Raw genomic sequence first — 72,089 nt, 5'->3', positions numbered from 1 at the left:
AGCCATCCAAAGTTATAAGAAATTACTCTTTTAATTTTTCTAATATGAATATTTAGATAAGTTATCGAAATTTGAATATTACCATGGTTCGTTTTAACCTTTTTATTCACATACGTAGGTGGAATATCATGTCACTTATTAAACACTTTATTAATATCTAGTTATTTTTAACTATTTTAACATTGTGCAAGTTTGTATTAAAGAAAAACTATCATTATAAAAAAATATATTATTTCTCATATTTAGTGTTTTCAAATATGTAGTCTAAAAAGTACAACAATCAATAAAAGTTTCTTAAACAACTTAAATTATCAGTACAAGAAAACATAATAACATTTTAAAATATTTAAAACAATTGATTATATTTTATAAATCTTTATTATTGTGGAAGTTAACGAACAAAAAGTGCTAAATAATTTAAAGGGTTTTTGCTATGCATCACGAGAATGTTATATTCTACTAAAGCACAAAAACATAATATTTTTTATTTATATTTTATACACTAATTAAACACATAGTTAATGAGAATAAAAGAATTATGATATAATAATTTTTTTTCATTTCCGATGCAATAATTGTTCAATAAAATTTGGTACTTCTTAACCCATGCATGTGTTATACAAGATAGAAACTTTATATTCATTTTTATATTTATATTTATCCTCGATATAGCTAAAGAAGTATATTTCTCATTAGAGGTACCTCGAGGAAACAATCTATAAATTTCCCCCAAAGTTGCAGCAAAACAATGACCATGTCAGCGGTTTTGTGTTGCCTATTCCATGTAAAGATACACGGAAGTACCCAAAAAATAAACTATAGACACGTACTTACGTGTTTGAAGGATAAGTACAGTTCCAAATGTGGATTCAGGACGGTCAGAAAATTCAAACACTTTTACTCTTTTTGTTCTATGCGTTCTCCGTTCAAATACCCTGCATTTTCTTGAGTCCACCCTTTGCCCGGACTTCCCCCCATTAAAATAATTTAAACCAACGTTTAAAAAATTAGTTCTTTTAAGTTTCTCCAAAATTTACAACTATATATATCATTTCATAATGACCCATCTTTGTCCCTTAAATCTTGTTTTCTCTCCCTCCCCACCTTAAAAACACAACTATACAAGAAGAGAAACACCTCCGTAACATCACTGAAATAACACATATTTTCAAGTAGGAAACGAATAAGTCATTCATTGTAGAAACGCCAAAACAGATTAACGTAACTTACTTAGCTTGTTGAAGGAGCCATGCAGCGTTTGCCAGCAAAATTGTGCCGCAAAATCGCGCGCCCAGCATGCGACGTTTTCATAAATCATCGTGGGATTGACACAAAGAGAAGCGTTGCGGGGTTGTTGGACGATAGACTTACGAGGATGAGAATAAGGTGTTTCTTGGACAGCAAGAACATGAAACCTGGTGATAGGCTTTTTGATCATATTGATAGGGCCATTCTCGGTTGCAAGGTTGGTGTTGCTGTGTTCTCTCCGCGTTATTGTGACTCTTATTTCTGTCTTCACGAGCTCGCTCTTCTCATGGAGTCCAAGAAGAGGGTTGTCCCTATCTTCTACGACGTGAAACCTTCGCAGCTTCGGGTCAAGGACAATGGAACATGCCCCCCTCAGCAGCTTCAAAGGTTTAGTTTAGCACTTGAGGAAGCTAAACTCACTGTGGGATTAACCTTCGACTCTTTGAATGGGTATACATTTACATTTTCTCTCGCTTTCAATCTTTTTTATGTAATTTCTTATTGGTGGAGGCTTGTTAGTTATAATTAACATTTCATCTACCTAATTCACGGTAATTAAACACCATTAAGGTTGACGTAGGTTTTTATAGTAAAATTTTAATTTTGATGATATGGGTTTTCAGGGACTGGTCGGAGCTGCTGAGAAATGCTTCGGATGCGGTGATTGTGAACTTGCTGGAGGTGGAGGAAGAAGAGAAGCACATGAGAAAGCAACGTTGAATACTTCAATGTTCGTCGTTGGATAACTGCAATATATATATTCGTTTATTTTTTCGTATATAATTAACATATATGGGATCCAAATGAGAGAGACCATGCGTTCCCTTTAACAACACTCGATTCTTTGGCCTGAATTAGCTTAATAATTGGTTTAGGCTTCCATTCATTTGTATTACCAAATTCTTTTATTCTCCCCTTTTTCATATCCTTCTATTTTCGTAGTGCTTTACCAAATTGTACTTTTTCTTTTCTTCTATGGGAGCAATTTGCTTGAACCCAATTTACATTGCGTCTTATTTATTCTATCCCATAATTCGGGATTTATAGGTCATCTGTAACAATTTGAAGGTTAATTCAAGAAGGTGTAGATTTTTCTCTTTATCTTCTTCCTTCTAATTTTATTTTATATTTTTCTTTTATCTCTCTCTAACATTATTAAAACTATTGTGAAAAAAATAATTGTGGCGGAATATCATCACCCTGTATATATATGATCATTGCATTACCCTTCATAGTTTAACGTTTAATACAAGCATATACATTATATATTTAATTGTTCGCTAAAACAATGTTGCATACAAACTCTCATTTTACGCAATCACGTGTCTTTCTTATTTTATAATACACATCCTCTTAGTTATTATATCAAATCTGTAATAAATAATAATAAGCAATATTTTATCAATTAAATTGTTTTGGAGATTTTCAAATTGAATCCAGAAACGTAAACATATATATGCATTTTATATTTTAATTTACTTTTTATCATCACTAAAATAATCCATATCAATTACATTTAGATATTTTTAAATTACATTTTAGATGTATTTAAAATACTTATGAAATGTTTGCTAGCATAAAATATTATAAAAACCTGCATATGTACGAAAGCTAATTTCATACCTTATATGTCGTAAAATATAATTGGCAGATACTATCTCTTTTACCATTAACTTAAATCATTAAGCGCAATTGATTAATTTGAAATTTATCAAAATTCATACAAAGTGCATTCCTATTGAATAGCAACGCTAAATTAAAAAAAAAAAAATTAAGGTCCGTTAGTTTAAAATTTTAAAAAAAAAATCTGAAATTATATAAAATCAAAGATGATTTTTTAGATAATTTTATTTAAATAGAATCTAATTTATATTTAATTATAATAATGAAAAGTACTTTTTATTTGTGTGATTTACTTGAAATAATCTCTTAGATTCTTTTTAAAAAATTTAAAAAAAAAACTGATTATTTTGAGAACTTAATTCTTAAAAAAAACTAAACATCAGATAATATCTCAAAATTGATGTTTTAACCCCCAAAAAATATTCTGTTACTAACTCAAAATCCATTAATTTGTTGTTAAATTTTATAAATTAATTAAAATTATATATTTTTATTTGTAACTTTCTTTTCATGAGAAGGTATCTAAGGATCAAGTTTTGAGACTCCAAAACTATCTCTATTAACCTAATCAACTTTAGTTTAATATGTAATTTTGAGTTTAAATTATAGGGGGGAGAGAGAGAGAGAGAGATTTATATCCCATAATAATTTTATTTGCAAACGATTTTTATTAAAAATAAAAGAAAAAATGCAATAAAAAATTAAATATGATTTTCAAAATTAAAATATATTAAATTTTGATCTTAATCTTATATATTTATATATATTAGTAAAATTAATATATTTAAAAGACTAAAAATATAGTTCGCAAAAATATTTGAAATGTTAACCGACGGATCACACAAACTAATGAAAAAAGGTTTAAAGGATCTCAAACATAGATGAGCATCATCCATTGAACATTTACTTCATGAATGATAAATGTCATCTATATTTGACAAGAAACCATAGATAGACATAGCTTTTGTGAGGTTCACTTAGCAAGTAGCAAGAAGTTATTACTTTGTTACGTTAGTTCTTTTGTTTGGCAAATCCTCTGCAAATCCTCTGGAGTCTCAATTTAAAGTTAGAAGCTGGCTTGACAACTTTGGTATCTTATTATCGGAGAAAGCGTAACAAAATTCAGTCTCGTTTGATACCGTCCACCGACAAAGAGAGGACATAATGCGGCAGAAAGTTTATGGTGTAAATTCAGGGCTACTTCTTAAAGATAATTAAAAAAATTAAAGTGGGTCTCTAACTCTGCAATGGGGCTTACCATTTTACTATTTAAGATTCTAGAAACCATATATCTTCAACTAATTCCCAATATGCAGCAAAAAATATAAGCCTAATGGTAATACTATTTAAGATAATTATATTTTTATGATTGTTTCAATGTTATGTAAAATTGGCTGAATATAGAAGTGCTACATAACTAAATTAAGACAGATAAATATTACACAAAAGCAAATTTTTAAAGATGCTGTCATTTATTACTAAAATAAATAAATAAATAAATTTTCCAATTAGTTTTATAAATGCTAAAGGTTTTGACAGTGATGGAGTGAAAAAAATATAAGCCTCGTGTTCAAGTTTCAATAAATTCAACTTTCTAAGATATTTAAAGAAAAATTTTATCATTTATAAATATTTTATTCGATTCAAATAAAATTATCTTTTACAAAGAATATCTATAATTTTATAAAATTATAAGAATTAAGTAAATTAATCTTCCTTCGAATATATTTTGTATTTTGTTTTATAGATGTATCTTGAACGTTTCTATTGAGTAATTAAGACATCTTACTTTTTTTATATATAAAAATACTACTGATTAGACTAAAATATTAAATAGAATTTCAATTATTTTAATTTTTTAAAATATAAAAATGAATAAATTTATAGGTAATTTCTTTAGTAAAAGATATATATAAATTGATAAAATTGTTTATGAGATTATTACATGTTATAATATTATATGTATATAAAATATATTTTTATTTCTTATATTTTGTAAAATTTTAATTTTATCCTCTTATTTTTATATTAGCCCCTAATATTTTTAAATTCAATATTCTTGACCCCTCTCAGTAAATTGGCATAACAAAAAATTCATATACGTTAGTTAATTTTTTAGTTAGCGCTATTATCACTAAACACTAAAAGTATTGAATTTGAAATAAACGAAGACCAAAATAATATATATACATACATACATACATATATATATATATATATATATATATATATATATATATATAAATTAAGAGACTAAAAGTAAAATTTAGTAAGATATAAAAAATAAAAATATATTTAATTCTATTTAAAATCATTTGTGATATTCTTTTTAATGGTAATAAATTTTAGTTTTTTTTTAATTTTAATTGATCACATCTAGTTCTTATCATTTTTTAAATTTATTTTTTAATTTTAAAATTATATTTATTAATTGATAAAAGTATAATAAATTGATGTGATAATTTGTATAAATTTATTTAAAAATTTAAATTGAGAAGGTTTTTGTAATATTTTATACATGTTATTTTTATTTTAATGTTTATATATATATTTTTATAAATTTAAACAAATATATATATATATATATATATATATATATATATATATATATATATATATTAAGTGTAAGATGACATTTTAATGTGGGAGAATTAATTTGAATAATTATAAAATAAAAAATAAAATATGAATAATTAAAACTGAAAAATCAAAATTACATATGGATTGAAGTATTAAAATTAAAAATATAATTATACCTAAATTTTAAAGAGAAAAATGATATCTGAGTTCAAAATAAGAAAATATTATGATATAAAAAAAGGTCAATAAAAGAAGAAAATTAATCGTATTCCTAAAAAAATAATAAAGTTGGAACTTGTGACCTATATAGATGAGAGATCCTCTTAATCTGGTTGACTAATTCTTGTATATATGTAAGATTCTTTCCGCGATTTTTCTGTATGATATAAAATTGATGAGGGACACGCATAGAAGAAGTTACGCGTAAATAAACAACGGCAGTGCAACCACAACCACACTATATAGTGCACACACACATCCAACGTTGGTGGGGTTGACAATTTGCTCTTATTAGCGAGTGAATTGAAACAAAATTCCATCGTCTTTTCACTCTAATTTTCACTTTTTCAGCCACTTTCTAACAAAAGAGAAACTCAGAAGGCACTTCTTCGGCATGGTAACAGTTGACATTATATAATCATTTAATCTTTCTTTCTATCAATAACGTACAATGTTCATTTTTATGCCTTTTTTTATTATTATAATGTTTTTATACTTTAAACCAAAGCAGTGTAACCAATATACTATGCTTCAATTACAATTGCAGCAAAAATTCCTGCATGGCTTGGGTTTTCTTAGAAACTTTATGGATTGGATTGAAGCTTACGTTATGTCACCAAATTTTTATTTATTAGCATGCAATACTTTCTAAACTTTTTCATTTGGCTGCCAAATTACCAAACGTCAAGCACCATACTTAATATATTGGGAAACAGGAATTAGGCATATACTATTGCAGATTACTTCATGCTTTCTATAATATGGCTTCTATAATATTTTATATAATTTTCGTTTAACTTTTAAATTTCTTTATCAATCTGTACAAATTAATTACATGTTAAAATTGTATTATAATTTTTGTGTTAATTATTAATTATATATAAATGAGAAATTTAATTTTCAGTATTGCAAGAAAAATAAAAACTAAAGTTGAGTATTTAAAATTAGATAAATTAAGTTGCAAGTAAGGTAAAATACAAGAATAAAAACAGTAATTGAAAAACAAAAGAACTTCACTAACCAATATTTTAAAAGTATTAATTAAAAAATTAATTATATTTTTTTATAAAATTACACTAAAAATATATTAAAATTATGATTATAGTGTTTTAATAATACATTCTAATAAAAAAATATTCTCTTTTTTATTTATAATACTGTAGGATACTGATTAATATTTACTGAAAATTAAACAACATAACTCCTCGCTTTTTAGAGTTGTTTATGTCTATATGGATCTGAATTACTCATCACATTAAAATTAGAGTGAAGATTTAAGATGACAATTAGACTGTGCTTTTTCTGCCATTACTTAGGCTATGCTTTAGATTTTTTTCAGAATGTTACTTTAATTAATGTGCCATAAATTTGTATATCAAAAAAAATTGTGAAATAAAATTTTCATAAGATTTTACAAATTATAAGATCTTTTTATATTTTGTTTGTCAAATAATTTTACTAATTTCTTTAAAAAAAGTAAATTATAAACTTTAAAATAAACTATAAATTTATGGGCCTGACATCAAGAGGGTTGTTCTTGTGTTAAGCCATTAGATGTGTAGGCAACTCATGGACATCTTTCTCAAATATTAGAGTTTGAAGATAAATTAATAGCACTTATATCAAATACTAAAATTTTTATCAATAATTGAAAAATCATAAACTTTAAAAAGTGATATAACAATTTTCAACGAAAAGACTATTACAACACATAGTATCTTAACTATAAATACATATAGAATAAAATATAAAAAGCATTAAAAATTCTAAAAAAAATAAACATTCTCTTGTTGTTCTACTACAATAAAAAAATATTATAAAACAAATTTACGCCATTTTAAAGAGAAATTTAAACTACTTTAATAAATATTGTTATACAAAATAAATGCACTTGAAAAGCATTTCATAGTCACCTTAAAATTTGACTTATAATTTAATATTATAAAAATAGCAAATATAGGTTAAAGATGTTAAAAATTTAAAATTAAAATATTTTAATCTTTAATTAGGTCACTTATAACTTAACAAGTGTTATTAAAATGTATCATCAACAAGACTAATAGTGTGGTGGTGGTAGAGAGTACGAGCTAAGAAGGAAATTGACAAAGATCATACCAAATTCTCTCCTACAGCAACTATTACTTATATACATAAACTTTAGAATCATACAAATAAAGACTTGATAGAAACTTTGACTCGTAAGAATAAAAGAGAATAAGTCAAGAGTAGTCTTACTCATGTGTTCGACAATCATGCCAATAACATAACAAGTCATGGTAGTAAAGCTTTGACCATGCTTTTATAAAGACTAAATAGTTGAGCAGGTGAAAGCTATTGGCAAGTCTGAATTTATAAAAATTGTTACAAGGTACGATAACTTTATATTCATAGATGTATTAACTAAGTTCATATTAACTACTTTGACCAAAAGCAAATCTTAAAGACCTAAAAAGTTGAATGAATGTTTTAGAAGAAACATGGACACAATAACATTATTGATAGAACGACAAAGATAAACAACTTTATATTCATTGTTAAAATTTGTTAAATCTTACTAATAGTTTCAACCAATTTGTTGAAGGCATATTCAAGTGGTTGAATAAACTGCTGTATTCAAGAGTATTGATTGAAACACTTTATCTAGATACTATTATTAAATACAAATAAGTAGTTGAATAAACCATTCTTTTTAGAAATAATAGTTACTCTCAAAACAAACTAACTACAGTTATCATACGTCTCACATCTTAAAACATGAGTTTGACGTGTTTAGCATGAGTTGCTCAATATGAAAATTACTTTTATAGTTATTTCATCATTTTGTAATCTATTAGATTCTTGTTCAATGAGATTCTTTTAGCTAGAGGAATTTATTAGGAAAAAAAACACTTTAGAAGCATAAGAAAGAGAAAAGAGAGAAACTAAAGAAACTATTGAAAAGATACTAAGGAAGGGCACAAAGATAAAGATACGACAAACAACACAGTTGCTCATACACTTCCTAGTAGACGCCATCCAAGATCCCTAGCATGATCTCCTTTAGCAACATTACAAGAAATATCAAGTACATGTAATCTTAAGTTTGTTGTGATTTTTGTTAATGTCTTTCATACTTTTACTTTTGAGTTCATTTAATATAATTTGAATCTTCTCTCACATTATCTTTTACCTTTTTACTATTATTATTCCTTTATCTAGACTGTTAAGCTCCTCTAAAACATCATCAAGTATAATTAACTAAATAAAATGGCTTGAAAGTCCCCATGTAAAAATTGTGAAAGGGTACCAATCTAGCCTTGGAATTATATTAGATAAATAGGTAATTTTAAATACAAATTCAAATTAAACAGTACTTTAATCATTCTAACTCAATCATTGCATAAGCATATACCAAGAGTTGTTGAAAAAGTCTTTTTGAATATACTAGAATGGAAGACTCTTCTTCTCTGTCTTGTAACAAACATGCGAAAAACTCATGCCTACAAATTTGTTTTTTTTTCCTACCTTTGTTTAAATCAGCAATAGAAATATGTGGCATATAGTCATCTTCTTCGTATGAAAAGAGTGAAGACATCAGTGGTTATATATATTGGATCTTTGGGAACCATTACAAGTGCGGTTGACCTATATTTAAATGAGAATGTTGTGTTGTCCAATGGAGCCTAGAAGAAGGTAACTCACGCAAACAATTGATTCCTTCTTTTCAATAGAAAGAAATAGTCAAACCAACTTAGCTGGTTGGTCAATCTCAAAAATCTTATCGGTTGACAAACTAAAGACTTCACTGAAGAGATTTTGATTTTGACTCCAAAATGACATTTTTATCTACAATACTATCATCAATATCTCTTACAACCAAGTTCCTTGTTATCTTAGAAACAATTGGCATATTATACACCATTTTATCTTTGTTTATTTCTTTGATCAACCTTAATTTACAACTTCGTGACATGCTTTTAACTTTTCCTCTAATATCCTCTCATCAAACAACTCATAGCCCCATGGAGATAATATATAGGATAGCAATTCTTCAGTTGAATTTTTTTGCACTTTCATTTTCTTACATTATTAATAATTAAATTAATAAAATTAATTAGCCTACAAATGAAATGAAGTCTTCGGTCTCTTTTTTTAAAAGGCAACTAAATTAAAAAAAGGGTCCAATCAATAATTGACCTTTTATGCATACATTGAGATTCTCCCTTACACACACATTGGTGCTACATCTTCAAGTCAACTAATAAATTCAAAGGATATTGATGCAATTAGAAGTCAAATTTAAGCCCTAAATGAGTCACTACGAAGGCAAGAGTAAGAAAAATTAGGGATGAGAAAGGAGTTGAGAAAAACTAGATAAATGAAGGAGTTAAGCGATACTAAAAAATAAAAAAAACTTTAATACAACATTTATGATTTTTTGCATCAAATTCTCATCCACCGCATCACCCTAACATAATAGTGAAGATGATAATGATGATATTTAGTTGTAATAATCATGATAGTATTAAGAATTGCATTATAAGTGATTATACTTTTTTTATTTATGTTTTTTTATAATATATGTGGACATAATGCAACAAAAAAAAATATTATAGTCATTTGCTTTAAAATTTTAATAGTTTATGGTTTATAAGATATCTATAAAAATTATTAGAAATTTATTTTTAATATTTTATCTATTTTTTATGATTTATTTGAATTTATATTAATTTTATGATAACAACATAAAGTTTCAAATTTTCCTATAAATCTATTTGTAAAATTAGTTGTATAGAATTTTTTTTTATAAATATTTCTTATTTTCTTAGAGAAATTTTCATAGATAAATTTGTAATAAATTTACTTGTAGACTTTCTTGCAAAGTTTCTTAGGATTTATTTATGGATTTGTTTTTTTTTTATGGAAATTATTTTGCAAACTATTTTTGTAGGAAATTATTTATAAATTTACTCCTAAAATTTGTACAAAAATTACCTGTAAATTTTATTTTTGATAAAAATAATTACTTACGAGAGATTTTTCTATGACAAAAAATTTGTAGCAAATTTTGAAAAAAAAAAAAAAATACTTTTCTGTGATTTTTTTATAGAAAAGTTTGTGAAAAAAAACTCTAAAATTCTAGTGGTTTATCCCACAAGGAGAGTAAATATTGCTTACTATTAGCTTGGATAACAACGAAGAAAAGAGAGAAAGATTGAGGGACTTAATTAAAATATCAATCAAATAATTTATTGGAAAAAAAAAAGAGAGAGAACATAGAATAGTTTAATATGAAGTTTTACATGAATTAAGTGAAAATCAATCTTCACGTGCTTTATCTTTTCACAAAAGAAAACTTTTGGAACTATGTATCGAGCATAATCATTGTCTACAACAAGGAAAGAGTGATGAATAGGACTCGGAATCATGTAGCAAATATGTTAATTACTAGAGCTTGTGATTATGGCTGCTAAATCTTGATATTCCACCTCAGATGATGATTTAGTTAATTGCCTTTGGAATTTTTCTGAAACCTAGAAAATCTACCAAAAAATGCAATAACGAGAAAGAGAATGACAATTAATTAGGGCAAGAAACCCAATCTTAGTCGCGAATAGGGTATTGGGCTTGCTATTAACGAGTAACTACTGTTTAGAGTTAGTTAAGGGTTGTATCCACCAAAAACATATAAACCCAGGGGTGTGGACCAAAACTATCAAGGGTTTGCTGTTTACCTGCTATAATTAATTGGACTTTAGAGAGATTTTGTGTTCTTGCCGATGGTTGAAAGGCTATTTTATCCAAAATACTTTTTTTAAAATTTGTATAAAACTACATATAATAAAAAATTAATAAATAATATTATATTAAACTCTAATTTTTAATAACACTTTCTATCTATAAATTTTATTATATGTAATGTTGTAAAGATTAAAGAAACCATATTCTAAATTTTCCATTATTTACATCATAGAGTTTGTCTTTTAGCTAATATTTCTTTAAGCAATTGGGTCTCATTTCAAAGCTTATGCCATTATTTAATATGCACACATGTGGCAGCAATGCTACCTGCTTAGTTGAGAAAATGTCTGTAATTAAACATGTGGCCCTCACTGGTTATTGCTTTGGTGGCAATGCAAGTTCTGTATACATATCTCTTCTTACCTTTTTAGCCCTTAGATTGGTATGAAACTTGATTAGAGCCCTCTACTGTAGCTACAAAAATCTCGTGAATATAAGGAAACGCATTACGGAATATGGACGAAGCTTCTGTTATTGCCACTCACGTTACTTTTTGCTGTACAGTTTGTGTCAACGTAGCATACTTCTTTAGTCAGTTTGTTTTTAAAGTGAAAAAATAAAATAAAAATCTATTTATTATTGATTTAATTTAAAATCAACATTATTCAAAATTAAAAAGTGAAAATATACTCACTTTAAATAAACTATTGTACCCAATCTCTCTTTATATATATATGTTTAAATATTAATTAAAAATTATTGTTTTAATATAAAAGATAAAAGAAAAAGACAATAAAATGGTGCACTTTAATTGAAGGTGCTAGAATTACTAAATTAGTGAGCATATTGTTACCTTTTCGAAAAAATGTGTTATGTTGACAAGCCGAAACAATAAAACCCCACATGTTTTCTGTCATTTTCCTTGCTTTGTGACTTCTGAAGTTATAGTTTTACGTGATTCAGATGCTCAAATGCTTTCGTAATAATCATGTTCGTACTATGTGCTTATTCTACAGCCATTTATTTGTAAATTAATAAAATTTTCTATTATTCGAGTATTTTAAATTTAAATAAATTTATTAAAAATAATAAATGTTTCATATTTTAAAAAAGAAATAAAATGTTTAAGTTTTCTGTTTTGTAGGTATAAATTATTTGAATTAAAATGTATAGGTATTATTAATATAATGTGTCAAAATTCATACAATAAAATTAAATTGATATTGACTAAAATAATAACCTTCAAATCTAATTTATCTTTAAAAACTTTTAATTTGATAAGATGTGGCATGATGTAAATTTTAAATTTGAATTAAATAAATTTAGGTAATAATTTTTAAAAATAAATAAATTATGAGCAATAAAAAATTAGATAATCGACAAAAATTCTTGGAATTTTTTTTTATTAAAAAGTTCTTGGAATTTAATGTTATATATATATATATCATGACAACATCCATCAAAGTAATTAATTGATTTTTCAATTTTAATGTATTTTTATGAAATAAATTTGGGCCATTATTCTTTTACTTTGAAATATTTTTTATTGCATTTTATGACTTTTAAATTTATTCTTATAAAATTTTTATTTTTATTTTTAATTATTAATTAATTTTAAAAACATTTCATTTTCTAATTCTCAATTTTCTCAATTCATTAATAATTTTTATTTTATATTAAATTTTTTTGCTTAATTCTATAATACCTATTATTTCAAATTATCTTTTTTAAATTTCAAAAATTTCCCTTCTTTCTAATTTTTAAATTATTTGCATATTTATTTATGTAAACTAATTATTCATTTTATATAAAAACATTATTTTATGATTAAAGCATTCGGTAGTATATTTTCTATAAGAAAAATCATAAATACATTATTAGAAAAATGAGTTAGAATAATTTGTTATGTCAGATTAGTCAATTACTCAATATAATATTCAAATACTGTTAGTCCTTTTTCTTTCCTAACAGAAAAAGAAGTAAGAGTCATTGGTATGCGTTTTATTGGACTTGTGTTTCTCATGACAACCGTTTTTCACTGTTGTTTTCTGGAATTGATACATTCACTAAGAACTTGTTTGTGCTTAATTTAGGTAATTTCTTTACAAAATTAATTTTAAATTATTAAATATAACTAAATACATACTTATATAATCTCAATCATAATTAAATATACTTTAAAATATATTTTTTATGAAAAAAACAATGATTAAGTTTTTAATACCAATACAAACAGGAGCTAACACAACGATTCAATGAACTAGAATCGGAGAGCTTATATATAATGCTACCCAGGACCACACCAATGGATTAATTAAAAACTATCGAAACAGAGTAAAGAAATTTCAGACGTCGCTGTCATGGCACCATCTTTTATTTACGCACTCTGTAAATGATAAACAACCCTACTGTTTCTACAGGAAATTCAGATAAACCAAACACCGAAAACGAAAGGCACATAAATAACTCATTGACATGATAATATATACTTACATGTAATATAATTATAGTAATTGTATTAATTTGAAAATAAATAAAATGTATGAGCTATTAGTTTTACGAAAACATTGTTAGTTTTATAAAAAGAAAAGATGGTAAAAACTAGAAACAGCCCGAAAACTAAATTGATCTAAGAATAGCAATAGGATGGATAGTGATGAAAGATGAACACAGAAGCATTCGAAACCTTACATCACGCACGACGTTCTCACCCTCCAACCGTTCATTTTATGGAAAGTCGTAACCCACACCACAACCCAACCAAAGATGAAAAAGATTACAATAAGAGCAAAACGAAGACGGCGCGCGGAGGGAATGCAAGGCAATGGAAGGAGAAGAGCACGTGCGCACGTGACGTCTCTAATCTCTGCCTTCATAATATTTGGTCTGGTTTGGGAGTGTGTGAGCAGTGTGGGGCATATTCGGCTTTGTCTGCATAAGAAAAGCATGACATCACAAGTGTGATGACAGTTTCAAACTCTCTCCTCACACAACCATTCCTTCCTCTATCGTCCCTACACGTGTCGAATCATCCTCCCTTCATTGCCACGTGTCTCAAAATCACGGGCATCCCTTTGGTACATTTAACTTACCCAACCCTACTCTTCCCTTCGTCTAAACTCGAATCCCCCTTTTCCCCTCAACCTTATTTTGATTGACATGAAATGATTCAATCGTAGTGCTTCCCTCTCTTTTCGTTCAACGTTCATTCACCCATAATAAAGACCCTCAAAAAAGTTTTGCTGTATATGCAGTAGAGGGAGTGAGTTGAAGAGTGGTGATGATGTATAACATGGATTCACCTTCAGGATCTCACTCTCAGCACCCACAGCTGCCTCCTGGGTTTCGTTTCCACCCCACAGATGAAGAACTAGTGGTTCACTATCTCAAGAGAAAAGCAGATTCTGCTCCTCTTCCCGTTGCCATCATCGCTGATGTTGATCTCTACAAGTTCGACCCATGGGAGCTCCCAAGTATGCAACTTCATCGCACCCCACCTTTTCTTTTTCTCCTTTTCAAAACTTGGAATATGTGTGTATGCAACATTTTAACTTAATTTTTTCTTTGTTTTTGTTTTTGCTGTGTTTTTCTGTTTTTCAGGTAAGGCAGCGTTTGGTGAGCAAGAGTGGTATTTTTTCAGTCCGAGGGATAGGAAATACCCAAATGGGGCGAGGCCAAACAGGGCTGCTACATCTGGGTATTGGAAAGCTACCGGAACTGACAAGCCTATACTTGCATCTCATGGACACCACAAGGTTGGAGTCAAGAAAGCACTTGTTTTCTATGGTGGGAAGCCTCCGAAAGGGGTTAAAACCAATTGGATCATGCACGAGTATAGGCTTGTTGATAATTCCTCAAATTCTACCTCAAAACCACCACCTCTGGCTCCTCATCATGCGCACAGTAACAAAAAGAGTTCATTAAGGGTATGCATGCCATCTATATGATTTATATCCTATAACTGTTCTGTCAATTAAATAACTAAAAATTTACACTATATTATATTATTGAATACGATCATTTTTATTTTTTATGTTATACGCATACATAAAAAGTTATAAATAATTTTGTTTTCGCCAAAAGTTATAAATATATAAAACAATTTTATTTTATATAATCTAATTGTTTTTTGTTGAACTAATTGATTTTCTCAAAACAATTTTGTTTGGCAGCTTGACGATTGGGTTTTGTGCCGAATATACAAGAAAAGCAACAGTACCATCAGCGTGCCGAGAGTACCCATGGTGGATCAAGACAGGGAGGTTTCTACGGAGAGTACTATGTTACAAACTTTGTCAACTTTGTCAATGGCTAATAATAATACACATCAGAATTCCAAATCCACGTCTTCGAGAAGCGCAAGTTATGGTCCTCTAGGACTCGAAAATGATGATACTTTTTTTGATGGATTCTTAGCAGCTGATCAGAGCGTGCAAGATGGTTGTGATTCCCGCCAAGTGTCTTCAAACGCGAGGGGAAACTTCCCTGTGAAACAAGCACTTTCATCACAGTTTTGGAATGACACAGGCTCATCTTCTTCAAGTAGGCGATTCCATTGTGATCTTAGTAATGGGAGCAGCACTGCTGAGGAAAATAACTCCTTTTATTCTCTGCTGGGCCAACTTCCACACAACGCAACGTTTCACCCAAATGGGCTTCTTGGCCATGTTGGTGATGGTGTTTTGAGGCAACAAGTTCAACTTCAACTTCCAAGCATAAATTGGAAAGCTTAAAGTGCCTTTGGATTCACGGGAAAATGATCATGGATCTAGGATGCTCCTAGTTATAGTTTCTACGTCAGATTCACATTTATAGATTTTTCAACGTGTTTCCAAATACACTGTAGTGTAATTAGATACCAGCTTCAATAATGTACGTATATATAGCTGCCATTGTAGGTACGTTAAGTTTTAGGTTGAGTTTTATTATTTTGCTATATATGAAAAACACAAGAGGGAGAGAGAGATTGTAACTGTTCGCGTGTATGTGTGACTTTTGTCATTGTCATTGAAGCTTGTACTAAATTAGATGATTCACTAGAACAGTACTATTGTTCTATATCCACAACACTACTATACGATAGTTGAGTCCTTAGCGCATATCAAGTAGGGTTTTCTGGTTGGCCAATTAATAGGAAACAACATGAGTAGATTTCATTAGGAAGATAATCAAAGTCCACTTTGATATAATTTGTACGATTTTAATGAGGTTATGTCGGTAAAAGATGCCTTTCTTGTCACTGTAAGTATATTAACAACAACCAAGCCTATGCAAAAGATATTTTATATGCAAAATGCTAAATAATACGGATTCGTTTTGGACGAACAGTACACGATATCATACTCTGAATTCCACTAAAATTACTCTTCTTTTTACTTTTTTGAATTTATTATTCAATTAATAAGATATAAATGAACTCTTTTGAGCAATTTTCGTATTTATATATGCGAAGAAAATGAGATGGATTAAGGAGTGAGAAGATAAAATATAAACGAGACTAGTTGAATAGTTTATTGACTTATTCCGTATAAGAGAAACCGGGTGACATGGTGCCAGTATTTAATTTCTGGTTTTGTTTATGACCACTAATCAAGTCACTTGAAATGTCTGCAATGGAAAAAGTATGCATTTATATGATATCTGATAAGGAGCTAGCTAAGCGTCTTACTTTCTAATCATCTCCATCAGAACATGATACTTAATATATAAGAGAAATATATGGGAAAGAAAATTTAAAATTCTTATAACACTCTGCACGTTGAAGTTTGATATAGCATGTCCAAAAGTATAAAGTCAACTGCATAAAGTTGGTGGGATCATGACAATATAAAATTACAATATATAGCGTGGAAATGAGATTATGATTTTTTTTGTTCCTGTTTTTCTTTTTCATGAAAATTAATATTTTAAGAAATATTTTTTTTAAAAATTAGTATGTTTTATTTAAGATTACAAAAAGCATTTAATCATTTTAAGAAATTACTTTGAATAATTTCTAAAAACACTGAGAGCCTCCCAATGTCATCCACATTATGCATTATGATTCATATCATTAAATATTGATCGTTAATTTTTGTTATCAAAATGGTACACATTAAATCTAAACAGGTCCTAAAATTATAAATATCTTTCAAAATATAAAATACATTTTATATATAACTAAATGACAGATAATTTTTACTTTACAGAAAAGCTTTTGATAAATCAATTTTTTTACATAATCATTAAATTATATTTTAAAAAAATTAAACCAGCTAGTCCTACATTCCATCTTGTAAGAGTACTGAAAAAAGTATTTATATAATATCTTTATAATTAAACTTTTTCAAGTTATGATTTCGATTTTAGAAACTTTTAATATGTATTTATGTGTGAAAATTATTAAATTAAATGGGAACGACGTTTTAATGAGTAGATCATTTGGACAGTTATAATGAACCATAATTCTGTCATTATTGTCACACAATCGTGTCAGATGCACATCATATAACATATTCTATAAAGTTATGTTAAAATGTAAGTCTTTTTCTCAACCACCAAAAAGCAAAGTGTGATCAGTTCTCCCTTTCCAGTGCAAATAACAAAGCTTTTGTTTTTCTCTCTTGAAGTAAAAGGCTGGGTAATATTTAAACCAAACTGTTAAAGCAATATAAATGTTAGTAAGACAGTGTACAATACATTTTCTTTAACAAACTTTTTATTATAATTGATTAAAATTTATTAAAAATATAAAAATTATGTAAATTTTTTTTAACTTTTAAATTAATATTTTTCTCTCATATTTTTATAATTTTTAATAAATTTTAGCTAATAATAAAAAATATATTGCTAACATTCCTGTTAAAACAAATTGATATGCCTCAAGAAGTTCTGACTTATTGAATCGAGCCTATGATGTATTAGAAAATTTTTTTATCTTATAACTTGTTTATCGTTATTGTTATCATAAGGTTAACTTCTATCTAGTACTTGTTTATACTGCTACAGTATTTTATTTTTTACAATTTTTTTAAACTTGTCTGTGCAGTAATAATTTACTTTTGTCTGAATCAAATTAGTAAATAATTATTCGAGACTGAGAAAGAGAATCTGCATAACAACACTTGAAAATTAAATACGTTAATTTCAAGTTAGAAAAACAAAAGTAAATAAAGAAAAAACAATATGTGGGTAGTATGAAGCCAAATATACGAAAAAAGATTATTATAATATATGACAGGAAAGAGAAAGATTTGCTCCTTACTTTGCTATCGAATGACGTCTCATTATTCCGAGTCACAATCACGTATTTGATTTAATTGATTGTACGCAAGGATTAGATAAATCAAAGCCAAACCTTCACCATGAAATTTTCCCTGCTTAGCTCTAATGTATCGCTTTGGTATTGGCTGCTCAGAAAGCACCAAACTTAGTTGTCGTGTTATCTCTTTCGTTGGAATTCCAGTATGTCTCTAATGTATCGACATGTCATTGGCTATTAAGAACAAATTTACATTTAATAGAGAGCAGTACCTCAAAACTCAGTGAAAACAACAGTGTCCACTTAGAGACAACTGTTTCAATACCCACAGCTAGCTCATTTTTTGAACGTAAAAATTACTTCAGCCATGTATTCAGTTCAGTTATACCACTGGAAATATAAAAGGAAAACAATTAAAAGGGATGCTTTATAAATTAACCAAGACTAGAATATATATATATATATATTTATTGTCAAGAGTGAAACAAAAGAAGAACTGAACTATGACATTTTGTAATTTTCGAGGCGTTGAACGGTACCTTTGAATTTGCTAGCTCGAGTATGCTCACGAGAGTTCTAGTAAAAGTTTATTCGATATGCTATTGTGTATATAATCATTGCTAAAACATGTGAAAAATATTACACAGTGTCGCAATTAGGAATAATTTTTTAATTCTTTCTTTATATTATAATTTTTTATTTATTAAAATTATTGGTATAAATAAGATATATACTTTATGTTTTATCACCGCATTATATATTTGTAAAACCTTTTAATTAATACCGATTGGTATTTTATTACCTTTTATCTCTTTTTTTTCTTTCCATATCTAAAACTTCACAAGTTTAAATATGAACCTATTAGTATTAGAGTGAGATCATCTTACAAAGAAAAGATGTGAAAATAAAGTAAGTTTGTTAATAGCAAAATAGTGATAAAACAAGTCACAAAGATGACATTAGTTTGTTACCATGTTGAAATATGGTGGGGATTTAAGTATATAAAGAAGAGAAGAGAAATAAAAGAGAATGAAACACTGATTTCTTAAATAAGATGTAATAGGTATAATGTATGATGATAAAAACATAAATCGCTATCTTCTATTTATATAAGTAATGCTATCTAGATAAGAAAACAAATCGCAATATAATAAAACTTTAAGAAACTAGAAAAATCAATCTTAAAAATATTCTAAAATATAATTAAGATACTATTTAACAAATTTTTTTATGAAAATACTATTTAACAAATTAAACTAAGGAAATAGCTAAAGACTTCTTGTATATCATTAATAAAAATATATTTATTTCTTATTTAATATTATATAAATAAAAAAATAGCATCACTCTTCCCAAAAGCAAGCAATCCCTTTTGCTAGATATTATTGTTCCTATGCTATTAAAGTAGGTTAATTGAGAAATAAGTGTCGACTCTGACAGTACCCACGTTATCAAAAGAGGCCAGATCAAAGCTTAAAACTTTATAAAATAAAATGCATAAGTTATAAAAAAATTTGCGTATTCATTTATTTATAACATGTTCGACCAATATGTGTGAAGTTCGGTTTTTTTTAAAACGGTATAAACTTTGGGTTTGAGCATGATATTTGTATGAGGCCCGGGTTATATGCAGACAAGCCCAAGAAATATACATTATTGTAAATTGTAGACAGCAAATCCATGAATAAAAGGAAAGCCTGAAGACAATAATTTAGCGCTATCTACTGTGTGACCTTTTTGGGCAATATTGTGATAGAAATTATTTTTAAGAGTAAAACTCATAAATTAGTTTCATATTATTTTTTTATATTTTAAATTATTTTATTAATTCTTAACTTAAGTTAACGTAATATTTAAAAATTATTAATTTTTGTTAATAGTCATTTTCAGTGACACATCATATGTTAAAATAATATTATTTTATGCAAAATTAAAGACTAATTTAATTAAGTTTTATCAAGATTGGTAATGTTATTTTTAACATTTTGTCTCTCTTAAATTCTTTGACCTTCTCAAACACCCACACTGTCTCTTCTCTCTCATTCATTCTCTCATCCTCTTCAACCACTGTAAAGACCTAAAATATAAGAACTTTATCCAATTGTTTAGAATTTGCAAACTGCGAGTCAAAGCCACCAACTCCACACCCCAATAATCCTACCTTTATCATCGGCCACTATAGGTTTTCCAAACAGATATTTCTTTATCACAAATTGAATGTACATATTCACCCACACTCTTTTCACAACTGAAACATACACAAACTAACCATATACTGTATTAGGTCTCCTTCCTTGAATATGAACACATCCACCATCATTCACTTTGTTGAAACAATCGTTAGACCATTTCATTGCAATTGATCTAAAATGCAAAGTACCTCTACATTTGTAGACATCTCTGCAATTGCATTCCAATTCAAGGTTAAATCCATTGAAAAAAGTGATAAATGTAATTGTAATAACAAGTTACATTAGTAACTCCAACGTTGTAATTCAAAGAAGATAAGAGAAAGAGACGGAGAGGGGAGGTAGTGAGGGATTTAGAGTAGATGATGGTATAGGAAGTAGAGCTAGTAGAAAGTGACAATCGTAAACAAAAACTTTATGAGTGAGAAAAAAGAAACTTCAATAATAACAAAAATTAGTTAAATTAAATTTTTACTTTGCATGAAATGACGCTTTTTTAAAATTTAATGTGTCACTCAACGTGACGTATGAATAAAATTTAACAATTTTTTTAATTGTTAATTATTATAGGAGGATTTATTTATTAAAAGTTTATTAGACTAACAAGATAATTTTAAAAATAAAAAATTGAATATACATAATTGCTATTATATTAATTTAATTTATGGGTTACTCAACTTACTCTATTTTAAAATTATTTGCACCAAATCGTAGGAAGTTATAGCATAGATACCAAGACGACATTTTTTATTTTTATCGTTGGGTTTGTTGAAAAATTGGAATGCAACTGAAAAGGCTGAATTTTATTCAAGCATGAAAAGACACGTTTCCGCTTAAGCAATTGACTTTGTATGTAAAACATATTCCTACTCCCCTCTCCCTAAACCCAACCCAATGAATTGCGGCTGTGGAACTATTAGAAGTGCCTTCTATTGAAAGTAAAAACAAACGTGAACTTGTAGACCTAAAAATCGTACTTCATCTGTTCTTTTAAAAAACTGTTTTTTATTTGATATTTTAGAAATTAAAGTAAATCAAACCACTAACACCTTTATTTGCAATATTAATAGTTCTTATTGTGGTGGTGGTTGGGCGATTCAACGAAAATAGTGGTGGTTCCTTGGCTTCATTTTGCCAACAACAATGGAGTTCGCCCCCATCCCTCCGCTCTAATCACTTCGAATCCCCAATGGTCAAAATATTTAGCGACTGTTGGTATCCAGAATTTTTTAATTTTTTCAGGAATATTTCTTAAAAAGTTTTTTTATCTATATTTAATATAAGATACAAAAAAATATTTTTATGTATGTAAAATTTATGAAAAACTTAAATTACAAAAAAATTAAAATTTTTATTTTTTTATCTTCATAAATAGTTATCCTTAACTTTTTTAAAATATAAAATTTTTAGATAAAAATATTTCTTTTTATTCTACTTCACTTTACCAATTTTAAATTATTTTTTTTACTTTTTTTTTATTTTTATTTCACTGTCTCTCATGCTCCCTCCTTTATAACTGCTTTAATTTTACTTTTTAGTAAATTTTTATTTTTATTTTTGTTTATTTTTATCTTTTAATTATCATTATTTGTTTGTACTACTTTACTTATTTTTTTTTCTTTTTAATTTACCTGTCATCATTATTTGTAGAGTTTTATATAACTTTTATTTTAGTTAAGGGTATTTTTGTAAATATCATTATTTACAAAGTTCTATATGACTTTTATTTAAATTAAAAATATTTTTATATAAAGTTTTTTAGTACCATACATGAGAATAAAAAAAAGTAAAAAAAGATATAAATGTGTTTACTTAAAAATCAAACATATAATAAGTTATCCAAAAAATATTTTCTTAAAAATCTCACTAAAAAAGATTCATGCAATAAATGTGTTTACTCCATAAGCAATATACGAGACATTGTATGGTGATTTATTTGAATTTAGTAGTTTTTAATATTTTTATGTATTATATTAAGTTATTTAAAAAAATAAATTTAAAAATCCTTATAACTTTAATTAATCTAAATTAAATTAAATTTTAATATATCATATATAATAATAATAAAATATTTGGCTGTTAACAAAAATCATTAATAATATAAACTGAATTTTGACGAACGGTTGTATTAATGATCCATTGATAATTTTTTTCATTTTCTATCTTTTATTAATTTTATAATTTATTATTTAGTCATTAAAATTCAAAAATATAATACTTAAGTTTTGTTTAAATTAAAATTTATTTATTTAAGTGAATATTTAAATATTTTGTGTGGTTTAAATAAATTAATAATTACATAAATAATATTTATTTAATAAGCTATTTTTTTATAACATTTATTTAAAAAATATTTGCCTAAATCATTATAACGGTTTAAAAAAATTCATTTGAGTATATATCATTTATTTGTTAATTCATGTTAGTCGAGTCCATCGTAATGATTTTATTGGTCTTTGTTTGTGTTAAAAATATTTGTATTATACAGTAAGAACTTATGCAAGAAAGGACTAATTTATTGTGCAATGTTTCATGACAAAAACACTTTCGGTTTGAAAAATAAAAATTTACAAATATTTTTTTAAAATAAAACAATTTTATTTAAATCTAGTAAATATTTTTAATTATTAATTAAACTTAAAAAATTAAAATAAAGACACGTTTTATTATTAAAATAAACTTAAATAATATTTTTGTAAAATTATTATAAAAATATTATTCACATCTCGTCTTTAAAAATAAAAAATATGTTTGATTTATTTTTTATAAATAATTTTTAGATTTAAAAATAAATTATAATACAACTTAAAATATTAAAAGTATATTTATTTTTCTTTTTAAAAATAATTTTATTTTAAAAAAATAATAATATAAATTTGTATTATATTTTAATTTTTAAAAAATTATTTTTAAAAAGAAAAACAACATGCTCAAACTTTTTACTTTTCATAAAACTTAGTTTTACTTAATTTAGCCTTTGGGGAGCAGAAACATAAATTGGGGTTGGAAGGGAAGAAAGTGACTAGAAGAAAGTGACTAGAAGAAAGAATGTGCAGCCTGGAGAAGCGTGGGAACGTGTGGTTCCTAACCCTCACAGGCGACAACCAACACCGCCTCAACCCCACTCTCATCCAATCCATTCTCTTGACCCTTTCAAAACTCTCTTCTCAATCCACACCTGGCTCCGTCCTCATCACCACCGCACACGGCAAGTACTTCTCCACCGGCTTCGACCTCGCCTGGGCACGCGGCACCGCCTCCGACTCCGCCGCTGCCGTCGATCGCCTCCACTTTATGGTTGACTCACTCAAGCCTGTCGCTGCGGCGCTCATGTCCCTCCCGATGCCGACCATCGCCGCCGTCAACGGCCACGCCTCCGCCGCCGGGTTCTTGCTCGCGATCTGCCACGACTATGTCCTCATGAGGAACGACAACGCCGTGCTGTACATGCCGGAGGTGCACCTGGCGCTGCCGCTGCCGGAGTACTTCGCCGTTGTGATGAGGTCGAAGATCAGGTCGGCGACGGCGCTGCGCGACGTGCTGCTTAGCGGCGCCAAGGTGACGGCGGCGGAGGCGGTGAAGATGGGAATCGTGGATTCGGCGCACGATAGCGCGGAGAGAACGGTGGATGCTGCGATGCGCCTTGGGGAACGGTTGGCAGAAAGGAAGTGGGAGGGTGAAGTGTATGCAGAAATAAGGAAGAGTTTGTATCCGGAAGCATGTGGCGTTTTGGGATTGGCCCAGAAAGCATTAGCATCTAAGATCTGAATCCGAAATTCATTTGTCATTTTTAGGGTATGTTTTCTATATCCTTTCCTATCAATTAGAACTGAGAATGGTTTTACAATAAAACAAACATTTTCCTCTTTAATTTCTTATTATCTATGTTAAGGCTCCGTTATTAAAAGTAGTGAAAGTGAAGGTTTAATTTATAATTGAAAGTTTATAATTTATTAATTATATTAAAGTTGGTTGATAAAATTATCATTTTTTTTTTTTTTGCATTAATAGACAGGGTTAACAAACTACATAATCCCAATAAGCATCATATCTAAGAAAGGGAACAAGATTCAACTTGTAAGCACACTTATTAGCTTCTCATACCTACGAGAAACATGAAGAATTTTACAAAATTGAATCAACATATTAATTTCAGTTTCTAATTCTTAACAATATTAGACTTAGCAACTGAATTACTAGTTTAGAAATCATCCCCACTGGCAGTTTATCTAAATTTTGATCTTTAATTAAATGAAAGATCTAAAAGGAAGGCCCATGATTCAGCCATAATAGCTGAACAAGGACCTAAATTGTTGCAAAAATTTACGAGAAACTCTTCATGTTCATTTCCAATCAAGCCTCAAGTTGCTTTCTTTTACTCCTTACAAAGAGAGTCATCTACATTTAACTTCAGATTTTTACTCCAAAGAGTGTTATCTAATAATAGATTCTCTCTTAGATAATTTGTAAATATGATTAATATTAAAACCAAAATTAGAATTGATATAATTCACAAAACTCTTAATTTATAAAAATAAGGAGTTACTGTCAATGGCATTATTAGAAGAAGAAAAAATACGAGCATTCCTATTATTCCATAACATCTAGATAAAGACTAAAACATAATATTCCAATGTTAAAATCCCTTTCATAAGCAAAGCAACAAACATGTAGTATATGCACAACAAATTCATTTGTTAAATTACGGTAGGAACAAATATCACAATTAAACGTTCCTTTTTTTTATTATTATTTCTTTATTCATTAATCAGTAATTTGTCATGAGCTACATTCTAAAGAAATATTTGAATTTTTTTAAGGACCTGGCCCCTTCTAAATAAGCCTAAAAATGGGCTCAAAACCAACATTATCAATGTCATAATTTCTAATAATATCATAGTCAGATTTCAAAGAAAACACACCGTTTGAAGAAGGATATCAACTAGTTATATCAGATTTAGTATTGAATTTACATAGAATAATGTTAGAAATCATATCACAAACATCGAAAAAAACAAAAAGTTTAATTTTAAACCATTGATCTTAGAATCTAATGATCTTTCCAAAATTTAACTTAAAGACCATCCTTAATATCCCGAAACAGATCCTTGAAGTGAAATTCCAAACTTAAGAGATAACTCTCCAAATCATAGAAATATTTTTCTTAATGATACCATTAAAGTTTGAATCAATTTTGTATTTAGCTCTTAAGATTTAAACCTAAAGCAAATTAGAAATTTTCAAAAACCTCCAACCAAGTTTAACCATGTAAGCCTTATTGATTGTATACAAATTCCTAAATTCCAGACCCTTCTCACTTTTAGGGGAGCAAATATTCTTTTAAGATATTAAGTGACATTTCTTATTTTCTAAAATAGAACCTCAAAATAAAGTTATTTACATATTTTATTAATATCTTCACAAACTCCGGTAGAAATAAGGTGAGTTTGTATAATGTGATTAGAAATAGACATAATGCTTGCTTGAACTAAAATAACTTTACAAACAAAAGAAAAGGATTTAGTTTTCCAATTAGACAAATCTATTTTAATTTCATTAATCAAGCTATGATAATTACTTTTAGAATCTCCAGAACTAAATATGAGAGAAACCAAATTAAACATATATATATATATATATGACATCGTTGAAGAAGTTTTGTAACATCCTGAATTTTGTAATAATATTTTAATTACTATATATGTATCTATATAGGGTTTTCCATGTGTTTGTATGATTTATTGTGTGATGATAATGTGTATTGGATGATGGTTTAAATGCATGAGGTATATATATGCGTATAGGTGAAATAAATGGATGATAAATATGTTTGTATATGATTGGACTAGATTGATTGAGCTGAGAAATAGGTTAAGTGTGTAATACTGGGGTATTCTCGCTGTAGCGAGAGGACCATGGGAGGAAGGCGTGAAACTGTCACCTTCTCGTTGTACTGAGAGGTCCCTCGCTACAGCGACAAAGTGATAGTTTAGAGTGTAACACCTTAAATTTAATTTCAATAAATAAGGAATTTTGTAACTTTTGAAATAATAAAATTTTCATTTTTAATCCAAATTCTATCAAGCATTTCAAATAAAGAAAATGGGTTACAAATTTTATCAAACAGTGACTTATTCAAATACAACACTTTTCAAATTAATATCCTAAGTCCTATAGCAGTTCTATCCACCCCTTCAGTGAGTCAGGTGCTGATCGTCTTGATTACCTGAAAAATGAATGTAAATGTGAGTATTCTACACTACCAAAAAATAATCAAATATAAAGTTTCACCTCTAACTCATTTCTAATGCATTCATACAGATATAACATGAACAATATCGTTATCTGATACATTTCAATTTAATATCAATGCACTCATGGCACCAATCAATCATGCACACTCGCTCAAGGCACGCCGTCACGCTCACTGTGGCATTGTGATCACATATTTTTGACTATAAATGGTCTACTCCCGCCTCACGGATACCACGTGGGTAGTCACGGGTCGCTCAGCAAAGATAGTGGTCAGAAGTCTAGTCAGGAATAGAGTGTGTGGCCCGTGGTGCACCCGTTCCGTAGTCGGTGTCACCACCACTCCCTCTTCTCCAAGGTATTTCTACCATTCTTATCTTTCATACTCTCAGTGTATCATTAAACCATTCACAACACATTATAATGACGCTAATATGCCTATTCACACATATTCCATTCACGCATGCGATGATCATACTTACACGCGGCACACAGCCCACATTGCATTCAAATACATGGCACTAGGCCCATATTCATTTCACATTACATGACACATAGCCAATATTCATTTATATTATACGGTCCTCGGGCTCACATTTATTCACAATATTCATTCTATCATACAACATCTAGCATACAATTTACATTCATCCATTTCGGGTAACACACATAATGTTTACATATCAAAGCACATATTCCACATTACATTTCTCAATCAACTCATTCTCTGCATGTTTTCTACCTTTTAACTCAGCCACAACTTCATATTCAATCAATTACACATAAAAAGAGTAGGGTAAAATCTCCTCTTACCTTGGATTGAAAACTCACACGTTAAATCCACCAAGAAGTGTTTCTCTTGCTGCAGCAACACGCTCTCACGTTGCAGTGAAAATCAGCGAAAATCTCAGACGAAACTGCATCTTGGTTTCTGCAGAATCTTGTTACAGCGAGATTGCACCCAGAAATGCATTCCCAACTGTCGCTCTGTCACTACAGCAAGAAGATGACAGTTTTGGTCCTTCCTTCCAAGGCTCTCTCGCTGCAGGGAGGACAACCCATAATTACACCTTGCACTTAGGCATTTAGCTCATTTTCAGCCCAACCAATCATGTATACACATATATATACACATATTCACAACATATATCTAAAAATACACACATATATATACATTTAGATTTATATAATTAATAATAATTAATATTACAAAATTTGGAGCGTTACATGGGGTGCAATTCTGGGTGCAGTCTCGCTGTAGCGAGATTTTGCAAAAATCAGATTGCAATTCTCTATAAGATTTTTGCTTTAGCGAGAGAGCAAGAATATCTCGCTGAAACGAGAATATTGCGACACCTTATGTATTTAAGAGGTTTATGGTTAGAAAAATGCATTTATTGTCATTTTCTCTTTGTTCTCTCTCGTCATTTCTCTCAATCCTTAGCATTTTTCACCAATTAAATCGCCCCTTAAGTCATTGGTGCCCTAGATTGAAGGATTGGAATCGTGTTGGAACGTTTAGAGGTGAGTATTTTGAGTTGGAGTTTTCAGTTTTTACTCTTTCTTCATCCTTCTTGATTTCTCATGGATTATTCCATGTATTTAGGATAAGAACTCGTGTGAGAGGTGTTTCTATCGTTAATTTCGTGGTGAGTCTTCACTCTAAGGTAAGGGCGAGTAAATCCCAAATCCTAACCTCTCTTGAATAGTTAAAATGGGAAAATCATAACTATTTTGATAATTATTTAAATGCAATTTGTAATAAAGACTGTAAATAAAAATTGTTTTGAAGGAACACTACGTTTTCAGTAAGCAAACATCGTTTGGGGGTACTTGGAATGATACCAAACCTTAGGATAGATGACTCTACTGTTGTTATTAAGAAATGTGAGTGATGGATTGTACGACTGGATTGAGTCTGGATGTGTCCGACTTCCAACACATTGTATTGATTGTGTGATGATTTTATGTGTTGGATGAATATTTGATGATGATTGAGGTATGTTGGTATTGGTTGAACTATGTTATAATGGAAAGTGTTAAAGTATTGTGAATGAACAAGATAGTTGGTAGTTTCATGAATTGCCGAATGTTGTGATGTTTGAAGCATAATATATTTAGGTTGTTTGATAATTGAATATGCCAAATAAGTGAAACTATATTATTAATATAAGTGTTTGACTATTTTTAAATAAAGAAAATGTTTTCTGTGTGATGTGATCACGATGCCACAGTGAGTGTGACTAAGTGCAGTGAGCACATGTGTGAATGAATTAAATGAAATGCTGAAAAAAGTGATTATAATACGGAAGTCAAAATAGATGAATGGATGTGATTGCAATACAGGTATTGTGGTACGACTCAAAAGGGTGTCCTCATAATATATGTATTATAATACACTAAATTATTTGGTCAAGACTCACGTATTATGACACGTATCCTATAAAAGGGTGTGGAAAGGATTGAGAAATGGTAGTGGTGAGTTTAGATAGCTATAATGATACAATTGAGGTATAGAGTCTGGAGAAGATTTGAAAAATCTTAGGGAAATGAGAGTGGTGAATGTTCAGTGTGAACGAGTGCACAATGATTTGCTGAAAATAAAAGTATTCACAGGCCACACACTTGTATCCTGACGAGACTCCTGACTATGTCTTTGTTAGAAGGGGCTGGGTCGGCACACGTGTATCCATGTTGTTGTGGTTAACCGGCGGCTATATAAACTGTGAAGTCTTCAAGGGATCCTAGGGGCATTAAATATGAAAGTGAAATTAATGTAAAAGTGTGATGTGTATGAAGTAGTGTAAGAGTCATACGGTTATAATATATGTATTGTGACATGTCAGTAGATGTTGTTGCGATATATGTGTTGTAATAAATCGACGGGTGCGATTAAGACACATATATTATGACATATCGATTGACGTGATATAATACATGTATTATGACGTATTGATCAGTAAAAGATGTATGATTTAAAGTGATGAACATGATTGACTATTTGTTTTGTGTGTGCTTCTTTGTGATGACAACTTGGATGATTTGAGGGTTAATGTTAATTTAATCTATGTTAAATAATATTCATAGTATATTATATACATGTAAGTTCTTTGCTTATATTAAACTAGAGATTTAGTGGGGCAGGAGATAATTATCCTTACTAATATTTTCAGATAATGAAAGTGAAGAAAAGAAGATGTCTGGTCCGTCCTAAGATCATAATCCAAGGATATTGGAAGGAAGATTGCTCCGTAAGAACTAAGCCATTTGAGAAATTGTATTGTTTTATCAAATTATAATTTGGGTTGACCAAAGTTTGTAAATGACTTTAATGTTAGATTTCAGAATTTAAATCCTTGAGCAGATTTCGATTGTAAAAAATATTTTGAAAATGTTCTTGATGGAAATTTAAAATTTATGTATTCAAAATGAACTGAATGATTTGTTAGAAGTAAAGTTGAGTTTTATTTGATTATTTTAAAGTTTCAAAGTTTTACCCTTAGAAGCTTGAATTTTGGAATCTTATGAAATTTTCATAAGAAAATATAAAATTGTCTTTATTCTATTATTAACTTCATGAATAGAAATGAATCTATTTCTATCTGCCATAAAATTTGTTTATTGAACAAAGAAAATGAAGGCGTTACAAGTTTCTTTAATAAGATCTCAAAGAGTATGTTGACCTTCCATCCCTAATGATTATGTATTATATTTTCAAATACATGAATTTGACTACACTCATAGTAATGATCCTACCACTTTTGGAGACGTCACCTCTAGCTCTTGTGCTTCTTATTGGCTAAATGTCATGCACGATAAATATGAGTTTTGTAGAGTTACCAATTGGATGTAAACAAATCATATGTAAATGGGTCTTTAAGATCAAGTATAATCTAGATGGTAAAGATGAGAGGTACAAGGCCATACTTGTAGCTAAAATATATAGTCAAAGAGAATGTATAATGTATTGATTATGAGAAAAAAAATTTTGCTAGTCTTTACTAATGATGCTTTTCATGTTGTTATAGCCTTAATAACTCACTTTTACTTGGAACTTCACCAAATGAATGTCAAAACAACTTTTCTGAATGAAGATTTAGTTAAGGATGTCTACATGGTATAGCCAAAGGATTTTGCTAACGAAGGCAACAAATACATGGTTTGTAAACTATGAAAATTCATTTATGGGTTGAAATAAGTTTCTAGGAAATGATATTTAAAATTTGATCAAGTAGTAATTTCTCTTGGTTTCAAGGAATATAGCTTATATCAATTCCTTTACTTGAAAACTAGATGGAGTTATTTTGTTATTTGTCTTGTATGTTGATGATATTCTCCTCGCAAACAATTGTATTAAACTTTTGATAGAGACAAAATTGATGTTGAGTAACCACTTTGATATGAAAGACCTTGTGAGATGCTTCAGTAGTATAAGACATTCAAATTTATCATAATAGGTCGTGTGACACTCTAGGATTGTCTCAAAAAGGATATATTGGAAAAATCATAAAATGGTTCAACATGTATTATTGCTCTCCATGTGCTACACTTGTTCAAAAGGATAATCTCTCAAAGTCCTCAAGATGATAATGAAAAAAATGAGAGAAGTAAAGTCTCATATGCTTTTGTTATTGGTAGATTGATATATGGTCACATTTGTATTCGTCTCAATATTGCTTTTGCTATTTATGTTTTAAGGAGATACTTAAGCGACTTAAGTTTGGGTAATTAGAAAGCCATTGAAAAGGTCATCAAATATTTGTAGGGCATAAAAGACTATTAATGAAAAGATTGTCGCAACCTCTATCAAAATACAAGTAAAATTAATGTAGTACTGGGTTGAATTAACCTAGGTTATAATCTTGTGAACATTGTATATGAGATCATATATCAAACATGAGATGTGCATTCAGTTCAGAAAACAAAAGTGGTGGGGGGTGGGGTTTGTAACTTTTAGGTTATTAAACATTCAAATGAAAAATTTAAGTTGAGAGAATCAATTAACAAAATGTATTAACCCCTAACTCATCCATATTGGTTCAATTATAAATCCACTAAAAATTAGTAATTCATCCATTCCTAGAATTTAGTTAATTAGAACAAGCGTTAATTAACTCTAAACTCTCACGCAAGATTAAGCAAATCACATGTGCTCTAATTTCTTATCCTTAGAATTAAACAAACTTAGGACCCAACTTAAGATTAAGCAAACTGAGTTTTGAAACCCTTGTTAAGAAAGAAGTTTAGATTGATTAAGCAACAATCTCTATTCAATTCCTAACTCAATTTTCAAGAAATTAGGAAAAATAAAATTCAATGGGAAGGAAATTCGTGTTGATAATCACATCAAGATTTCAAGAATCATTATCAACTTACTAGGGATTAATAAGCAAAAACAAGGAAAAATGAAATCGTGGTAGTCACCCAAAGTTTTGACCTAATCCTATGCAAAGTGTGTAATATGCAAATATAAATAAAAATGGAAAAAAAAGATCCCTATCTTATAAGTGGAATCTATTTATAGTAAAGATAACGCTTGTTAGAGTAATTACTATGAGTAGTAAAAGTGGTTACGCACAGGTCCATTGCATTTTTTTCCTCTCTAGAGTGATCATTTTTACTACTTTCACTAGTGAAAGTAATTACGCACAACGTGGGTAGTTACTATGACTACTGGGAATAAACACGCGCAACTTCGTTAGTCAGATAAGCTTGCGCGAAATCACTATGGATAGTGAAAGTGATTACACATAGCTTCACTTCTCTGCAATGCTCTTTGTAGTGTTCATTATTAATGGTGAAAGTAAACACGCACATACTTGCCTCTTAAAAATGGCTCTAAAGTGATTACTTTCATTGTTGGAAGTGATTACTTTCATTTGGCCTTTGGATGGAGCTTGTTGGAGTGATTACTTTAGACACTGGGAGTAAGTACTATCACCCAATTTTCTCTTAAGAGCTCAAATCTTATGGATTATTGTCCAAAAATTCCTGTACAATTATTTTACTTAGCAAAAATTGCAAAAAATAATTATAAAATATGCAAATTGAACCAAAATTAAGAAAATTATAATTAATAACATAATTAAAATTTTTATAGTATTTACATTTTCTAACTACATTTTTTATTAAAAATATATTAAAAAGGTAAGTAAAATATTTACAAAATGCATTATCATATATGAATTTGATCAACTTCACGTTGTTGGCTATTTTGATTTTAATTTTATAAGTTTCCTTAATGATAAAAAAATAAAATAAAATTTACTTATAGCAATATATTTATGATGGCAACACAAGTTATCTCTTGGAAGAGTGTCAAACAAACTCTTACAATTACTTCTATCATGTAGCTACTTGTCATACTATGTGGCTTAAATTCTTGATTTTTGACTTTCACATTGTTGAAATTATATTTAGCTCACTTGTGATAAGTTATAATAATATTATTACTATTTAATTCTTTCAAAATCATTTCTTCTTGCACAAAGCATTTTAAACTTAAATACTTATTTGTTAGAGAAAAAATTTAGAAGTTTCAGACTCGCATTGAGCACATTATTATAAAAAACATGTTAACAAATCCACTAACTAAGGCCATGAATGTTAAAAAAATTTAGATTTATGTAACTCATATAGGTATCGTTAAATCCTTTGATATGTTAGATTAGTAGAAATTTAAATTATAATTTATTCTTTTTTTAGATATGTATGAATTAATATCACTTATATTATTACATCTCTTATATCATTTAAGATACTTAGAGCACCTTTAATTTTACATATTTTATGAAACATTAGCAGATGATGTGTGGATACTTTATTTTATAATATCAATGCTTATATTTTTTAAATTATTAGTTAGTATGTACTTTGATCATAGTTTTTAATTATGAATTAATATTAATTAATTATTTATATTATATTTTTAAATTATTAATATCAATTATGATATTATTTATTAAATTTATTTATGATCAATTAATAAATATATTATTATTAGACTTTAATAAGAATAATTTGTGATAAATTAAATTATTCAATTTTTTTAATATTTGACATATCAAGTGAACTTAGTAATTATCACCTCCTTAAACACAGTATACTTTTTTTCTCTTTCTCTTAAACTCGATAGATAAAGAATAGTTTTCTATTCTCTTGATATTAAATTTAATAATGAAAGACTCTAATAATTTGATAACAAGTACAAACATTTAATTTTATTCTTTAATAAATTAAAAAAGATATATTATAATTTGTATTCGTGAGTTGTGAAGTTAATATTGTAATCATGAAATAATTTAACAAAGAAGTGGTGGTTTGGTTGTGTTGATGTTTTCTTCTTTCTACTCACATTGCTATTTGTGATGTGGTAGTGGATTTGTGGCTCTGGTATTGATGTGTTCTGGTGGAGTTCTAAACAAATTCATTATGTTGCAAACAGTGACCAAGCGAATGACCATTTTTAGTGGTTGGTAGGGGCTCAAGAAAATGGTGACAATGATTGTAGTTGTAAATTGCTTTTAACCCACACGAAAATTTGCAGCTTTGCAAAACTTACCACCCGAGGCACAACTCGGAAGGAAGCATATGTGTGTACTCCAATGATTAGTTTTGCGTCAATTTTGGATTTTGAGACGCGAATCTAACCAGCGTCCATCCACATGGGAATCCAGAGTATTTATGGATGAGCTTGACAACGACAGTCAAGTCATACTTTTTAAACTCGTGTTTCATACTTTTTCATCATATTTTTTAACCTTGGTTATAATAAATACTTTTTTATTTGATTTCTTTTGATGTTTACTTTATGGCGATGTATAAGAAACAATAAATAATTTCATTATATTTTAATAAAAATACTTTTATTTAAAGAAATAATTTAATCTTAAATTTTTGAAATAGGTCAAAAATTTTGAAATATAAATAAATAAAGAAACAGGTGGCGTATCAATACATGAGTTTTGTCTTTTTGGTTTATGGATAATAGGATAACTGAATAGAAAGAAAAGCATAAGAAGGAGTATAATTGCCCAATCTGTGGTGTGAAGGGGAACAGGTAGCGTGTCAATACATGAGCTAACCTATCAACTGGTCCAAGATGTATAATTGCCCGAATGTAGGTAACCAAGGTTTTGAATTGGATTGCCATTATAGACTAATGTGACTGATGCAATTATAATTGCAATGGCCAGATGATTTTGGAGATAAAGAACCTTAATAATGTAACTTCAATTTCAGACTTTAAACTTAAGGACACCAATAAAGACTTTGATTCCAATAAGGAATGAAAATGGCTTCTGGTTTCTGCTGTGAAGAGTGAAGAGTGAAGGTGTTGGGAAACTTCCAGCTCTGCGTTGCTTTCAACAAGAAAAATGTTGTCTATACGTGCAAGTCACTGCAGAAGGGTGGAGTCCATGTCAGTCAAGTTGTTTGATGGAAGTCGTATTCACCAGCCGTGTGCCAAACAGTAATTGTGTTCTGTTTTTATGAAATAATAATAATAATATCTGTTTTTTTATTTTTTGTTTCTTTTCAATATCTATTGTCAATCTTTTCATTTTATAATTATAAAAAAAAGAGTGTGAAAATAAAAGCAATACTCTGATGAATTATGAAGGGACAAAATCTCAAAACCTCAGTGCATATTTTTTTTTTTGTCAGGTCCGTGACAATAATATTGAAGGTCCACCAAATGTTCCAACTTTATAATCACTCAGTTTTTTACAAAAAATTATATAATTTAATATATTAAATAAAATTATATGTTATAGTTTTAATAAAAGTTATTATTTATTTTTATATTATCTATTATTATGTTCATATTAAAATTTTAATTTTAATTATTTTATTTTAAAATTTTACGTATCCTCTTTTATTATAGAATTCTTCTAAATATTAAATAAAAATACATATTTTTATTTTTAAATATAAAAATATTTTATATTTTTAATGATTAAAAGTTATTGATATAAAAATACAATTATCTTTATTTAATATTAATTAAAGATTTTCTTAAATTAATTATATGCATGCGCAGCGTCAATATAACGCCGCAATTTACATTGATGTGGCTATGTTACCCAACCCAAAACCAGAATTTCTAGGGGTTCAAAGTAAAATTAATGAGTTTAGTATATTTCTAAGAGAGGTTAGGTTTGGCTTCCTAAGGAAATAAGAAATAACATTTTAATTTTAACTTTATTAATATTACACTTTTTATTTATTTTAGTTTATTTTATATTTTTACTAATATTAAGGATTAAATAAAATATTATAAATTTTTAAAAGGTTAGAATTTAAAATAAACAATGCTTATAATTTTAAGAATTAGAACGATGATTTACTCAAATAATTTTTTTTTTGTAAAAGATTGCATAATCAAAATACTCATGTAATCAAATGGGAGATTAAGAAAAGTTTTAAATAAGGCTTTATATAATTTTTTTTAATGTTAGCTTTTAAACTTGTCATTTAAAATTGTTTTATGTTTAATTTTGTTTTTGAAAACAAAATAAATGAAAAACTTTTTGGAGAACAACCTTCTAGTTTTAGAAACTTGTGAGTTGTTTGTCTATTTTATTGACACGAAAAATATGAGTTTGTGTTAGTTTAATACAAAATTAGCTTTAATTAATGGTAGAGACTAGCATGAGTTAATAAGGTAAGTGACTTACGAATAAGTAATCAATTTTAAATTGTTAAATGTATTTTAAAATCTATAAACTATTCAGATTTTTTACTTATAATTTAATAATTTAAGTATATGCATATTTATCATTTAATCCTTCATAAAAAATTTTAAAATTTTTCTTTGGACCTTTAAAATCTTTTATTTTGTATCTTAAAAACCTATTACCATCTTTTGTCTTCAAAACTCTATATGTTGTATTTTTTTCTCTTCACCTCTGTGTATATTAGATCTTCTAACCTTATTTTAAGAAAGTATGCATTCAGATACTCATTCAAATGCAATTTGAATACATAATAAAAAATAACTTTTAAATCAATTGAATGTTGAATGTTATGTTAGATTTTTTTAGTTTTTCATAAACCCTATTTATTAAGTTAATGATTTTTAGAATTAAAACTTTTACATTTACTCTTACGGTCTCAATTCATCATGAAAATGAAGTTTTATATTGATATATTATTCAATGCCCTTTTAGATCTTTCTCATGTTCTTCATGTATAATGGTCGTTTTTACATCGCACAAACTCTGCAACTTTTGCTTAAGCCACATTTTTTCGCTTAGGCAAAAATTATAAAAAAAAACTCATAGGAGGTGATTCGCTTAAGCGGGACATAAACTGCTTAAGCCATGAAATATAGTATAATAACGACTTAAACAATGAATATTAGCTTAAGCAAAATTATTACAACTTAAGTGAAATATGAAATATGTCTTTCAATGCTCCCAGTTTTTCCTTCTCCCTCTATTCTTGAGACTTAGAAAGTTCAACGAGTACCTGCATTTTGTTGAAAATCTTGACATTGATGCATAGAATTTGCTAGAAGAGCACTTGAAACTAACAGAAAAAGAGTTAACGACAAAGACTAAATTTTAACTTTTTTAACATTTTAGGTTAAAAATCTAAACAAAAACTTTTATATAAATTCACGAAGTATATTTTGAAATTAATATGTATCAAAAGTTATCATTGGTAATTATATAAAAAATTTACCATGTAAAAGAATAAGAGTTTAGTCAAGGTCTCTATGTATGTCTCTCTATAAGTTTTATCACAAGAAGAGATGGACAGTGGAGACTATATGATAACTTTTTATTTTATATTTAACAATATATATGAAAAATTTACTGTATGAGATACACAAATTATGAGAAAATAATTAGTTTAAGAGCCAAGACACGAGCAAAGGATGAATAATGGAGACTATAATATGTAAGAATCAAGCTATTAAAGAAGCCTTTGAAAGTATTTGAATTTGTTAAGCAAATTCATACAAACATTATTGTTGGAAATTTTGTTAAAGTATAAGAGAATGCAAATTTTAATATTACAAGCTTTTTTTTTATGATAAAAAGTAATATTTGAAGTGTATAGTTTAATTAATTGCTTACTTAATATATATATATATATATATATATATATATATATATATATATATTATGTTAAGACTTTTGTCATAAATTTAGGGTTTGTTTTGGAACACATCTTAATTAACCAATTATTAAATAAACTCTTTTGTATGAGTCATTATACCTTAATTTTGTTCATAAAATTTTATATAACGAGCTATATTAAAAAACTTATTAAAGTAAGTACAAAATAAAACAACAATAGTTATAAATATTTGCAAGTTTTTAAAAATTAAAAAAATTGTCATTGGAATCAATTTAAGAAATTTATTTTGAAATTTCCATAATAAGATAAAGTAACTAAAATGTTTGAAAATATTATGATAGAAAATTTGAAACAAATTTGATGACCTTCCACCTTATTGTATTCATTATTCTTATAAATGCAATGATGAGATAACCATTTTTATGATAATTTGGCTTAAGCTTTTAAATACTTATCAATACCATTTTAAAAAATACTAGTTATACCATTAATAAATGAAAAATATATTATTTAACGGTCATTTTAACTATTTAATTAAGATTTTGAATATTGAAAAGTTTTACTAAATACATTCTTAGAGCTAATGTTAACTTTTATAATTGAAATATATGTTCAAATTAAAATTATAATGAATAATAATAAAAATTTAAATTCACAAAAAAATATACTTTTTATACTTTACTATTTTGAGTTTAAAATTTGTGAGTGTAATATATGACTTAACTAAATAATATGATATTAAATTAAAAATATTGCATTTAGTTGGACTACTAGTATTTTATAGTGATTAATAAATAAAAAGAATATTTTACTTTTAAATTTAAATATATAGTTAGGTGAAGATAAGAATAAGTCCATAAAATAAAATAACTAATAATTTGTCATCTCGCTCATGTAAATGATAGGAGCTTACTATTTCGCTGAAGCTAAACATACATCTCTTAAGTTGTAGATATAATGCTTAAGCAACTACGTCCTCAACTTAAGCAGATTGTGTATCGCTTAAGTTTATAATACTAGCTTAAACCAACAAGTTAAAACTTAAACGATAAACATCTAGCTCAAGTAAAATATATATAACTTAAGCGAAATAAGTCCAGCGTAAGCGAATTAAATAGAACTTCAATGAATAAATTCTAGGTTAAACTAAAAATGTCGCAGTTAAGTTAAAACTATCGTGCTTAAGCTAAAAATATCATACGTTTAAGATAAAATAGCACGCTTAAGCTAAGTCTAAACTGAATCTTAAAGTTACCATATATGCTTATGTGAAACATATTAGTTTATGCTTGTGAGAAAAATCAAGCATTGTTCTGGAATGGAGTAAAGAGGTAAACTACATATGAATCACTGAAGCGGAGATGAACTGCTTGAAGCGGATTTATTTTCTATGTTCAAGGCTTTGTATGATATTCGCTTAAGCAGATATGTACGTGCTTAAGCAAAACAATGACAATAAAAGCTAAAATTTTTCAGATTTATTTCAAGAATGTCTTCCAAGCTATCAATTTTAATTACCACATCATTGTCATCTCTTTCAGGCATTTCACCATTTATATTAGTTTCATTTGCATCATCCGTGTAAGTTTCATCAACTTTAGTTTCGTCTTCATTTTCAAAATGAAATTTACCATCTTCTATGTCTAACAAAATTTCATACAATCCCTATAAGAAAAGCAAACAACACTTTCAAAAATATAATTTAAATCCAAGGTAAAAACATTGCACTACTATTCAATTGACTTTAATGATTGATACCTTTGTTGATCCAAGTACTTCAGAAAAGCAGCTACCTTATGCTACATTACTCATATTATTCTTCATGTATTTATTTATATATTATTAATTTCTAAACACTTTTTGCAAAATCCAAATCATGTCACCCTCTATAAATAAGATGATTAACCTTTTAGAAATTAACATGATGTAGGAGATGTATGACAATTAAAAGTTAAATTCAATTAAACAATATTCTTATCTCAAAAGTCGACAACATAAAATGTCATTATATCTTATAAAATGTTTGCAACTTTGTGCTTGCCAAGTATATTTTATTATTGTCATTTTTACTAATTATAACATGGATTTAAACCTATTTATAGAAAAATAATTAATATTTTTAAATGAAATATCACTTTAACTGAGCTGCAATTCTCTTTAGCTAAACTATACACTCAAGCAAATTGTAACAAGAATTTTAGATTAATCTCTATCTTAGATTAATTTAAGCTACAATCCATATGCTTAAGTAAATATGTGTTAGCTTAAACAAATTTGATTAAAAAAAAATTAGATACATCTCTATCTAAATTTAGCTTAAGCGGACAACGCTGACTTAAGTTAAAATTACAGCAAGTGAATTCTTGCATTTTTTCTAATTCAACAAAATCTCTTTAGTCAATTCTAATAAAATCAAAATAATGATTTTTAAAATAATTGGGATGAGTATACGATATTTTTAAATAGAAAAACTTTACAATTGAAAGTATAATAATCGAAAGGGAGAATGGTTATGTAGGTTTACGGTAGATATGAGAAACGAGAATTCATACTATTAAGGAGGAAAAATAAGAAAGAATTAAAATAGAAGAAAGAGAAATTAAATAAAGCTTTTACAATAATATTCTAAAAGAGAATTATCTGACTTCATTAGATCTCGTCTTGGATCTCTCTTTTTAAACTTTTATTAAGTAAATTTGAACCGTATCATTGAATTTTACATTGAAAACACAAAACAAATTTTTGAATTTCTTTAAAAACAAAGATGGTAGTGAGTTTGAGAGAATATAATATGGCTTCATGTGAATAATAATTATGTTCTTTCTTAACCTTAAAAAGAATTATATTAAAGAAAAACTTATTTTAAATATCTAAGAGATTGATCCTCTATCTGCAAAGTTTATTAAAAATTAATTTTTAAATATTCAAATTTTTAAAACTTATTATAACAAATTATTTTGCTAACTTATTTGTGAGTTACTTAATATGCTAACTCATCCTAACCTTTACCTTAATTAATATATTTATAGTTGTGTTGCCATATATTTTTATGAAAATTAAATTGATTGATGAGAAAAATGTTTAACTATTTCTTTTTTATGTAGCTTTTAAAACTAATATTTTAAGGACAAATTTGAAAATAACGTGTAAGAAAACCATAGTCAATCATATTTATTCTTTCTTTTTTAAAATTAAAAATAGTATTTAGAAATAGAAATCAAACAATTCTACTTTGTAATCTCACACAACAATAATAATAGTAAGTTTTTTTAATTCTTGTAACTGTGATTAAATTTGATTTACTCAATAATACTTAAATATAAGAAATAAATTATAATTTATTCAATATTTTTTAAAAGATCTAAAAATTGTTGTTTAATCTTAATTTTTTTAATTACTATGTAAATGTATTTGTCTTAAATATTTTTAAAAAATTACAACATAACTATTTTCAATTAAGAATATACAAGAAAAAAAATCTCCCTTTTAATTTTATAAATTGGATCTTGGATGATTATTCTTTTAGGCAAATAACAGATAATTCAGAAACATCCAGCTGGAATGAATTCCATGCAATAATGCATTCAAGAAAGCCAGAGTTATATAAGCTATTATCAGATGTAACATAAATATTGTTTGCACTTTTCCATTAATTACTTATGTGCAAAAGAATATTTCTTAATAATATGAACAGTACTCCATTCTACAGATTTAAATATCTAACAATAACTATTTTTAATAAATATATATATATATATATATATATATATATATATATATATATATGCCTGGACAAGGAAGGATTTTACACTATTGACAGAACATATATACGAGTCTGAATTGAAATGGGGTTTGATTGGTTATGGGAATCAGCAATGAATGTCATATGCTGTCTATGCTTCCTTCCTAAGTAAAAGTCATGAATATAGAAATACAATAAATTTTAAAACTATTAGATGCAACTCGTCTATGATATGATTTATAAAATTAATTTCAAATTAACATGAAATAAAAAATTCAAATCACAAAAAAATTAGTTTAAAAATGAGTATAAGTTATCATAAATATAAGAGTATGAATATTTATTGATATGTCACTTAATATTAATATAAAGTTTTAAAATATAATTATAAAAATACATAGTAATCATGACACAACACAAATATTATTTAGAAGTGCCGATACTTAAGTTTCTAATTAACTCCTTAGTATTGTGCGCTTGGATCTGAATTTTTTGCAGCAAAAAATTGATTACACCAGGTTTAATGACAATTCCAACAATCTTTTATATTAAAATACTTATATTTATTATTTTTTAAATAAAAAATGAAATTATTTAAATCGTCAGACGCTCTCATTAATGATGTCACTCCAAAAATGCTTGTCGTGTACTCCCATCATGAGTCATTTCTTTCTTTGCAACTTCCAAGCCCAGACCCGCATGCTGCTATTTGGTGGGGGTCGTTGGAGAGAGCAATTGAAGAATTATAAAAAGAATTTAATGATAAATATCGAATAATAATAAAATTTTATTAAAAAGAGAAAAGTATTATTATATTTTTATAATTTTAATATAATAATTATATATATTTTTATAAAAAAAATTATTTATGAATATTTAAATTTAACTTTAAAAACTGAAATTAATAAATTTTTTATAAAAAATTAAAATAAAAAATAATATTAATTTAAAATTTAATTTTGGGGTCAATCAGGGTATAACCATTCCGTGACATGGAGTTTGCGGGTGAATGGAAGGAAGGGAGAGGCCCCACTTTCTTCCGTATCGTGAAATAAAGAATATGACTTATGAGAACATGGCATTGGCATAATGCCAATGTGTAATGGCCGCAATAGCCGCAATTTTAATCTGGTTACACACTTTCTCATTTATTTATTCAAACTAGATAATTAGCCGATGTGACAAGTTTTAAGAAAAATACACAATAATTAAAATTCTTTTCGTTGATGAACTGGTATTTTGTTTTTAACTGTTGAATAGAAAACTTTTATTTATTTCAAAATACTACACGATGCTAATCATAGGCAGCATATGTACACATAATCCTCATTGAATATTATTATATTATTTTAACTTCTTCAGCCTTTTTATTTAAATATTACAAATTTTGACTGAAATCTGTTTTTCTTCTACTGTTTAACTCTATTTTCGTTTTCAAGATGTTATGAATTATGATACAAATTTTTATTGACTAGAGAAGAAAGCAAAAAGAAAAAAAAAACTAGGTATAATTCGAAATATAAGTGGTCGATGACTTGGGTTAGACTTGTGCAAGTAGAGTAGCGAAGCCAACGTACAACACAAGGGGAAACCAAAAGCCATGCACAGCAAAGCATTATAAATAGGACACTGCTTAAGGATATTTAATTTATTACTGAAGCTATAGGCATATATCCTTTTTGTTTTTTTGTTCCCAAATGGAAATTCCTTTATCCTCTTTTCAGAGTAGAGTTCAAAAGATTAAGAGAAAGATATTCTCCTCTGACATTGATCTCTACTCATTTGTATGTCCTTCTGCCTATGACACTGCATGGTTAGCTATAATACCCGATTCAAGAAACCCTTCCCACCCTATGTTCAAGAATTACTTGGACTGGTTGCTTAACAACCAGAAACCGGAAGGGTTTTGGGGAGAGTGTGACACCTTTGGCCAACCCACGATTGAATCCCTTCCTGCAACTCTTGCTTCCATGGTTGCACTCAAAAAGTGGAACACTGGCAAGCTACTAGTAGAGAAAGGTATAATCATGGTCGTTAGAATATTTTATTACTAGTAATGTTACTTAGAAGGAATGATTTTTTAACCAATTAAAATAAATATTTAAACATAGAAGTAGAGAGAAAATTATCTTGGGAGAAATATTGTTTGTACATTTAAATATGTTTTTCTTGTACAACTTTTTTTTCCTTTTTTATATGTTTTTTTCATTTATTTTCTTCGTTAAACATTGTTTGTGTTAAATTTTTATGCTATTAAATATTATGACTTTCATATTTGTTTCTTTAAATATCATAATATTTCAAAATATGAGAGAAAAAATTAATGAATTTTTATAATATTTAAGTAAGCCAAAAAGTAAGGTAATTAAAATAATCGATAATAGTCAAAATATACTAATCACTAGTAGATGCACTGTATAGTTATTTATAACATGAATTTTTATTTCGTATATTTTTTAAATTTCACTTAAATTTAAATATTATAAAACATACAAAAAAATTACAAAAGCAACAATGGTACAAATTAGGGAAAAAATGATCGTTGTAAAAACTTTTTAGTATTTACAAATCACTTTTTAAACATCAATAATTGATCATTACATAGTCTACCATGCACATGATAAGAATAACTTTCAGAGTTTGAGCTTGTATCTTGAATGTGAGCTTTTATTTGGTGGGTAAAGCATCCCCATGAATCCATGATGACTTTCACGGCTTAAGCTTATTTTCTTGTTCATTTTATAATTTTTTTAATTATTACATACTATTTCTTAAACATTAATAATTGATCATTACATAAATTTTTCATGCACATGATAAAACATTCTATAGAGTTTTAGCTTTTATCTTGTATTGGTGCTTTTATTTGGTAGATAATAAAGCATCTCCATGATGAGTTTGACGGCTTGAGCATATTTTTACTCTTACATATATAAAATTAAATATTTATCATGTATCATTTTCCAGTTCATATATATTAAATTTTATATAATTTAAATATTTGTAACTATGCTATTTTAAATTTAATTTTTTATGATTTAAAAATATATTATTAAATAAAATAATATAATATAATGAAATACTTATTGGTTTATTTTTATAAGTTTTTGTAAAGTTAATTAATTTAATAAGAACTTTTAAATTAACAGCTAAATCTCTCTCTCTCTCTCTCTCTCTCACACACACACACACACACACATATATATAACAAAGATTTAAATAACAAAGATTTAAATAACAATCATACATAAACAGGTATACATGTTTTTAAGTTTGGTTATTTTTAATCTCAAATGTAATTTAAATTCATAAATATTACTTTTAATTTTAATTACTAAAATTTGAGATTCAATTTGAATTTTTTAAAGTGGAATAATTTAAAATAAATGTAAAGTATTTTTTAAATATTGGTTAAAAAATAAACATAACAAATACTTTAGAAAAATATTATATATATATATATATATATATATATATATATAACTATTTCATACTTAATTTTTAAATAGTAAACTTGTTAACTGTTTATATACCATTGAACGTCTAGATTAACTGGCATTATATTGTCCTTATGTGGAGGATATACCCCTGATGTGGCCTAAATAAACGAAATTTTTAAAAATCATGAAATCGCGTTTACCATTTGTCATCTATGACAGTAAAGCTTGCGTGACATACTGTTCTTCTAGCTAGCACTTTTTATGCTTTTCTTTTTTCTCGTCTTTTTCTTATCCAAATCCACCTTTCTGTCTCTCAAATCGTTTCATCTTTGATCGATCTCAATAATCAATTAATCGTGACCCCAGCTTACACAAATTCGTCTTCCCTCATCATTAAACAACTTTTCGTCTTTATTAAAAAATTAGTTCATACACACCACTGAAAAAGATACAAGTTCATACACACCTTGACCATGTTTATAAAATTATAATCTTATTTTTCCTTCCTCTATTTTCAATATATTCTACTTAGGGTTTTCTTGCATATATAATTTCTGTCTTCCGTTTAGCTAAACATGGAATTCATAAGCAGTGTTCCTCTTCAATTTTTCATTTTTGCTTCCGCTTACCACAAAGGCACTCACATTTGATAATTAATTAAGGATATGATTATATTCAATTCACTCATTTAACTTGATAAATCATTTAGGACATTATTTCCTGAATTTGTAGGACGGTCATTTATTCGTGGAAACGCCGATAAACTGCTCAATGAAGTCAAAGACGATTACCCTCGTTGGTTCTTCATTGTTCTTCCGGCCATGGTTGAACTTGCCGACACAATGGGTTTAGATGTTGACTTCCCCGAAGCATCAAGGGATAAAATGTTATACATCTTTAGCTGTCGGAGAAAATTTCTCAACAACAACGGGTACTTATAATTATCCTATATCGAAATGCTTGTGAATTCATTGAATCTTTAAAAAATGCACTAAAAACATTCCACAATTGCATGAATACATAATTGTAGGCATGGAGTTGAAGGAGGTATACGTTGTTACCCTCCGTTACTGGCAAACCTTGAAGCTTTGCCTCCATCATATGTGAGTGAAGAAGATATAGGTAGAAATTTGAGCAGCGATGGGTCATTGTTCCAATCCCCTTCCGCCACGGCAAAAGCATTCATGGCGTTTGGAAAGAAAGAATGCCTCACGTATCTTCAGTCCTTAGCACAAAGATGCCCAAACGGAGGTTTTCATCGTATCATTTAAAAATAATTCTTTAAATACACATTTAAATAAATTATATATCAAAATACATTTTAATTGTTTTGGGTCATTTTGGCCTTTTTTGGGTCATGCAGTTCCACAGGAATATCCCGTGGACGAGGAACTTATAAAGCTCTGCATGGTCAACCACTTGCAGAGGTTGGGGTTGGGCGAGTACTTCAAAAGGGAAATTGACATACTTCTGACACAACTTTATAGGTAAAACCCATCTTCTACAATACATTATAGGATAGCTCCCATGTGATTCAAAATATTAGACACCAGTTGTGATTCTTAAAACCTATGTTCTATTTAATAAATCAAGTCTTATATTATAAAATTTATAACCTAAAAATATAATAAATACATTTTAATAAAATTTTATTATTATTAGTTCTTTATCTTCATTTTTATTTAATTATAAACATTATAGTATTATGTGAATTTCTCAAATTTAACGAGTGTTTTTGTGATTTTTTACATTAAAATTAATTTCTAATTGATAATTCAATTAAATAATATTTTTTATTATTTTAATTATTATTTATATAAATTTTTAATCAATATTAAGTATAATAAAAATGATTCATACTACTTACAAAGTTTGGTCCATCTCCTAATAGTGTTGATAAATATGCTAACTTTCTATGCCTCGATTGCCAAAATAATATTAACCAGCTGATATATTTGATTTGTACTTGATTTTAGGAATTATAATATGGAGCAAAATTCACGGGTAAAAAAAGAACCCAATTTGAGTGCCGCGCAGCTTCACAAAAATTCTCTTGCATTTCATCTCCTGCGGACTCATGGACACAAAGTATCACCATGTAAGGCAAAAATTCTCTCGTTGTATGTATCAATATATTAGTCTTTTTTTCAAATTTAAATTAATAAGTTATTTTCTAAAAAGTTTAAATTATTATCATATTATTTTTTAATGATTTTATAGTTAACTTAATTTTTTATAATTTTTAAGAGACTAATTTTGCATAATATTAAATCATTAAAGAACTTATAAAAAGACCATTAAAAAACTAATTCACTTATAAATTTTTTAATGAACTAAAGTAAAAGTAGTAATAAAACGTATATTTAAAAACAATTTAATGACAATTTTTTAGAAAATCAATAGGATGATACATGAAATTTTAAAATAACAATTTAAGAAATTCTCTAATTTATAATGCAATTTTACAAAAAAAAATGTGTACGAAACGTGCCCCCCCCCCCCCCCCCCCCTCCTCTCTGTCTCTCTCTTTATTTTAGGCACATACCAAACTGACTCTGACTAAAAATATGTCTTATAAATGCAGTAAGCTTTTGTTGGTTTCTACGTCACGATGAAATTCGAGCTCAAGTTGAGAAAGATTATGAGCACTTCTCAAGTGCATTGCTTCACGTCTTTAGAGCCTCAAATCTTATGTTCTGTGGAGAACATGAACTTGAAGAAGCTAAAACCTTTTCAAAAAGACTAATTGAGAAAATCATTTACACAGAAAATGGACACCGACCACAGGTCAAAGCGCGCTTTCTTTTTTGTGGCCGGCCATTATGTTTGAACTCATGATCGACAACACCAATCATTTATTGGGACTATGTATCCAATTTCGATTGTGTGTGTGTGTGTGTGTGAACCTTCGCATAACTTACATATAATTTGAGTTGAAGTTTAATTTTTCTTTTCTTATGAGTACATATTAAATGGGCCAATTTGAAATCGAAGGATGTGGAGAGTTCACCTCCTAATTTTTTTTTTTGGAGACCAAGAAAAGAAAAAGTAGAATGTGATTCTTTACTTAATTAATGAAATGAAACATTGAAGAGATTAGGTTTGCAATAACAAAATTTTTAATTTTATATATTTACATTTGCACCCACTTAACTTATATGTAAACTATTGTTACTAGAAGATTTATTCTTACAGAAATCACAGCTTTATAGTACTAATATATAGTAATGAATTGAAGTTTAACCTTCAGACTTCAATGCTTGAATTTGTAGATGGAGCATGAGTTGAATCTTCCATGGTTTGTTCGCCTGGATCATTTAGATCACAGAACGTGGATAGAAGATAAAGACGCCAATGCTCTATGGAAAGGAAAGGCATCATATAATAGGTATATACGTATATATAAAACAGTTACGTTTCTACTTATTTATCTTCCATTTCAACACAATTATAAGACAAATTTTCTATTTGTAGGATATCATATCACTATAACGATGAATTGCTACATCTTGCCACACAAAACTTTGAGTTCAAGCAATCATTATACAAAAATGAGCTGAAGGAACTGAAGAGGTCTAGTACAGTGTCTAACATTTTTTTCCCCTTTAATCAAGAAAAAAATCATTACTACCTTCAAATTTTGAATATAATTACTCAATTGGCTCATGGTGCTTTGCATTTCAATTTTGAGATGTAGGTGGGCTGAAGATTGCGGGATTAGTAATATGGGATTTGGCAGAGAAAAAACTACTTATTGTTACTTTGCTGTTGCTGCTGCAACTAGCTCATGGCTCCCCCATGATTCTTACGTACGAATGCTTGTGACTAAGAGTGCAGTTATAATCACAGTGGCAGATGATTTCTTTGATATGATGGGGTCTATCAGTGAATTGGAAATTCTCTCGGATGCAGTTGGAAGGTGCAAATTTTCTTACTTCTCCCACATTCCCTGTCTCTTTCACATTCACACACTTTCAAAAATTGATTGCTTGTGATGAAGTATATCCCCAAATTTTCACTCAATAGCTTAACCATTCTTCAAAATATTAAAATCTCTAATCTAAACTTTTTTGTTTAAAACAAAAGATGGGATTCCAGGGGACTAAGTGGCCACAGCAAAGTTATATTTGATGCCCTTGACAATCTTGTGAGTGAAGTTACTAGTAAATATCTCCAACAAGAAGAAACAACAGATATATCACACAACTTGAAAGATCTAGTAAGAATTACAAATATATCTAGTTTTCAATATTTATATACTATCAAATTTAAATATAGAAGTGTAATAACATTGGAAAATGTATTGCATGTATGAAGTGGCATGAAACTTTCCTTTCGTGGCTCATAGAAGCACAGTGGAGCAGAAATAGACACACACCATCCATTGATTGTTACCTGAAGACCGGCATGATCTCCATTGCCACACATAACATAGTGCTTCCGGCATCATGTTTTCTAAAACCAAGCTTACCAACTAAGAAACTCAGGCCAATCCAATATGATCCCATCACAGAATTGCTTATGGTCACTTCTCGCCTTTTAAATGATGTAGAGAGCTACAAGGTAAACTTATCGAGTTAACTTGGAAAAAGAAGTCATCTCTTTTTTTTTTTAATTATTGATCTTGTTAATATTAGTTCTTAAGGTTCATTTTAAGTATTTAAAATTAATATATATTTTTTTTTATTAAAATCACTTTTTTTAATTATTGATCTTGTTAATATTAGTTCTTAGGTTGATTTTAAGTATTTAAAATTAATATTTTTATTAAAAATAAAAATATTTATTAAATTAAAAATAAAATAAATACTTTAATTTTTAATTAAAAATACTTTTTTTGAATACTTGTAAAATGAGTGATATTCACATCTTTCTATTTATTGTGTATTTATATTTAATTGACTTTTCATGGAACTCAATTCGACTTGGTTATTTTGTTGGATTGTGATGTACTTTTGCAGAAGGAAAAGGAAGATGGAAAATTTAATTCTGTTTTGGTGAACTTGATAGAGAACCCGGAACATGATATTGAAGATTCAATTGCTTTTGTGAGAGAGATAATTGAGAAAAAGAGGAAAGAGTTCCTTGAACATGTTCTGATTGATGGACTATGTGATTTGCCTAAGCCTTGCAAGCAACTTCATCTATCATGCTTGAAAGTTTTTAACATGTTTTTCAACTCTCGAAACATATATGACTCCAATACAGAGTTGGTGGAGGATATAAACAAAGCAATATATCTTCCTTTGAGCAAAACTAAGAAGCGTCCTTCACTTCATCCACCCCCAAAGAAGAGTGATACGACAGCAAAATTCCAGTTTGGTTTGTCGTTCAAACAACATAATAGCAGGATGAGTTTCACAGCACATCAAGTTGCTACTTCTACCTTAAGAAATGGATTTTGCATGACATTTATTGCACCTAAGATTGGGCTTGGCTTCATTTAAATTAAACGAAGAAAATCTAATTATATAGAAAATATGAAAATCTTCTACTATGTCTTCTAGCCACTAACATAAACTATATATGTGTGTGCATTGCATAATGTGAATTAAGATTAATTGGGTAAGCAGCTCGCGACTCTATGGGAAGCAAACTGGAAGAATAAAGATGAATTTCAGTGTTATTTAAAGTGTGTATGTATTGCAGTTATGGTTTACTATTATCCAAGTCAAACCATCTCATCTTAGAAATTGTTTTATGTGAATGTTGTCAACTTTGTGTCTATAAGTTCGTTTTGTAAAATTGTTGCAATGCTGAACCAACATTTGGGAAGACCTTCCAAGTGCAATAGCCAGCTCAAAAATAAGCGTTTCAATTGCTTCAATTGCCTCTCTTTAATTTGTATGTTTAGTGGGTTTTATGGGAAAAAGTATAAGGTGATTTAGGACCACAAGGTGCTTTGCACAAACTTATTTTGTGTTTTTGGGTTTATATTCGTTACTATTAAAGAATACTTGCTCATGAATTATCTACAATAGGCTATATTCTGACAAATAATAGATTTATTACATGAAGTAACATTGCTATCATTAATTGATATATATAAAGATTTTCTTACACTAGTTGTTGTGTAAGTTTAAAAACTTTTATAATTTATTATTTTACTAGTTATTAGTTATAAATTAAATAAAAGGTTTAGATCAAGTATTAAATTTTTTAAAATTACATTAATATAAAATATTTGTTTATATATATATATATTATTGTAAAATAATATATTTAACAACCTAAATAAATAAAATTGAACACGTTGACTTAACTTGGGTGAATTTTATGAAAAGTGAGACCAACTATTTGTCATTATTTGCCTTTTTTGTCATAATTATAGAAATGATATAATACTGAATTGGCAATGATCTAATGCAGAAACTACATGTAGATGAGCCATACAAAGTTTTCAAAATCAGGACCCATTAAATGGAAACCATTTTCAACTTACTTTAGCGAAATAAGTCTGTTCACCAGGAACCTTTATTTTAATCAAACAAATTTATATGCTAATCAAATAATTATAAACTAGTTGAAATTACGGTTGAATATTAACACTATATTTGTTTTGTATTCCTTATTTTACTTACAATATATTCTTATTGAGTAAATTGTTATATATTAACTTCTGTCTTTAATCAGTCAAGCTTTTTATTACTTCCATTTTAAATTTATTTTAACAATTAAAATTTTGTCCATATAAATTAAAAGTGTATAGTATTAATTAAATATTGGCACTACACAGATATTTTTCTAACTTTATCTTAAATTTTTATCATCCAAGAAAAATACGTAACAATTATATAGTTTTAAATAAATTTTTACCTAAATCGTTATAAGTAAAACATTTTAATAAAATGAAATTTAACTTAGACTGGGAAAAAAAAAACATTTCAATATCTGTAGCTCCCATTTCGATTTATATGTGTGTGAGATCTAGATAATAAATTACAGAAGAATCTATTTGCCCCACTTTACCTATTAGCCAGAATTATATATATGACAATAGTTGCTGAGTTTATGCATTAGAAGATTGCTTTATGAAGCCTCTCGGAATTTGATTGATTTATTTATTTTTTTTTACATGCAGAAGAAGATCCTTTTCATTTAGAAAAAAATCAACACCTTTTTACTTTTCATGATATATTGGCTAAGGATAAACTGAGAAAAAATAAAAAAGAAATAACATTGACATCTATTTTTATTAACTAATATTGAGGGGGAAAATATTGCTCCGGTCAATCGAAACTAGTAACTCTTTTATTCATTATAGATTATATTTGTTCTTAATTGGTCACTTAACATTTTGGTAAGATACACGCTAGTATTGCAAGACAAGAGCAAAATCTTCTTTCAGGGATTCACAAAGACCACTCAGTATACATCACAGTCTTGGTTATTATTTTGTGGAGGGTGGTGATTCTCCGAGAAGAAAGGAAGAGAACAATGCCAGTGAGTTGCTTGGTTTGAAACAGGGCACTGCATGGCCAGCTCCTCGAAATGTCGCAAACGTAAGTCCCTGATATTCTTGATACCACCCACTAACCTGTTCCAAGGAGAAAATATGTATATCATTTGAAAATAATTGACGACATCTATTAAGTATCAATTTTATATCTTTACAAGATATTAAATTTATGATCATTATTTTCAAGTTCGTATTTAAAATACTTTTGAATTTGGTAGATAGCATAGTTTTTTTTTACATTCACAGTGTACTGAAATAAATTCATAATTTATGATATGTGATATTTGAAAATGTGATCTTCGAAGATGCAATCAAGTTATTTCGATACAGAAACATTGCCCAAACGAAATCCCAAAAGTTAATTAGCAAGTATGCCATGTACGAATTTTTTTTAAAATTTAAGATAAATTTAAACATAATGAATAAGAGACATTTTTAAAATTATAATATAAATATACATAATTAATTTTAATAAATAGGCATAAAAATATAAAAAAAATTGAAAAGAAAAGAGTATATATATTTTTTAAAATAATTTGAAAGTATAATTAAACGATATGAAAGGAAAACATTACAATATAATATTCACAAGTAATTAAAGCTGAGATTTAGAGAAAAAAAGTCTTAATATAAATAAAATCTTTCAAGTTAATTTGAAAGTTGTTTTTAAAATATATCACGATTCACGTGCTACAAGAAGAATGATATTATAAAGAATGTTCTCTTATATAAAAATAAAAATATAAATTTATAATAAAGGTGATTTCTTTTTAATTACCATAAAACTTAATATAACTATTTTATCTTTTCAACATTTTGTCATTTCTTAGAACGTCATTATATACACAAACTGCAATTATTTTTACTGAAGATTTTGTTTTAACTTAGATGAGACTTTACTAAATAAGTTAACACAGTTGGTCAACCATATTTTCAAAGTTAATGAAGTGTTATTATAATTAAATTATTTATTGAGTAATGCTAATAATACATTTTTAGTGTATTTTTTATTATTAACTAAAATTTATTAAAAATTAAAAATTATGAGAAAAATATTAATTTAAGAGTGAGAAAAAAGTAAAATTTTTATAATTTTTAATAAATTTTAATTTATAATAAAAGATGGGTTAGAGATGTCATCAGTATTCTTCTTTTACAGTTTAAGTTAAGTAACGAGAAGCACAAGCTAGAAATTAGGCAGCATGGCTTCAATCAATTCATGAGCTTACCTCCTTTTCATGGTACCAAGGCCTCCATCGCTTAGTAATAGGCAAACCTAGCATATTTAAGCTGTATCTTGTAGACAACACTGGCACTCTACCATCGGTGTCTCCACTGAACGGTCAACAATTAAAGGAGAAAGAAACTATGAGAAAAAGTGGCACATGGCCTTCTAATCTGCATGTTGAAATTGAATAGTATATTTACCTGTAAACCCAAATCCTAAGTCCTGCTGAAATAAGCTTCTTGTAAATTGGGATAACAGAAGGTTTTGATTGTTTCCAGCCCTTGAATATTTGTTGGCTGATTTTAATTAACAATTAAGAGAGATTAATTTAGAGAAAATACAACAAAATATTTTATGAATTCTCACATCATAAAATAAATGAAGTTTTTCAAACTCTATATAGATATATAAATCCACTTCTAACTAACATGACCAAATGAAAGTGAAAATAGACAATAGTGTACTTGCAAATGCTCCAATTCTTCAGATTGTGACCGTCACTGGCATGGAGGGCTTTCTGAACATCTGGTCTATTATAAAAAGTTTTAGCATAGTCATCCAGACATGGGTCATAACCACCCATGATCCGAGGCAGCTAGTCAACCAAAGTCACAAGTGTTAGAACAGCATATACCTTAATGTATACTATTCAAAATTAGTGATGAGTGGCCATCAATATTTATTTTTAATAAACTATCTAATAAAGCATATTAAAACATTCTTAACCTATCTATAGATAGAACTTCAGTTACAAGTTTCTTAATCCCATTATAACTGAATTGTCTCATTATTTTTTCTGGGACCACTTACCATTTTAGATGAGTACTTCATGACCATTTGCATGGTTTGATCATTTGAACGCGCTGTGCTGGCAAAGCAGACAGAGGTGTAGAGGCTGTAGATATCAATTTCATTGTACTGTTTGAGTACTTCATCCACTCCTTTGCTACAATTTTTATTACTCCATGGATCACTGCTGTTAAAGTCACAACTACTTCTGATTGTTTTGTAAGTTTCATCAGATACCACTGCATGGCTCCAAGCATAATCAACTAGACCTAACCAATCCTCAGCATCAGATGTTTCAGGGTTGCCCAGCTGCAAAAATTGAAAAAGAATAATTAACTTATGTTATTTTCAATCTAGTGTGGTTAATGTTAAATTAATGAGAAGGATTAATTAACTACCAGAGATTAGACTCTGAATCATAAATATTGATGACAATATATACCGAATTTTCTTTGCACAGATGCTCATTGAACATGATCCATGTGACTTGTGAGTAATAGATCTATTGTTCAAATCATACCGATGAACTATAGACTAGCATAGAGATAGGCTGAACTACAAGGGAAATATTCTTAGTAAAGTAAGATTCTATATTTTTCTTACTGTTCATTTGTTTGACGCAAAAATCACGTTAATTTGAGGTCTAGGGAATTTATTCTAACAGTAACATGTTTGACTCTCTTTTTTTGTCTTGAAATTAATTTTGCTCATCGCAGAATCAATTTTAAGAGATTTTTTTTTGTGTGTGATGGCAATAATCGATTTTAAATATATTTATATTTACACTTTAAAAGTAATTCTATCTTAATTAAATCATTTTTTAAACTTATGTTTAAAACATCATTCTCAAACACAAATTAATTGTTTTAATATCAATTCCTTTTGTAAGATAAATCATACTTGATTCATTTAAAATTAATTTTTTCGAAATCAGAAATAAACGGAATATTATAGGTTAGCTTTATTTGCAATTATGTGTGTAGGACTGTACCAAAATGCCCTTGAGATCAATGTGAAGGGAAGGGTCCTTGTTTCTATCGTGGATGAGTTCAGCCAGCTCTGGAATATACTTTCCTGAAAAGCATGCATGTTTCATGTCAATTTAGAGGACTAAAAATGACGAATTCATCGATCTGTTGTTAATTTCAATACCTGCATAGCTCTCCCCAGCTATGTAAAATGTCCTTGTTCTATATGATGGAAATTTGAGGAACCAATTGTGCAGAAAAGTGTAAGTATCATTAGCTGTTTCAAACAGTGGAGGACAGCGCACAGTTAAATTTGTCAGAGAATTTTGCATAAGCTAGCAAGGAACAATATTAATTAATTGTAAACTTCATTAAATAAAAAAATTAATTAATTAATTATTCTCTAAAATTATGTCACTTTTTGTTTAAATTCTTATAAAATAATTATTGAATTTTAATCCTTGCATTAAAAAAACACGTGATTTAAATAAAATTTTAAAGGGATTAAAATTAAAATTAATGATATTTTTATGAACTAGTTATTTATTTAAACCACTAAAGAATAGAAACAGATGCTACTAATTACGCAACAAACAAAGATATTTAAATTAAGAAAAAACCTGTGAAGTCATCTCCCAGGAGTGCATATTCACTGGTTGTATTTGAGTAGGAAAAGCCAACCCCAACAGGAGATTCCAGGAACAACATGTTGGCTTCTGCATTGTCACGATTTACTAATATCAACAATTCTAAGCATCAATTAACGATGCTCTGAAGGGACCGTATGATAAAATTAATGGAGCACTAGTGTGTGATTCGACATCAGAATTTTATCATATATAATAGCATAGAAAGCAGTAAGGTAAGGTAGACTATGCCAAAAGATATAACAGATACAACTTTAATTTTCTAATATATATTAATCTCTCTTTTGGAGACTTATCTCACATCCTCCGACAGTGGTATTTTTGTAATAGATGTGGTGGTGGCCCTTGTAGGGGGGGTACCTTGGTTCCATGAAAAGTTGTTAGATTTAAGTCCCTTGCCATCAGTGTCCACTAAAAATGGGCCAATCTCCTGTGTTGCTCCATATCCCACAGAAGAGCAGCCAGGACCTAAAAAACACAAGTTGTCAGAACATATATTAAAAGAAACAAACACCAAATGAAATCAGCCGGATTTTGAACTTTTTCAAACAAGCTCATAATAAAGCCACCTCAAACTCTCCCCCACCACTTACCAAAAGTTCAAGAATATGAGGTCAAATTTTATCCATATATAAACTTGTTAATAAAGTATCATTTTTACAACATGTGCAATATTATATTAAATAATTTTTAATAAAAATTTCCTATATTTACTTTTTTATTCTATATAATATTACATAACAAAAAATTCGACAAAATATTTATAAATTTCCTTAAAATATTGATTAAATATTTCAAATAAGATAATTTTTATTCAAAAATATATTGTAGGTATATTTTTATTATCATTTTAGTATTTTAATATATTTTTAAAATTTATTAATAATTTATTAAATAATATTTTTAAGATATTAATTGACTAAGACTTAATTTCTTATTCGAGTTTTGTTCTGGCAACCTTCAAAATTCTCAACATTGCTTATATTCACCGCAACTTTATTTAATTAATTTTTTAATTATTAATTTGATTAATAAAAAGTTAAATTATACTTTAAATTTTTACATTTAGTGTATTTTATATTAAAACTATATATTTTGGCTCTACATAAAAAAAATACAAATTGCTTCTTTTTAATAAAATTATAATGATATTAGTATTATTTTTTTTTATGTAGAGACTAAAATAAAACAAGTATGTTATGCATAGAGAAAATGCAAGGAGAATGTTTTTTTAAAATGATAGAAAGAAATCAAATTTAGTATTATTCTAAAAATTGACAAATTGTAACAATTAATTTATGAATAAATTTTTAATTAAGATGTGATCGATAAAACTAACAAATAAGTTAAAAAAATTAATCAATTAAATTAAATGTATTTTGTAAAATGAGTTGTTATATTACCTAATAAATAAAAATAATAAATAAAGACATGATAATTAAGTAAATCAAAAATTCAAATTATTATTTATATATTTTTTATAAAAAATATAATTTTCATATTTTAATATATTTAAAATTATTTATCATCTTTAAATTAAGATAATTTTTTATTTGATTCTTAATTATAAATATTTTACTATAAAAAATAATCCTCAATAAATTTATTAAATTATATTTAAGACATAAATAATTTAATATTATTTAAAATAATAAATATTATGATATTTATTTTTTATTATTTTTGATTTATTTTATTTTTTCAATGTAAAAAAATAATAAAACATAAAAATTAAATGAATAAAACAAGACAAAATCAGTTAAAAAAAATAGTATAAGTAATGTTTAAAAAAGTTAATAATTATTCATTTCAGCTACTCTATCAAACAATATTATTTTTATGAAATAATGTTTTTATGCAGAAAAATAAGTTTTTATCTGTCCGGAATATCTTGCCAAATATATTCTTAATTATGTCATTCTCAAAGACAACAAAAATGAAAAAAGAAACTAAAGTTTTGATTAAAAATAAGTGAAAAACATATTTAAACTTAATTAAAATAGGCAAGGGAGACTGGCAAAAGCAAATGATGAGCTAGCTTACCTCCATTGAGCCACAGCACCAATGGCTTCTCTTGAGGATTGGTCATGGCCTCGTAGAACCAGTAAAAGAGAGCTCGTCCATTGGTTTCGTTGACTGTAACGTATCCAGCATAGTGCTGAAAATCTACACGAGGCTGTTCAGGCAAGTCAGTCACAAGATCACCATTATGCCCAGAGCTCAATTTCATCACCCCACCCTTCAAAAATAGAAAAAGTATAAAAGCCAAAGTGTAGATGTTATTATCCATTTATATTAGAAATTGAATATCTTGCTTCTACTTGATTGATAGACAGAGAGAGAACTACGTACCTATTTATACTGATGAAGGACTACTGAGTGCTGTGGGTAGAAATTCTAGAAAAGTAGATAGGATGGGAGTGTCCTACCTGGCAATGTCTTTATCCCTCTCTTCTTCACAGCCTCAAGATGATATGACCCTTGTCATGGGTGTTTATGTAGCTTCTAGAGCATTCATGCATGCAACAAAATTGGTGGAACCACCAATTCTGGTAATAAACGCTGCTTCTCCTTGAATAATTATCATGTAAGATCAATATTTCAGAGACGTTATAGTCCTTTGCATTTTAGAAGGGGGAAACAATGTATGATATGATTGATTGTCCTAATCTTTACCAAATATATTCGATAGATAGGTATTTCATATTTTAGAATTAATAGCCTTCCCTTTTTCTTTCATAAATTCATCTTTATTGCATATTTATAAATTATTTTTTAAAAGTAACATAATTTTTAATTTATTTTCTTATTTAATATTATTTTACTATTTTAAGATAGATATATTCTTCTCTTCATTTAAATAAACAGTATAACTCACTTTCCGTTGTAAAAATATATTAACTTATTAGTTTTTCACATTCTATTACATACGATAGTTATTTTTAAATATTTTAATAATTAAGTATGATATTGAGAAAATTATTAAAAATTAAATTAATATTATTAGCATTTAAAAGCTTTTTTAAATTAATCCTATTTAATATGATTAGTAATTAATTTTTTATTTTAATTTATTAAATTAAAATATATGATAATCTTTTAAATAAAAAATTTAAAAATTAATCTAGATACTTTTTTTAGTTTTTTAAAATTGTTAAACTCACATAATTTAATTTTTAATTTTGCAAAAAATTTACTTTAGTTCTTAATATTTTAAAAAATAGTTATTTTAATTTTTTACTTAAATTTTTGTTGACATTTTATATTAAAAATCAAAATAAACATCATTTTACAAAATCATAAATTAAATTAATTTTTTTTATAAAACAAAGAACTAAAATAATAGATATTTACAAATTTAAGGATTAAAATAAAAAATATTTATTATTTTAATTTAATAACATCCAATACAATGGATGAGAACGTCACTAAAGTATAACTGGGGGGAACCTTGTATAGATACAAGACAAACTAAGAAGAAAGCAAACAAACCAACGGAAGGGACGTTCTCCATTCAATTCAATGCAAACCACAAAAGTTGATTTCAAAAATTGTAAACATTTAAAAAAAATTATTGGATTGGATTGGATTTAGATCCTATGTATTTTGAAAACTATCCAATCGAAACTAAATTTATATATGTATATATAATGTTATTTATAAAAACTAGCATTTCACTCTTAAATTATACATTAATAAAATTGTAATACTTAACTATTTCTTTATAATTTTATTTTTAAACTTTTATCGTATTATTACTTCTTTAAATACATTTTATTATTTTGATTATTATATACGTATATTTTTTATAATAATATAAAATTATTGTTGTATATGATACTCTTTATATAAATTTTATATTTTGCATAAACAAGTAACTTTATTTTTAAAAATAGTGTAGTTGAAATGATAAAATAATTTATTTATTATTTTTAATTAAATTAAAAATAAAATTATCCAACCTAATTTAAACTGATTTTGATTGGAGTAAATTGGATTGAGTTTTTTTAACTGAACTAAATTGAAACGCAATATAATTTTATCTAATCCAATCCGTGAAAACCCTTAATACTAATTAATATATTATTTTTCGGATCGAGATTTCTAAACTGAGAGTGAACCATCTTTTTCCTTTAGATTTATTCTAATATTTATTCTGCAATCATCAATCCCATCAAATGATTTCTGAAAAAAATCTATGCTTTGTTATTTGGCAATTGATTCTATGTTATGTATGAACAGCGTATTCTAAATGACAAACGTCTTCAACATGAGCGAAGGAGAATTTATCGGTTAGAATATTTATGACACTACTACTTGTTTAAGAATCGATTATATGTGTTCTCAACATTAAACATTTCATCAAAGTACGTCAAAGATATCAAGATAGATAAACCTGGATGGAAAGAGATTTATCTTTCATTAATTTAAGGATTCCCCCATTTAATATTAATTTTTTTTAAGGATTGATTTTGCTTTCATATATTGTTGAAAATATGCTGATTAGGCGTATGTTTAGACGTGTCTCAATTCGTTTCCTCATTGTCAATGAATTCCTTTCCTCTCTTCGATGGGATGAGGGAAATCAATAAAATGAACGCACTTTTTTAGGTTTTTTTTCTTTTTAAAGTTTAAAACTATTCATGCAGTTTTAATATATAATTTTTCTATTAAAATCAATTACACATTAAATTATAATACGCTCTCTTCATAAATGTTTATCCTTTTATTCTGTTCTTTCTACACCATTCTTAATTTTTATCTTTCTTATTAATACATATATTTTTCATTTTTGTAAATTAAATATTTTTTACAACTATATATATTTCTGTGTAACTGCATGATGATAAATATTTCAGCAGGGTTGGAATTATAAAGCATTCCCTAATACCTCTATTGGTTAAGTTAAGAAACTAATTTTAGAAAGTGATGACAGCAACTATATCCACGCTAAAAATAATGTTGTCAAGTCTTTATTCTGTGCATATATAGTCATATCAAAAAGACTATACAAAGTCACAACGCAAGCAGTGTATATCTTCTTTCTACATATTGACCAACGACCATATTCTTGTTGATTGATGAACATATCATAGAGGGAAATTGCATTTTGGTATATATTCCAAAACGGTCGTTGCCCTCTAAAATATGTAATGAAAAGCTAGCTATTTTCAAGAATCTCATCATCGCAAAGTAGAAAAGCTGAGTTTTGTGGCGAACCTTGTGCGTTATGACTTGAACTAGGGGAACCCTAAGTGCTGAGAGATATGCAAGAAGTTATCAAGTTGGTCGTTGAACAGTGACCATTGGATTATTCCAACTTTGTTAAGTTCAACAATGAATGAATATCATCTTTAAATTATTCTTTTTTGTAATTAATTTCTTTCTTATCCCTTCTAAGTCACTTTTTTTAAAGTAGTTCTTTAATTTGACAATCTGAAATAAGAACAACAATAATAATTTTTAAAAAAAAGATAAAGAAAATATGCGAATACATATGTTTAGTAAGATTCCGACCTGAAACATTTAGAACAATATTGATTCTTATCTCCAAACTAGCTAGCTCAGCTGTATAAGTAGGACTTAGGTGATGAAATTAGCTATATAAACATCATACACCTACCAAAAAATTGGGTCCATCAAAGCATTTGCCACACATATATAACATCAACTTGACATTTATTAGATAATAGATGTTCACCCCCAGTTCAACAGTAAATTCATTTTTATATATTATTTTATTGATTCAGGATCACCAAGATGGACTCTGATCAATATAGAAAAACCTGCACCGGTGTTAAGCTCAAAGTGATTATAGCTCTGCTCCTTATTTTAAAATTAAAGTATATAAAATGCGGCATGAGTAGAGAACAGATCATTTCCCTCTTTTGGGTGGGGAAATTGGTGTATGGCCATTTACCTTGATCAAGAACGAGACACGTCTTTTCATGTGGCAACTAGACACTGAACATTAGTGTTTACTTCGTCAAGAGTCAGAGGACAGATTAACATTTAACGATAAGCATCAACATCTTAATTAGTCCCTTTGCAATTTTTAAACAGCTTATAATCAATAACCAAAGTATTGCTAATTAAGATAAGGCGCACTTTGTAAATGAGAGATTCATACAGGAATCTGGAGTCAATTCATTGTCAAATCAATAAGAAATTGTAATCAAGAGTTAAGGGCCATGCAGAAGAGGGTGCATGAAGAAAGTGGGAGGAACATAGTCCACAATTTATATGAGCGATGCAAGTGACTTGTAAGTTGTAACCTTTATCTTTTGTTACTGAAATAATTACTTCATCCACTGGGATTTACAGCACATGCATGTTTGCCACCCAACAATTTATGTTAAAAAAGCATGAAAACTATACCAAATCAGTGCTTATTTCAATTCTTTTTTAACACAGCAATCCTTTGCTCAAGCTAGTTTGAACTTGATCTAAAAGATTTAATACATGCATGTAAAATTCAAGCAAAAAAGGTGTGCATGCATGTGCAATAGATAAAGCGAAAGTCGAGGTGTAAACGGGGAACAATGAATAGTCAACTGACATGGTGGAATTAAAGTTGGTTTCGTTATACATCTTGACTATTATTATTTACTTTGCACTCTTCTTCAAACCCTTTCTCTAGTTAAAATTTTTTAGACTAGCATGGACCCATATCCTTCTTGGTTCTTCAGTGGCCTCGTGTCTCTCGTTTGCGGAGAAGAAAACTGTTAAATGGTTAATTAATGTAACAAATAGCTTGCTCATACGTATAAACCTAAGGGAATATTATTCCAATAAAAAAAATAATTCAGGTTTAATTCTTGAACTAATCATTTTGTGTTAAACTCACTTTAATTCATAAAAAGAAATCATGATCATTTCAAACAACTAAGAACTCAGATTAGAAATTACTTCGCAGAAGGTGACTATTTTTCTTCGTTTTATATGTGGCTGAGACTGAGTCAAGCTACTTATAATTTTATTCGTAACCATTTTCATTGTAACATTACCTGAAAATCTTTATGTCTATTCATTTATCTCTTCATAAATATTAGATAAAAATGATTTTTGAACACCAAGATAAGACACAGCCTATGGATAAAAGTATTGCTAGCTCAATGTAGCATGTGGAAAAAACAGCAAATATAAAATCTACATTCGCTTTTGCCATTATGAGTTGGTACTTAAGCACTATTAGGATCACACGTTTTAAAAGTAAAATATTAATGTCTCTTTTTGATTGGTTGTCTGACCAAACCGAAACACGAAAAGACACTCTAGCAATTTAGCACGTACGTGGGACAAACTGTGCACGAGGATCTGCATTGACCAGATAGTGGAAAATCAGATAAGCCTCGCTTTCACATTGGTAATTTTTTTCAAATACCTAACTTTTTACATTCAAGTTAATTTATTTTTTTGTCACATTATTAAGAACATTTATGATTTTTGTCTTCATCTTATCTCTTTTTTTTTTCCAAGATATATATATATAAGCCCATGTCAGCAAAGTTTTTTCTAAAATTATATGAACTTGTATTTGATTTACACGTGAGAATAAAAGTCATCATCAGATCACAATATTTTATGACTCCTTTTTTATCAACTTCAAGATCAATAAAGAAAAAGGGACAACTGGGTTACAACTGTAAACATAGCTCCACTTGAATTCAAACGGGCCATGCTTAAATTCCTTTTTCTGTTAGATTCGCAAAAGCCATAATAATGTTAATGTCCACCGTTGCGACTCTTGAGCATAATATTGGATGAATACATTATTCAACGAAGAGATAAAAACAAGTGAACATAGTAAATTGGCAGGTAAATCTCCAAGATGAATATGTCTGTATATGCTGGCGATCTAGAAGTTCTACAAATCAAAAGTGGAGAAAGAAAATTCTCATCAGACTGAGAACTTTACAGATAACCAAATTAATTCAGAACTCAACACTTCAAGCTCATACCCGTCTAGAAGGTAGGGTTGACAATTTGGACCAAAAGCAGCTGGCAAATATACTTTTGGGTTAGATTAATTAGGCTAATTTGATTTTAAGTTAGAATTTAGTTAGCCTAACCATTTGCAAAGACTACGAATTCAGCAGATTAGCTCGGGGACTCATGCTTTTTGAAAAAATTATATTTTTAATATTAAAATTTTATGAATAAAAAATAAGGAACATTTGCATTTTCAATTTTTTAATCTAAATATACAAGTTTCTGATTAATGTTTTGCTAGTTTCGTTTCAAAAATTGGGCAAACAAACTGACTTAACTCAGTGCAGGATTTAAACTGAATTGGACTGGATAAGAATTAGATTGAGCTAAACTTATTTACATTCAACTCATACTTCATAGAAAATCAAATTAGTCAAAATATTATATTCGATCATTTCGACTACCCTATTACAAGGATAGATGGATAGCCCATTTTGATAACGTAATAAAACACTATCCGCCTCTTATAGAAAAAGTTAATGGAGTTATTTCAAACTTTCTTTGACTAGCAAGTGTGATTAGTAATATCTAATGGATAAGCCTAGCAGAATAGTTGTGATAACCCAGCTAAGACTCTAGTTAACCAAGTCGAAGGAGCTTTCATTTGATACCCTTTTTTACCCCTTTTGGTTGCCTCTTTTGAATTAAATTTCAATCCTAAGGTGGAATTGCTGAATATATGCATCCTAGCTAGTTATCCGATATAATATATAATCACATTATTTATTATATCCTTTTAACTTTCTCTTTCCTCTACTCATTCAATAGTCAAAACTCATTTAGTTGGTGCCAAAAGATCTTTTTCTTTGTGTAATACTAGTGTTCAGGAGAAGAAAAATTTTATAAGTTACAAAGTCTTTTATCAAACTTTTATAGTAGAAAATAGATTATATTTTTTTAAAAAGAAACATACCTTGAAGAGCAGTGACACGAGCACATTTTTTGACTAAAATAAAAAAGAATCTTAGGTTCCTACATCTTGACGAGACAGAAACTCGTAAAAAATTTAAGTTTAAAATCCTTCATAAAAAAGAATGTCACATTTTGAGTAGTTTTGAAGAGTCATGAGATGTTAAAAAGAAGATGGCCTTTTGAGGAGTTTTTGAGAAACTGACAAGAAAATTATTCTAAGTTCACGAGACTAAATAAACTTCCAAATTTCTCCCAAAATTGGTAAAAAAAATAAAATAGAAACTGATAGAATGAACTCCCAGATTCTTCCCAGAATTTGTCGAAAAATAGGAACTGATAAAAAAATTATTCTAAGTCCATAAAACTGAATGAACTCTCAAATTTCTCCCAGAATTGGTCAAAAAATAAGAATTGACAAGAAAATTATTCTAGATCCACAATATTGAATGAGATCCGAGATCTTCTTCAGAATTGGTTAAAAAATAAAAACTGACGAGAAAATTATTATAAGTCCACGAGACTGAATGAGATTCCAGATTCTTCTCAGAATTGGTTGAAAATAAAGGATGACAGGAAAATTATTTTAAGTTCACGAGACTAAATAAGCTCACGAATTTCCTCAAAACTTATCAAAAGGAGAATCAACAAGAAAAATTATTCTAAGTCCATGAGACTAGATAAGTTGATGAATTTTTCTCAAAACTTGTCAAAAGGAGAATAGATAAGAAAAATTATTCTAAGTTCACGAGACTAGATGAGCTCACGGATTTTCCTAAAACTTGTCAAAAAAATAATCGACAAAAAAATATTCTAAGTCCACGAGACAAGATGAACTCACGATTTTTTCCTAAAAATTTGTTGAAAAAGGAATTGACAAAAGAATTATTATAAGACAAGATGGAGCCCAAAAGGTGAGGAAACATGTCAGAAAAACTATAAGGTTTGAAGCAATTATCAAAGCAACGATTACCAGCAGTTGAAAGTTAGAAACATGAAGAACTGATCGTGGGCAACAATGGTTATGGAGAAGACATGATCATGAGCAGTTATGAATAATGGCAACAACGGTTAAGAAGAAGCACATATAGAAGGCAATTACAAAGAAGTGCCCATGAAAAGAGGAGAGCAGTTGCAGTTCACTTGGCTATAAATAATACGAAGCTTCACATTTCCAAGGGACAACTTTTTGTACCACACACTTGTGCCCAGATACGCTGCACATTGAAATTCTGCACCAATTACCAGAGGACTCACAACTATTGTTGTTGTTTGCTTAGAGTCATATGTTAACTTTTCTACAATTTACGTTCCTGCAATTTGTTTTTAGTTCATTTTGCTTGTTTTTGTTCCTGCAATTTAGTTTTTGTTTAGTGTGTCTCTGTAAAACTTCTACATTCAATTCAGTTCTGCGTAACCGTTATTTACTATTCTTGTTTAATATTTTGCTTTACAACGTTACTTTGGACATTACGTTGAACAATACACTTAAAAGAATCTAAGAAGATCTAAAATCTATTTCTCAGATTGCTCTTGGATTTATTTGTTTACAATTTGTAATTTTTATTGTAAACAACTAGCTTAATAATTAAAGTGTTTTTGTTTTTTGTTTTGGTTTCCCATTTTTAAAAACTTTAGGAATGAATTGTGTAGAGAAATGGACTTGACGCAGCATTCTTTGAAGGGATGATGCATTCTTTATCTTTTGGGGATTGATATATTTTATAATGATTCTTTTCTTAATTTATATAGCATTGTATATTATTATGTTTTTAAAATATGGGTTAGATCCATTGTTAAGGGAGGAGAATTGGTTAGAGTTTGACTAATCTCCTTGTTTAAAATATTTTAGATGAATTTTGGCTATTAAGACACAATTTTTTTAATTTAGATGTATTATTTCAGGTTTTGAATATCTACTTTCAGTCTTTTTTATTGATGAGTTTGTGTTTTTTTTTCTTGATTTTTTTTATGTGAGTGGTCTAATTTTTTTCTTGATTTTTTTTAAAAAATTGGATATTCAATTTTTTTATTTTAAGATATAGATTCTGATACCACACTAGGATTCTAAAATATTGAAAACCCGATCCAATACTGGAAGAGGGCATTAAATAGACTTAAATTTGAATAACCTCTTTCTCTATTTTTGACAATTGTAGATTTGATAAATTTATATTTTAACCACTACTAGCATTTTAATTATTACCTACGACATTTTCTTATGAATTTTTTTATAATAGATTTCTACAAAATTTCATGCAAATTTGAAGAAATTTTGTTTATTTTCTATGAAAATAATTTAGTATAAAAATTTGCAACAATTTATTAAGTTTTCTACAAAAATTTTATAAATTAAAAAGGTAAGAAAAGCTCATGATTTCCTATAATTTTTTTTTACCAATATTTTATTAAAAAAATTTAAAAATAATTTGCAACAATCGTTAAAACTTCTTACATTGTTTCTTAGGAATAAAAAATGTAAAAAAAGCTTAATATCTCTTGTAAATTTTTGTGCAAAAATTTTTATAGAAAAAATTATATGTAATATTAAACTATAAAAATTTTATAAAAACAAAAACTTCTACTAAAAAAATAAAAGCTCACGCTAGTTTTTTACTCATAAAATAAAGGTTCCCTCACCTCCCGCTCACACATTTTGTGTTTCTTAAACCTCACTTTCAGCTCCAGACCATCTTCTCAAATGTTTTTTTTCCAATCTCTCTCGATAATTTCATTTCAACTTTTGTCTTTGTATATTGAATGTTGCTGAAAATCTCTGAATGTAGAAGAATTTCTGAAGTGTTTATATCACCATATGTTGCTGAAAATCTTCCTAAATTTATTTGTTCAATAATGTACTCCATTTGTTCTTGCTATTTAGAAAGAGGGGAATTCTGATGTTAGTGCTTAGGTTAATATTTTCTTAGTCACTCACGTTTCATTTCTCAACAGTTATGAATTTTATATTTTATTTGATTTTGGCTTATTATTAAAAACACTCGATACTATTTCTAGTATTCTAGTATATTCAATTGTCTAGTTTCCCTACACAATGTATATCCATACTGTCAGTTACTTAGCTCTGTATATATGGCTTAGTTTTTTCAATTCTTACAACGTAGACCCAACTGTGTATCTCATTGAACAAGTATTAATTGCAATTGGAGGTCTTTGATGTAAAATAGGGATACATGCACACTAGAAATTATATGATTGTTTTTGAATGTGTGTATATTTGATGACAAATCTGTGTCTCAAAACTAGAGATTTGAGAAGATTAGCAAATGCTCACCCGCTTCAGGATTCCCTCTCATTATTGTTATCTTTTAATCTAATGTGTTCTTTTTCTCCCTTATTAATTTCACCTTCATATTTTAATTTTTGACTTCCTTATGTTCTTATTACTCCTAGATTGATGGTGGTTGTGCTAAAGTGTAAACTGTGATTTATTATTTACCATGGATTTCTTAAATTTTAGGACTAGTTTTATGTGTTGTAAAAATTATTTAGTTTGCATGATAATATTGAAAATAGCATCCATCATGTGTAAATTGAGGTGTCATATGTAATAGAAGTTCTTGTGCTCCTATTTCTTTATATTAGTTTGCAAATATTCATCTCAATTCTCATTCCTTTCGGATGTTAGCTGGAAGATTTGGTATCTCATCTAATATTCTAATATGTTGTACTTAATACTGCTATAATGCTTTTTATACCTGATTGATTTTTCATATGACTCAGCCTTGCAGGGAAAGCTTTAGTGAAATTGATTAAGAGATGGCCACCTATGATTTCAAAATGTGTTATCACTCTTACCAGTAACTTGCAAGACTCATATGCCGAGGAATATGCAGTATTAAGTTCTTGTTCAGTCCTTGCATCACAAACAGTTCCTAAGCATTTGACAATGGTGATTGTTGAGGATCATGTTCTTATAATTACCTTTCTGGATAGTTAATACTTTCATGTCTCACATTATCTTCTTTGATTCTAGGGTCCAAAGTCATTATCTTCGTTTATCTTGGCAATTCTTTCAAGGTAATCCCATTTTCTCTATTTTCTCTGTATTAGATGAAAATTTTTGCATTATGTGTAACATTGGAGAATAACTTTTTTCTAATTTCTTCTTGAAGTTCTCATCATGAATCCTTGAAAGCTCATAAAGCAATTAACGAGGTGAGCGTATGCCATATCATTTTATTACACTTTTATTTATATGCTTTATATTGTTTAACTTTTCCTTACTTTCAATAGCTTTTTGTAAAGTACAACATTCAATTTTCTGGATTATCTAGAAGCTTTTTCAGGATATCAGGATTCCTTCCCACTATTGTTATTTATGCAATATAGTTTTTTCTAATGTGCCTCAAATATTAACCTTTCTTATAGTTACAACTGTTTTTGGATAATTGTTCTAAGGATAACATGTAATTTTGCAAACTATTTAGAGTCTAAACTCATCAAACAAAATATATACATTATCAAAACTAACATGTTGTGATATTTGTGACTTTTCAAGTTTGCTTTCTTTGGTGATGATTTTGATGTGCAAATGAAACATTTTATTCTTATGGTGGAGCTTATTTGTTGTGATTATTTATTTATTAAATTCATCATATCTATATGTCTAGTGCCATCCGAAAGGAATGAGAATTGAGATGAATATTTGTTATTCTCATGTATTGCCATCTCATTTGGAATTCTTCAGCGTATTATTTTCAAATTTTGTCTCTTAATTTTTGTTAAAATTACTTTCAAATTTCACAACCTCATATCAATAACTTGCATGTATTTATGTATTATTACTGATTTTACACATGAAAATATTTATAGTTAAAAAGTATAAATTTCTTTATTTTAGTAAAACAATTAAAGAGAATGACAAACTCCCCTAAATCTGACACAAAAACTGAAGCTAAATCTAACAAATCAAGTGCTCTAATATTAACTAACCGTGGAATAGAAGTTTACAATGCAATTGCAAGCATTCATGTTCAGTGCATATTATGTGATATTCTATTAAATGTTTCTACTATATTTTTCTATTATAGTTGCATATTATGTAATATTTTATTTTTTGTATTACAGGTGCAAATTTTAAAATTATTGAATCAGGTTCAAGTTGTGTACTTGGAGACCAATGAAAAATACTGCTGAGATTTTGTTAACTATAATTATGATATTTAAGGACTAATTGACTAAGTGAGGAAAAAAATATTTTTGAATGGGATAATGTCATACCTTATATATTTAATGAGTTTGTTCATTAAACACAATCTCATCCTTAATTTTATTTGATAGTACCTTTGGAACTGAGCTTAAAATGGAAATGCCTGCACACCGTACATAGATGTATAATAGACTTCTTCTTGTTCAAAGGGGATTCACAACAGAATTTTTGAAAGGTATGGAAGACTTTTTTAGCTTTGCTTGTCAGCAAATAAAATATTTAAATGAAGGAGTAATAAGGTATCCATGTAAATTGTGTAAAAATGAGACTTATCTCCAAATGAGGTCAATGTTCACACTCATCAGAAAGGGTTTACTCCTGGATATTGGTATTAGACATCACATGGAGAGGAAGTCTCTTATGTTGCTACTGATGTTAATCATCTAATGGCTTGTAGTAGTCAGCAAGTACATTTTAAACATGTTAATAAATATCAAGGCATATTTTTTGACGCTGCTGGTCTTAATTATGCTTAACATTTTAAACAAAATGAAGAGGAACCTCCAAATATGGATGCTATCAAATTTTACAACATGTTGAATTCAGCTCAACAACTATTGTGGCTAGGATGTAAGAATATGTCAGAGTTGTTTGCAGCTATTACAATGTTGAGTTTAAAATCTAAACATAACATGTCACAAGCTTGTTTTAATGATGTGATGAACTTTATGAAAGAGTCAAGCTACCCAGAGAATGTAATTCCTCCTAATTTTAGGAAAGTAAAGAAACTTATAGAAGGTATTGGCTTATCTAAGTAAAAATTGACTGTTGTGTTAAGGGTGTAAGTTATATTATAAAGATGATATAAATTTGATTGAGTGCAAATTTTGTCATGAGCCCATATATAAAGCATGTAGCTTGCACAAGCAAAACTCTAAAGATGTTCCTTGTAAGAGATTGTAATACTTGCCTCGTATCCCTAGATTGCAAAGATTGTATACTTCTGAGAAAACTGTAGAACATATAAGGTGGTACTATGAAAATCACAGAGAAGAAGGTGTGTTGTGTCATCCTTCATATGAAGAAGCTTGGAAACACTTTGACCAAGTATTTCCTCAATTTGCCTCAGAATCCCAAAATGTTAGACTTGGTTTATGTACGAATGACTTCACTCCTTTTACCCAATCAGCAACACCATATTCTTGTTGGCCAATAATTGTCATACCATACAATCTTCCTCCTGAAATTTGTATGATGACCCTTTATATATTCCTTACCTTGGTCATTCCAAGTCCAAAAATTCCCCAAAAAAAATTATGTATATTTATAGCCATTAATAGATAAGTTGCAACAAGTATGAAATTATGGTGTAGTAACATATGATGCCTCAAAGAAGCAAAATTCTTTACTAAGAGTAGCACTAATGTGGGCAATAAATGATTTTTCTGCCTACTAAATGTTGTTTGGGTGGAGCATTGCTGGAAAATTAGCTTGTCCAATATGTATGGAAAAAATAAAAACTTTTAGATTAACAAGAGGAAAAAAAAATGTCTTCGTTTGATGTCATTGTCAATTTTTACCCCAT

The 72,089-nt window shown here is 28.0% G+C and overlaps 5 protein-coding genes across 5 annotated transcripts; 4 read left to right on the top strand and 1 right to left on the bottom strand.

The window, feature by feature from the left end:
- Positions 1-748: 748 nt before the first annotated feature.
- LOC113852068 (TIR domain-containing protein-like) lies at positions 749-1,968 on the top strand. The gene is given in 4 exon segments (XM_027482325.1): positions 749-763; positions 1,245-1,298; positions 1,301-1,698; positions 1,872-1,968. Coding segments are annotated over 4 exon segments (564 nt in total).
- Positions 1,969-14,568: 12,600 nt separating this feature from the next.
- LOC113848125 (NAC transcription factor 25-like) lies at positions 14,569-16,358 on the top strand. Its single transcript, XM_027477517.1, has 3 exons — positions 14,569-14,864; positions 14,992-15,317; positions 15,564-16,358. The coding sequence occupies exons 1-3, from the start codon at positions 14,672-14,674 to the stop codon at positions 16,122-16,124; spliced, it is 1,080 nt and encodes a 359-aa protein (XP_027333318.1). The 5' UTR covers positions 14,569-14,671; the 3' UTR covers positions 16,125-16,358.
- A 7,446-nt stretch (positions 16,359-23,804) lies between these two features.
- LOC113852822 (enoyl-CoA delta isomerase 2, peroxisomal-like) lies at positions 23,805-30,543 on the top strand. Its single transcript, XM_027483195.1, has 2 exons — positions 23,805-24,615; positions 30,246-30,543. The coding sequence occupies exon 1, from the start codon at positions 23,869-23,871 to the stop codon at positions 24,586-24,588; it is 720 nt and encodes a 239-aa protein (XP_027338996.1). The 5' UTR covers positions 23,805-23,868; the 3' UTR covers positions 24,589-24,615; positions 30,246-30,543.
- Positions 30,544-43,599: 13,056 nt separating this feature from the next.
- LOC113852067 ((E,E)-geranyllinalool synthase-like) lies at positions 43,600-50,789 on the top strand. The gene is made up of 12 exons (XM_027482324.1): positions 43,600-43,921; positions 46,075-46,273; positions 46,373-46,593; positions 46,706-46,829; positions 47,319-47,440; positions 47,927-48,129; positions 48,615-48,730; positions 48,817-48,915; positions 49,040-49,261; positions 49,429-49,561; positions 49,660-49,905; positions 50,304-50,789. The coding sequence occupies exons 1-12, from the start codon at positions 43,600-43,602 to the stop codon at positions 50,787-50,789; spliced, it is 2,493 nt and encodes an 830-aa protein (XP_027338125.1).
- Positions 50,790-52,732: 1,943 nt separating this feature from the next.
- Positions 52,733-58,723, bottom strand: LOC113852066 (serine carboxypeptidase-like 31). Its single transcript, XM_027482323.1, has 10 exons — positions 58,477-58,723; positions 56,794-56,901; positions 56,407-56,502; positions 55,971-56,063; positions 55,810-55,892; positions 54,840-55,127; positions 54,494-54,624; positions 54,230-54,325; positions 54,031-54,136; positions 52,733-52,879 (listed from the first exon to the last, which is right to left on the bottom strand). Exons 1-10 carry the CDS (start codon positions 58,721-58,723, stop codon positions 52,733-52,735), a joined length of 1,395 nt encoding a protein of 464 aa, XP_027338124.1.
- Between the last annotated feature and the right edge of the window lie 13,366 nt (positions 58,724-72,089).

This window comes from Abrus precatorius, unplaced genomic scaffold (assembly GCF_003935025.1).
Source record: "Abrus precatorius isolate BTA unplaced genomic scaffold, Abrus_2018 Scaffold10, whole genome shotgun sequence".
In the NCBI taxonomy this organism is placed as follows: domain Eukaryota; kingdom Viridiplantae; phylum Streptophyta; class Magnoliopsida; order Fabales; family Fabaceae; genus Abrus; species Abrus precatorius.
Note: the sequence above shows the minus strand (reverse complement) of the source record. Positions and strands in the feature narration are given on the sequence as shown.

Bases quoted from the DNA above. Each gene is read 5' to 3' on its own strand.
- LOC113852822 (XM_027483195.1), top strand. From the start codon at position 23,869: ATGTGCAGCCTGGAGAAGCGTGGGAACGTGTGGTTCCTAACCCTCACA.
- LOC113852066 (XM_027482323.1), bottom strand. From the start codon at position 58,723: ATGGATAATAACATCTACACTTTGGCTTTTATACTTTTTCTATTTTTG. The intron at 54,625-54,839 runs GTAAGTGGTCCC...TTGGTTGACTAG, and splicing joins TGAAGTACTCATCTAAAATG to CTGCCTCGGATCATGGGTGG. The intron at 54,137-54,229 runs GTAAATATACTA...TTGACCGTTCAG, and splicing joins CTTAGGATTTGGGTTTACAG to TGGAGACACCGATGGTAGAG.
- LOC113848125 (XM_027477517.1), top strand. From the start codon at position 14,672: ATGATGTATAACATGGATTCACCTTCAGGATCTCACTCTCAGCACCCA. The intron at 14,865-14,991 runs GTATGCAACTTC...TCTGTTTTTCAG, and splicing joins CGACCCATGGGAGCTCCCAA to GTAAGGCAGCGTTTGGTGAG. The intron at 15,318-15,563 runs GTATGCATGCCA...TTTGTTTGGCAG, and splicing joins ACAAAAAGAGTTCATTAAGG to CTTGACGATTGGGTTTTGTG.
- LOC113852067 (XM_027482324.1), top strand. From the start codon at position 43,600: ATGGAAATTCCTTTATCCTCTTTTCAGAGTAGAGTTCAAAAGATTAAG. The intron at 48,130-48,614 runs GTCAAAGCGCGC...TTGAATTTGTAG, and splicing joins AAAATGGACACCGACCACAG to ATGGAGCATGAGTTGAATCT. The intron at 48,731-48,816 runs GTATATACGTAT...TTCTATTTGTAG, and splicing joins GGAAAGGCATCATATAATAG to GATATCATATCACTATAACG.